Genomic DNA, 72,089 nt, shown 5'->3' with positions numbered 1-72,089 from the left:
AATATCAGAAAAAAAGAAAAGAAAGAAAAGATAAGTAGTTATTTTTTAATATATACGAGAAGTATATTAAAGTTTAATCTTATTTTATAGAGAAATGATCCAGGATAAAAGAGAATTCGAAAATAGAATTTAATTTTATACAACAACTAAAACAAACTGCCTTTTTTTTTAATTTTTAATATTAATAAAAAGAAGGCCAAAATGTTTAATTTTCGTGAATATTAAATTTTAAGAGTACTAGCTGTATGTCGATTTAAATTTGTTTATTTTAATAATAATTCCGAATTATAAACTATGAGTTATATGTCGTAAAAATTCTTAAAATTTAATCTTATTTTACATTTAAAACTCTAAAGGACATTAGAACTTTTAATAATAATTTTAATATTGCAAAAACAAAAAACATCCCGCATCCTGTGTTAAACTTATTTTAGTTATTTAATTTATACTTTGAATAATATTCTTTAGATAGCTACATAATTTAACACATATAATTCTAATTCTCTTTTAATAAATTAGGAGTTTCAATTGATTAGCAAAATTTTAATAAATAAGTCTAAGTTGAAGTATATGATTTTATTTAATTTAAAGTAGACATTTAGTATACACCTACACTAAAACTTATTTGAAAAGTTTCAAAAAATATTCAATGTCTTCTTCAATTATAAATGGCTTTTAAAATGAATATGTGTAAGTAGTGTAGGTATATTCAATTATTAAACTTTTGTGAAAATTTCCTTAAAATCATGTTGAAGTTAAGTAGAAAAAAATGCACCCTAATGTTATTGTAAGGTATCTCTTCATTTATTTGATATAGAGACGACACGTAAATATTCAATTTTTCTACAACATATTAAGAAAAACTAAAAATAAAATGAAAAACTGACAAAAAAATTATGAAAACTTAAAAAAAAGAACTTTTATCCACCTTTACAACATTATCTAAAATATATTCTTTAAAGTGCTTTCCCAGAATAGAACAGAAAGTAAAAACTTCATTGATGGACTTTTGTAAAAATAAAATAAGCCGAAACATTTATGAAGATTCTAAATTTTTATGTTTTATAAATTTTCAAATATTGTTAACAGCTTGTTAATATAATATGCATTAGAACTACAAATTCATATTTATTAAATTTTGTTCAAATTTTATTAATTTTATAAACCTACTAGCTAGTTTAACAAAAAACCAAAAAAATTTTAATTTTTATGAGTGTTACCAGTTTTATGAGTGCTTTTAAAAGTTAATTTAGAAGATAATCTCTTGAAATACAATGTTGCAATTTTTCTTACAAAAAAGAATAGTACACCTCTTATATCTGATTTTATTGAACTAAAATAAAAACCATCAAAAAAAGAAGGAATAAATTATCTTAGACTTAACATAAGTACATGAATTTTCATAAAATTCATCAATCAACAAAATGTAACAATAATGTAGAATAAAAAATTTTTCAAACTCAAACATTATTGTTATAAATATCAAATTATATGAAGATAGTAAGTCGAGAAAGCTATGTGTTATTAGCCAATCTAAAAACTAAGTGTTCTAAGTCAACTCAATTCTTAATTAGTTTTCTTTAATGTAGCATATTTATCTTGTTATTATAGAAGAAATAAACAAATCCCTAAGTATATGCAATTTTATATATTCTATATATTCTATATATCTGACCATTGGTGCAGTGGTTATGGCACCGGCCCTTTAAACGAAGGGTCTCGCGTTCAAACCCCGGTCAGGTCACTATGAAAATTATATTCAATATTATATAACTTAATATGCAAATACTAATAAAATATTATACAAGTAATTTTCAAATGTTCATAATATTCGATACTAAAGACTAAGAAAAATAAACAGTAAATATTAATAAACTGAAATATTTAATATAAATAAAAACTACGGTAGACTAGTCACCTACCTAGCTAACTCTCTATGACTATAGAAACTAGAGCATCATAGATATCATGCACTAGCCCTATACTCCTCCTAGGAGTGAAAAAGGAAAAAAAAAATATATTCTATATATATTATTATTTTATATATATTCAATACTATTTAACATACATACTCGTATTAAAGTCAAACAAACTTAATATCAAATAGAAAAAAGTCTAAGAATTTATGATTTTAAGCGAGTTCTGAAATTAAGCGGTGCTCGAATAAATTCACATTTTGTGAAATTAAGCAAGCTTATAAAATATTCTTATGTACTAAACATCTATTTCAACGGATGCATTTCAAAAGAAAAATGCGTTCACTTTCAATAGTTTTGCAAAAAAAATTACCGACAGATGTCGCAACAAAAAGATATACACTATTTGTTTAAAGAAAGTAAGAAAAGTTCATCAACATTTTTTTTTTGTAATTTATTCTGCTTTGTTAAATTTTAATTTTGTGATTTAAATAGAACCGAGCTGAATAAAATTAAATATTTTGATATCGAGAATTATGTGATTTTAAGAGAGTTTCTACTAAGCAAATTTGAATTAAACGAATCTGAATTATATAATCTGAAGTATATAAAGATTTTTCTTATCAAATATTAAATTTTGTGAACATAAGCGAGTTGTGATATTAAACAAGGTAGATATTAAGCGTGTTTGGCTGTATTATCGGTTCAAATAGTAAAACCAATCTATTCAATGATTCATATATGTGTTAAGACAATTTTATTTTTAAAAAAGATAACCTCATAAGCTAAATCGATTTATCTAAAACCACTAGAATTTTTTCAATTAATTTTCTTATAAGTACATGTTTTTATTAAAACTACATGTTATACATGTTATACTATTATTTAAGTTGAATCAAAATCAGTTGTCCATAACCAAAGTAAATTAAAATTCAAGTAGTTCGTAATGAAATATGTACAAACTTTAGAACACTTTTCTAAACACTGCAACTACGAATTTTTCTAAAACATTTAATATACTGGCAACATCAAAAATTTAGAATTATTTACATACTTTTCAAATTACCTTTTTCTTATAAAACAAAATTCTTTATTTTTTTGCTTACAAACAAAAAATAATGTTTAAAGTTCAGCGTCAGCAATTTTTCACGTTTTCATCTCTTAACTTTTTGAAAATGACAAAACTTTGTTTTTCACCCAAGTTCATCGAACTGATTCATTCACTTATACCTAAAATCCTTTTATACTTAATATAACAAAATACAAATATAATAATATAATAAGAAAATTATTATAATCTTGCCAAATCCTTTTTTTTATCCTTTCTAAATCCATATGCACGACGAGAACCGAACACAATAATAAAAGTTAAAAAGAATAAAAACAAAATTGCCAATAAAATGACATCAAGTCAAATTTCATGTATTATTTTCTTTTATTGTTATGATTATTGTTATTATTGTTACTATTACAAAATATAATATCTAAAGAAAACCGCATTTAAGAAAAAAGTAAAAAAGATAAGAGAAAAAAGGAAAATCTACCTATTCTCCTTTCTTTCGTTTTAACAAAATATACAAGAAAATATTTAAGAAACACCATTTTAGCAAGCTTACTTAAGTATTAGAACTCTACAATATTATAGACTATTTTTTATTTTTCTATAATGGTTTTATACAAAAATAGATACAAAAAGAGAAACAAAATCAAAAAATTCAAGTTCAATTTTATTCTTAAAATCATCATCAGAATAAATGAACCACTTTAAAAACAAATCTTTAAATTATGCAGAAGCTCTTTAATTTGTTTTTTTTTTTGTTTTTATTTTTATACAGTTTTACTCTTTTTTACGCACCTTTATCTGATGTACCTTTGTTTGTATGTACGTTATATTAAACATTCGTTCATACATTCATACACACTTTTTATGTATTCTGCATAAATCTTCTCAAAATTATAACAAAAGCAAATTTGAACTAGTTTTGAAAATTTTGAATTTTAATTTTCATATTAAAAAATTCTATTTTCATTGAATTCGTTCGATTCAAACTATGACGTATAATAAATTTTATAAATAATTTTTTCTACATTGCTTTCGTACTGAATTTGTACCTAAAACAGCCCAAACTAATTGAAAATAGAAAAGTTAAATGAAAAATAAAATGTTTAACTGGCGCCCTATATGAGGGTCCGTTCGCTATTTATTAGTTGAGTTAAATGTCAAATTATTTAACTCAACGAAGATGTAATTATGCAGATAAAAATTACGTCTATTGTTGATAAACTCTGACGATGTTTTTCCTTATTTGAAATAAATCTTGGGAAAATTCAAATTCAATACTTTAAAGTTATTTTTTTTTTTTTTCATCCATAATTACAAATGGATATACCATTTTAGTATACTACTTTAGTATATTACCTTTAGATATACGAGTATTTATTAAAAGTATACATATTTTTGAACATGAAGGCATAAAAATAAAACAAAGATTCAAAATTCTGATTGTGTTCAATGGTAAATTCTTATACACTTATCTTTTAATACTCAATATTCATATAGACTTAAAGATTCATAAGTATATACATTAGAAGATAAGGCAAAAGATTTTAAAATCGATTTGAAAGCAAAAAAAATTGAAAACAAAAAAATTATTCGATCGAAAATCATGCCATTTTAAATTCGATAAAAAAACAAAAAAAAAAAGAATTTCCTATATAAAATTTGAAACTGAATTTTAGATAAAACAAATTGATACTTTTTTAATCTTCTTATATAATTTTCGATATCTCCTTTTTTAGTTCTAAGTAACAGTAATTTTACCGAATAAGGCATACATTGAGAAAAAGTATTTTAAAAAAAATTCCCAAATTTTAAATGTTGAATTTAAGTAATCAAAAATATTATAAATTTGACTTTCAAATCACTGACAACAATAATTCATCGAATTTCTTCAAATAATAAGTAATCATACTTTTCTAATTTTGTAAAGTGAAAATTGAAATTTTGTTATTAATTTGTTCACCGGTCGAGCTCTAAAAGTCTACCTATTTTTATGTGCAAAGCGTGTTTATCTTAAAGCTTTTAAAAGAATTAAACAAAAATTTTAAGGGTTTTAGCAGTCATCCCGAATATTATGCAATTCCAAACTACATCCCATTTATATATCTTTAAATGTATGTATATACACAAAAAACATAAATAAATACATACATACTTCATAAAAACAAAATTGGCAATTGATTTGAAAATACATTAAATATGATTGAATGGCACACGTGGAATATGCTCAAACCAAATACAAATACTACATGCATTTTCATATATATATATATTATATAAAATTTTATAAAATATAACACCATAAATGTATACATTTTATATGTACACAGAAATATGCACTTACACTAAAATACTTAAAATTCACTTTCAAAAAAAAAATAAATAAAGAAAAAAAATCAAGTACCTATATGGATTTAAGGATTCATGTTCAACTTCAACATTTAAGATTTTTGCCAATGTATTGATCACAGTACTATTATAGAATTTAAGTAATTCCATCCAAAATTCATCACGAATTGAAGGTTCCATATTCAAATACATATGAGAAGCCAAATCAATAGCTGGTGTTCCGTAACGTAATTCCTGAAAATTTAAAAACAAAAAAGAAAAATTAGAAAAGAAAAAATTGAAAATTTTTGAATAATTCAAAAACAAAGCAAAAAAAAACCGAAATGAAATCAATGAGAAAAAAAATCTTAATAGGAGTTGTTGAGAATGCAAAAATGTTCTTGAAAAGGAAATTTGGAAAAAAAAAACTGTTTTATTCCTTAATTAAAAAACATGTACGCAAAAGTTTGTCATACGAGTATGTCCTTGAATTATTTTTTAATTTTATTTCAAACAAAAATTCAATGTTTAAGTTTTTCTTATTAAATTTCAAAAAGCTATTTTGTATTTTTTTTTCAATCTTCTTAGTTTAGGTTAAGTTAGGCCAAATATACGTTTTGCAAAACCACAAAAAACGGTTTAGGGTTTTTTCCAATGAGCTGAATCATTAGCAATTGGATTTGCTAGGTTCCATTAACAAACAAAACCCACCAAAATAAAAACCATCTAAAGGTTTTCTCGATATGAAGGAGATTTTTTAATTTTATTATATCCAAAATAAAAATTGCTTATATTCTAAGAAAAGGTGTATGACCTTCCTTCTAAGTAAAATAAGTGGTTCTCCTTTTTAAAATATGAAATTTTCCATATACTTATTTAATGGTTTGCAAAACTTAATTATCATTTCAGTCAATATTTTACAAATTCTTCATATTATGAACATTTTCTAAAACTATTTGTTTTGCATTTGTAACGTTACGGCTAAATTATTTATAATTTATTTCATACTTCAACAAAAAATTATAAAAATTCTTAGTAAAATATTCAACCAAACTGGACTCTCTTTCTGACAAGTTAATTCAAAATTAACGATAGTAAAGATATACTATGATTTCCTTTTTCTTAAAAATTTAAAACTTTGGAATCTTAACAAACGTGGTAGCTATATAAAATGCACACACTGAAATTTGGATTAACCTTATAAAAATATATTACTTTTAAGGTCAGCACAAAAACTTTCAAATGAACAAAAATTTATCATTTAATCCTTTTAAAATTAAATTCCGAAATTTATTTTTTATGTAAACGCCAAAAGTTCATTATAAGGTTCAATTATTCAGAAATAAAAATTTGTACATCTACTATAACTATCTCGATAAAAGACGTATAACATTGTGTATAGCGATTAAGAAGATATTGCAAGTACACTATTTACAGTATTTTAGAATTTCAGAAGATCTTATATTTAAATACAGGGAACTAATGTAAAGAAATGCAATTTATTATGTAAATAAAATATATAAAAATCATAATATTCTCTATGGTTATTAAAAATTAATATTATTGGTTAAATAGAAAATAATATTGAATTAAAATTTAAAAAAATTATTTATTAACTGTATTCTGAAAAATAATTTTAGATAATCCTACACTTCAAAAATTTCTTGAAAAATAAACGGCAGAAAGTCTTACATATATCAAAATCATTAAAATTGTCATAAAAAAAAATATCACGATAAAATTATTTTATTTTTTGAGAATTAAAAAATTTCCAACTTTAAAAGCATTCATTTTATGAATTCACTAAAATTCTTTTTATGTCTTACTCTATATAACACCCTAAAATTACAATTATTAAACTGGAGTTCAATTTGTTTAACTTTGAATACATCAACTATTTAGAAAAGAATATGCAAAATTAAATAATGCCAAACTAATTGTAGTATTATGTATGTGATATTCTCTCAAATTTCTAATTTATTTTAAATTACTTAACATTAATCTCAATTACTTTACAAGCTACTGAAAATTATCAATTTAATCGCTGTATACTCAAAATAAAAAAGAAAAAAATGATGACCATTGCAAAAATAAAACAAGCATATACAAGATATATGTAAAAAATTTGTCCTTTTCCTCTACTCCTGTACACTCGACGGAATTAGAAAAGTAATAATAAAAGATAATATAAGACAAAAAATACAGCAACGTCTATTGAATTTCCTCCTACAGCGTACAGGATCTTTTAAATAAAACATAAACGACTGATTACCAACAAAGTACAGGTTTCATTTCAATAAATTCAAAAGAACTGAAATTCGTTTAGTTTCATCTTGATTGTAAAATTGCAAAGGAAAACTAAATTTTAAAATAAAATAAAACAAAACTGTATCCGTACACAAATAATATGTAAGGCGCTATGTGAGATATGTATATGTGTATACATATATATTTATGTATAAATACTTGATATTATACGTATACATACATATTTATTGTTATACAAATATTTATGCACGAATGTTTTATTTTTATTTGAATAAAGAAAAAAAAATAAAACAAACATAGTTAAATAAAATAATAAAAGAAAAATCTTTCGCAATCTCAGAAATATTTTACAAATAAAGAATGTACGTTAGAGATACTAAAGCAATATAGTAATAACGGAGAAACATAATAGCAATAAAAAATATAGAAACGAAGTTATATAAATTGGCGGACTAAACTGCTGTACAAAGCCATCGTAATCAGAAACAACAAGAAAGAAAAGAAAAGAAAAGCTAAAAAAATAAATTGGAAAAGAGGAAAATGCAATTGAATTTCGATTTTTAAAACACGTGGATATTTCGATGTGTGTGTATAATTTGTAATTTAATAAAGTAATAGAAAAGGTATACAGGGCTTCTACATGATATGCAGTACCTGGTATACCTAAAATACAAATACAAATACAAAAACAAATAAATATACATATTTAAAACTGAACATTATTCATTTCTAAATCATTCAAGATTGCAAGAACTAATCGTTGAAATTTCATATTTTGCTATAAATTTATATGAATTTTGGTTGTGACAACGCAACCACTCTCATCATATTTTCGCGAGAATATTTCGTCAATTAAATACGTTTAATCTAATGCTCTCTAAAATTGTAATCAATAATTGTAAGAGATTTTACGTTTCCCCGAAGAAAATATATTTAAGAAAATTTAAATAGAATGAACTTAATTAGTAACTAATTAACGGTTCCAAAACTTCAAAAATATTAATCTTACTCCTTTCGAATACGAATACGAACTTCTTTCATTAATATGGAAAGTTCGATTGCGAAATTCGTACAATTATAATTAATAAGATGCCCATAAATATGCAATTTTTTTTAACTATTTGGATATTACATAATTAGCTATTTATAATTTTTAAACATTTGTCAATTTTTCGAGATGATTACAGATTTTATGTAATTTATTGTATGTGAATACATATTATATTGATTTAAATTTTCAATTAAGTTTACAATTATTTTAATTTACGGACAAAATTATTCTTGTAAAATTAAATTAAATGTTCGTAAATTTTTCAAGAATTTGAATGAAAAAGCCGGAATGTAATACGAAAAAGGACGCATTTTTCAATAAAAAAATAAATTTAGAGCATATTAAACTATTAAGCTATTATAAGAGTATCTACTATAATGGATTCCAAGGAAACCGAGTAAGGCAAGAGGACATATTGTCCTGGTCACCTCAGTCCCTCGCGACTTATTGTAACCTCACCACGGCCCCGCCTATAAATATTCCTTGCAATAGCACAAACCCGATTTCTATCCCGAATAACTCCACGGTTAATTTTATGAAGTGCGATGGAAGAAACACCTTCGCATGACAGCACCCCTTCGTGTTCCTCAAGTGAATGTCGCATTTCGGCCTAAGCGGACAAGCAAGCATAGCCCCACGACAGAAGAAGGCAGCCCACAGAAAGGCAGCGGCCACACAAACTCAGCCTCAGATCGCTTCCGCACCTGCCGGCTGGTTAAAAAAGTATAAAAGTACACAATTTTAGTCATCACACACTGTATATCCGTTTTAAAATCAAATACAATTTTCAAAAATTAAATCATCCAGCTCATGTTAAAACAAATTGAATGAATTTAGCGTTGTGTTTTTTTTTATTGTGAAAGATAAATACATAAGAAAAACAATAAACGTACACATGCACAATTTTATATAAAATTACATTATATACATTATAAAAATAAAAATATAATATATAAAATGTTGAAAATGAAAAAGAATGGAAAATAAAAAAAAACATTGAGAAAAATTGATTTAGATTTAAATTTGAACAGACGCAATTTATAAAACTAAAATCAAATTTTACTTTTGTGTTTTAATTTTCTTTAAAATTAGAAGTTTTTCTTTTCTCATTTTCATCGCATACATACACATGCATACATGTGAATACTTTAAAAATCAATTTATGAAAATTAAACTCTTTACAAAATAGCTATTAGCTTTTTTATTTATTTAATTTGTTTAGAATTCATGAGCGATAATTGACAATAAAATCATGAGTGCCCTACCTACACACATGCATATCTTTATTTTTAATATCATGGGAAAATCGTTTCATCATACTTTTTCATACACTAATTTATTACCGCATATTTTAATTATAAACGCGCTCATATTTAAATTTTTCTCTTAGTAAACCTATTCCGTTTATTTTGCCTCGAAAACAAACTTGTCTAAATTTTCATTGTTATTTTAAAAGTATAACGCAAGAAAAGAAATTGATTACTTACATCTGCATACATTATTATAAAATGTCAACAAAAATTTACAAAATTTTTAGAAATAACTTGAAAAATTAAATTTAAAATTTAAATTTATGTAATTATAATTACAGTCTAGTCATGTGAAGAGTTCATTAAATCAAATTTTATAGATTTAAATACGTTTTAATACATTGAGTAAACTTTCATGTCACATACACATATATTAGGTTTATAACATGAATATTTTTTTTATTACAAAAATTCCTTTTTTAATCTAATTAAATTTTGATTTTTCTAAATATTTTGAATAAATGTTTAAAAAATATTGCAAAAAAAAAACACAAAGATTTTTGTGAACGAAAGGATACGCATGTATTAGATGTATAAACACATCTATATTATAAATTTATGTATATATGTAGCACATGTTCATACAAAAATAAGAATCATGTGAAAAAATCGACGTCATACTTGAATGATTTATTTTTAATTCGCATAACATACTTCTTTTATTTTCATTTCTCTCATTTCAACATTAATCGTAAAAGATTAACGACAAGAAATATGCAATCAGATATAAATAGAATGTACATAAAATATAATATACACACATTCATACATATAAATATCTATATATCAGCCCATACTGTTCATTAAAAATTCACTTTAATGTCTAAGACCATCAAATAATTTAAATACGTATACATATACATATATTTCTTGTTTGATAAAATATCCAACATGTTTTTTTTAATTTTATTTCTATATTTAAAATAATGTTGATTTTATTTAAAACGAAAAACAAAGACATATATACATACACGCATAATGTATAATTAAAAAGCAATTTCTTATCAACTCTAAGACAGTTAGTGAAATTTCAGGTTATTTAAAAGTTTGTCAATTTTTATCGATTCCAAACATTTTCAGACATTTTTTTTCGCAATTTTTTGTATAGTAAGTAGTTGGTTTCTATCAAGACGTTAACTATTTAAAAGGTTCTAATTTTTGATAATTCCTAATTACTTTTTATCCGGTATAGCATCCAAAGATCTGATTTTTACAAGTTTCTAAAAAAACTTACGAAAAATGTCCTAAAAATTTCCTCTGCACCTCATCCGTCTAAAAAATTTTTTTATATCCTCCTCTTCCACAACTTTAAGTTATGGTTCTGCAAGATCCTAAGGTATAGTTTTGCACCTTTTGTATTTTGTAGTCTTGTACCTTATTTTATTTTATATTTATATATATATGTATGTAATTTAATAGATTTGTTCTTATGATTAATAGATCTGTTCCTATACCTAGAAACCTAATTACATATCAATTTTCTGTCCGCTCTTTTTAAAATTTTCTCTACTCTGCATCTACCACATTGATATTGTATATAGAAAGAGAGTTTATCTAACTTGATCTTTACAATTTGTATAACTTTTTACATGCTATATGTTCGAAGAGTATTATAAATTTACTATTACGCTTGTAAAGCTAATAAATAACGGTTTGAATGTAGACGCAACTCTACAATTTCAAAAATTATTTGTTCATATCTCAAAAACCACTGAAGCTGTCATATAACTTTGAAAGTTATTTATCCTTATCTAAGAAACTATCTAATTAACAAGACTGAAATTTTGGCCAAGCAAATGTTAATATTGCCATTGATTTCGTTTTAAAATTGGTTGAAATTGTTTAAATTTATTCACATTGTCAAAATAATTCAAATCATTGATTCGTGCACAAAGTTGACACGGCCAAATCTATTCATTCTCGTTTCAAAATAATTCTGTGAGATTTCTACATGTGGTATATACAAAAATATGATTATTACGGAATATTTTTAAAAGAATATTGTATTTCATATTTTTTAACTTTTTAAATTCTTAAAATTTGAATTATTAAAGAGAAATAGAAACATTTTTGCGTTTGAGATTTCGACTATTGTAAATTCAATTATATGTAAATATGTACGAGTATACATATATTGTACATACTCCTAGTTGTATTTTTATCTCTCTTTAATGTAATAATTAAATCTTTTCAAGTTTTCCAATTAAATAAAAGTTTTCATTTTAATTTCACATAACTTAAAATGTGCAATAGAATGAAAACTAAATATACCTTATATGTTTCAATTCCAAATATGATAGTTGAGGATAGAAAATGTAATTATACTTTTTCATTTTTATGATTTCCGCTTACAATTTTCCTTAATTAAATGTGATACTAGAAATCTTAAAATGAAATATTAATCAAAAATTACTTTTTTCTTGCATTTCAGTTTTTTAAAATATGATTTTCTTTAAAGTTACTTTTATTAATTATCTTGGCATATCCCTGTACTACACATTTAGTCTTTCTATTACTGAACAAAACGAGGAAAATATCTTTCAATTGTACTAAATAATTTCCTGTCTTTCACATTTTTTTCAATCAAAATGGACAGTGTGTTTGCGATTCATCTAATGTTAAATTTTTTTTTAATTTACATGCAGAATTCTTTTGGAAATTTTTAGTTTACCTTCCAATTTCAAACGGGTAAAATCGCAGTATATACAGAACTACCCATACTATTTCGAACGGTATTTTCTTAAATAATTTTTTATAAATTAGTGACATTTTGTATGATAGAAAAATCTAGAAAAAATTGTGTATTGACTGAAATAACAAATATTCAAAAAATAGTTTTGATAAATTTTTAAATTCTGTTAAAATAGATTATAGAAAAGGTGAAAATCGATTTTTTATTTAAAATTTTAAAATTTACAATGAACAATTTTATTGTATTTTCACTTATAACATTTAATAAAAGATATACCCGCAGCAATTATACCCATACATATTTTCAAATTATTAAATAGTTTTGAACCAACCGTAGGCAAAGAGCGGTTCATGAGCAGCATGTGGTCCATTTCACTTCAAAATGTGGCCCATCATACTGCTCGCAAGAGAAAAATATATTTGATATTTTAAAATAAATTAATATTTTTCAAAAAAATTTTCAGAATTCAGTCATAGATAATAGATATAGGAACATAAAATTACACGCAAATTCATCATTCGTCAAAACAAAAAGATCAATAAAGTCTTTTATGAATGTCATTTTTCTTGTAAGTAAGTTATTTTTCTATAGTAATGTAAGAAACTTGAGTGGCCCATACTCATACTCACATAGTACATATTTGCCCATAACTCACACAAATTTGCCGAAGGTTGGTTTAAAAAAATTACTCAAAACGAATTCAAGTAATCCAATTATATTTAATTTCCTCAATAGCTAAAATTGAATTTTCATATTAAATTTGAACTGAAATTTTTTAATTTTCACATTTTTAATGAGTTGTTATAACAACATTTGTAATAATATTTAAAGTAAATTATAACTCTGAGCAATTTTATTTCAAACTATATTATCTAACAAAAATTATTCAAAAGTCTTAATATAAACCAGACCAACTAACAAATCCTCATTTATTATTGAACTTGACGTTTTAGTATTTTTATTTAAAACTGCTACAATCAATATACTCGTATAACAAATTTATACAATATTTAACAATTTAAATCTCAAGTCTACTTGAGAACAAGATAAAAAAAAAGGTAAAAATATTCTAACAAAAGCAAAGAATATAAGAGAAAGGAATTTTTATATTAGGATGATTTCATCGAAGAAAAGACAAATTAAAGCATGTAAAATGTAAAACATAAGTCTGATATTTTATTGAATATAGACCTATAATTAGACTTCCCACTTAGACTCACTCTGTTTGACTGAAATTTATAAAAATCGTCTCTAAAGCTTTGAAATTCCTAATTTTCATAAATTCTTAAAATAAAATTATTGTAGGATAAATTTTTGATTTCAATGTTTTCTAAAAATCTATACTTTAAACAAATTTCATGATCAATTTTTACATTTTATAGCCAATTTTTGACCAAAATTTATAAAACTTAGGAAAAATATTACTATTATAATAATTTCGTAAACAAAATATAACTTTTGCAAGTCAATATTGAGTGCATTTCTAAATGTATATTTTGAATGCATATTCTTCTTAAATTTTATGTCGTTCAAATTACTCAATCAGATTTATTATAATACTAGATTAAATATGTTTGACTACAGAAGTAAATTATTAAAATCAGGTTCATTTGTCTATAATTTGTATTGAAGGTTGTTAACATCATGCAATTAGTTTGGAAAGCCATCACCAAAAATATTAAATTCCAATTAATTAAATCGGAATACGAATTTTTTTTGACTTAGCAAGTTCTCGCTTATACAGTAGACACCGCGTATACATCAGAAGTTAAATAAACAATATTTTTTCAATATGAGTTTTCTACTGAATTTCACTTCGATATAAAAACAATCTAAAGCTTAATTTTGATTCATCCTAATGGAATATTTCAAACGTCATTTCCGCCATATTCGTTTTACGCTGAAATTTGAAATCGTTTTGTATATCTTAATGGGAAAAACATTATCATCTCATTTTTTTTTATTTTTTTTTTTCTTTTTTTTAGATTTCTATTTTTGGTTTTCCATTTTATTACTTAAAAGTACCATTTTTGATCAGTTTATGCGAAAAAAAGAGAAAGAAAATAAAATTTGTAAATCCCTCGATAGGCCATTTTTTATTTCGTTTTATTTACGCACTTTTTTTGTTTTCTTTTTTTTTGTTTTTATTTATTTATTTTTACTTTCACTTTCTTTTACGGTTTATTTTTTTCATTAGTTCATAAAATTGTTCATTTTATAACACTTGTTCTTAACGTACATAATTCCTCGGGATTCGTTCATGTATACATACATATTTATATATTTTTCGTATAGGTAGAATGTTTGTATGTTTGATTTGAAATATATTTTGGTTAAAATTTACTTGAAATGCTAGCATTTCAGTTTTTTTCAATTCAGTGTTTTTCTCATTTTTACGAGTTTCTTCTTTGTTTACCCTCTTTTCGCTTTACCCAATTTCGATATAAGTATTCACTATTTGCTCTTTCAGCCCCCCCCTTTACCATCTAATATTTTCCTTTTTTTTCTGGAATAACTTTACGTATCATTAAATTTGTTTTTTCATTGTTTAAAAAAAAACTTTTACTTAATATTTTATAGAGTTGAGAAGTATTTTGCTTTTACACATTTTAGTTAATAGAGAAAGGCGCTAAACGAAATATTTTAAAAGCTTTACAAATATTTTTAAAATTGTTTTTTCTTTTTATGGTATATATAAAGTGTAATAATGATATATTGAATTAGATCATTGATTTTGAATATATTTTATGAAAACAAAAACAAGTAAACGGGCATAACACATTTTTTGTATAAATTTAAATTGTTATTTAAATTTTTTTTTTATTTTAAATAGATTTTATTTAAGAAAATTTAAATAGAAATGTTTAAAAAAATTAAAGCAAAATTAAAAGTTTTACTATTAAATTATTATTGCTATGGCTGTCTATTAACCGCATTTAAATTTTAGCAGCTAAAATCTTTATTTCATAATTCAAAGTTAATTTAGTCAAAAATTAATGTTGATTTTGTCAAAATTTAAATACCTGGTTATATTGTAACTATGCTAAATTCATAACTTTGAAGAGCTTTCTTAAATTATTGAAAATAAAGTTGGGTCAAACCAATGATTTGTACTGTAGCACTTTTCCCTTCAACAAGAGAAAATATTTCTTCTAAAAACAGTCTACGTATATCTGCCACACTATTAAAATTATTTTCATTCATATAAGAAACTATTTCTAGGATTGCATATATTTAGGATGAACGATTTTGTGCAGTCTTTGAATTAAAGCAAAAATTAATTTAAAGAGTTTACCGTTACCTTTCCGCGTTTATAGAAATTTAAAAAGCTAACGGTTTCGCAAATATAAGGTGCCAAATATTCAAATTTTACAAATTTCAAGAGGCGATAACTTGAGAGGGGGTGGAGGTGAAAAAAAATTTTCTTCTAACGTAATATTTATTAGTGTCTATCTTTATTAGTGTCTAACAAATTTTATACTGCAACGTACGGTGTAGAAGAAAAACGTGATCAAAAATTTTAAAAAAGCTGACTTCAGCTAACAGTAAATTGTAGCGAGCATTTTGTTTTTTTAAAGTTCAAGTATAATACGCCCCGGTAGAGCAAGCCAGGCCATATATTTCTGCGTTTGAAAAATTTAAAAAATGCATACATACTAATGTAGTATAATGGTTATACTACAATAAATAGTTGAAAAATTATGAAGAAACTTTTAAAGAGGGAGAGATAGGTAAAAATTTTGTTCCACGAAAATTAGTTTCTAGTAAAGATCTATATACATATAAAATTTCAGCTTTCTATCTTCAAGAGTGTAGAAGTTTTGTAAACAGATACACGGACTGACGGACGGACGGACGGGCGGACGGACGGACAGAATGCAACTAATAAGCATTTTTTTTTTCAAAAAATTTTTTGGAATTGTGCTAATAAGCTGTTTTTAAAAAAATTAGCATTTTTAAGACCTAACATATCCTATCGAAAATTAGACCGAAATTAAGAAAGATACTTTTTAACAAATTTTATATTAAATTTGCAAAATTTCATGCACTCATAAATAAGTGGATTAACTTAAAATTAAAATAATTTTGGAAATAATAATGTATTTATAAGTTTTGTCTGTTACAATTACGTACGGCTATATCAACTTAGAATTCAAACCATCTACTGTCATTGATCTAGTTTTCAACAATATTGGATAACACAAAAATATATGAAAATATTCAGGTAAATTGTGGATAATTATTTGAAATTTGAACCTCCTGTCGTTTATATTTATATCATATGAATAATAAACGAATTTTTTCATAACAAAATTATTCATGGGAAGTAAGACTTTATTTTATAATGAGAGGTTTATATAAATCGCTTTATTTTATTTAAAGCCAAAATTAGGACTTTAAATAATAAACCAACAATCAACACTTCAAATTTGGGCTCTGTTTTTCTAAAACTTTTTTTACGTGGTTTACATGTAGTGGACATAAAACTGTAGCACATAGCTAGTAAAGCTAGAATATCAAGGATCTAAGAGTTTTGAAAATTATCAGTTTTTCACTTGCTTCAGATACAACCAATCAACCCTGAAAAAAAAGTTTGTTATTTATAGCCCATCCTGCTATTATTTATTCACACAATTAGCGATGATGCCAAATTTCTTTAATCAATTCGAACGTACACAATAATTATGTTATTTTGATGGTTAAATAATTATTTTTTAATGTATTATATAATTAAATATTAAATACTTAATATGGTCAAAACAAAATCACATGACGTACATAAATAAAAAAATAGTCTGACTGTTTTCGGACATTTTTTATATACATACATACATAGTACATACATATATGTTATTATTACTGTTAAAATTATTGGCGCCTCTTAATATTCAGATTCCCAAAAAAAAAGGGAAAATTTTTATAATAAAAGCAATTTTAATTTCTTATACTTACAAAAAAGGAAACCAATTTTAATTTACAAAATTGTAGATTTCATCCTTTATTATCGTAAATTAGGAATCAACATGACGTAAATTTTTTTTGAAATGGGTTCATTTGTATCAAGTACTTATGTATGAATGTATGTGTGCCACCTTCGCAACAAGAAAACAATTTTGTTCGTTTTTTTTTAGTTTTTTTCCAAAATAAATTCATTAAGGTATATTCAATTCATATCAAAATTTCAACAAGGAATAATGTTATTCACTAAAAAAAGGAAAAAATATTTCAAGGACACAAAAATATAAAAAATGAAAATTTTTTTTTTAAATAGCTATTAAAATATTAGCATATTATTATTATTTTCTATAAATTTAATTTATTAAATAATTGAAAGTTAAGATCCTGGAAATCATTAATTTTTCTTTATGATTCTTATAGAAGAGCTTTTTTATAGAATTAATTTAATTAATTAAATTATTTAATATAAAAGCAGTTAAAAAATTTACAGTATAGGTACATGAACGTTTACATAGCGATAGGAAAAATATTTTCCTATATACGCAAAATCATGAATTGCAAAATTACAACAGCCTTATATTTTTACTACAGTTAATGTTGGCAAGTTCAAGATAGAATTCTGTTCAAGATAGAAAGCTGAAAATTTTCTAGGTGAATTAGTTTTTAGTACAAACTTATTCCCATAGAAAAAATTTTTATCTACCTCACCCTCGCTCTTGCGATGAATTAAAAGGAAAAACAAATCTAAAAATAACAATAATTGTAGCAGTAATATCAACTGCACACAAAAAACCTGCAAAAGTATTACAACGAATTCGATTTAAATATTCGATTTTTATTTTTCATACATCGATATTACAATATACATATATAAATCAAATACGAACTTTTATACCAAAAATCAAGAAAATATTGAAATTAAAGCACAACACGCGTCCAAAAGTGAATCTATAAAGAAAAATTTCATTAAAAATTTTAGCCTTCCTATAAAAATATTCTGGAGACACTCGCTGTTTACCGTACTATAAATATGTAATTATAAAATTATTTGTTTTTTTTGGACAAAATTACCTCTTTTTTCTCCCTTGTAAACTTACTTGTTATATAACAACATAATTTATCTTTAGTTGACACAGGTCAAGTACAATGACTGCGTATCTTATAATAATTATATTACAAGCATTTGTGTATTGCATTATATAAGTACCTTTATTATATTACATATATGTAAATATGTATATACATATAGTACATGGGTATTCATGTTTATTAAGGTATGGTATAACGTTTTTTATAAGGGTTAAAATAAAATAAATTAAACATTAAAATTTCTGGAACAATTCCAAAAAAGAAAAAAACAAAAATAAAAATAAAGCTATTTAATTTTTTATGTACATATATAAAAGTAATTTAAAGTAGATAATATTTAACCAATTTTAATTTAAATGATAAAAAAATTTATTATGCATTTATATTTGTATATACATACATATTATGTATTTACATAGAAAAATTGCTTTATAATATGTAGACATTATAATAGACTCGAAAATAAATTAATGTGCGCAAACTTTGGAAATATTTAATTGTATAAACACACACAAAACTTTAAGTATGTATACAAGTTATTTTAATTGTATAAACACACACAAAACTTTAAGTATGTACAAGTTATTTTTATACCATACAATTCATTATATTAATTGTTTATTGGTACGCAATGCTGGATTTCGCATTGATTTAACAAGCTACAACCAACTCAGCGTGTGTCTGCTCTCAATGTGTTATAATCTGATTTCCGTCAGATATTGATACCACAGCACTAAAGTCATTTGATCTTAATAACGGCGAGTCGGTGTACCGAGCGTCGTAATTTGTGAAATGGTGTACCATCTCAAAATTATCATTTCGATGTGCCGTAATTGTTGCCTGATCTGCCGCTACCGTTGAAGTTATACAGCTGCCATCTAAAGCTGTTGTTTTCCTTCTTTTATAAGTAAAAAGATCGGACTTAAACGTTTTTGACAGTGAAAAAGTTTCAAAATTGTATACCATGTTTACCGTATCACTTAAAGTGAAAAAGCACATATGTGATTCCACAAACGTTGTCAGACTGGTATTTCTCGTCTGCACATCGGGAAAACCCTCCTCTATAACCACCTTATCTGATAGAGTTCTTAGCTAGTTGTTAACTATACTGTTCGAAACTGAACAATACGCGACCCTACCATACATATCATCACTAGTACAAAATTGCATACTATTTATACGATTCTTAAAATTATTGGATATTCTTTCTCTAACGGTATTAAATCCGATACAATTATCATTTAAAGTGGTAGACGCTGAAAGAAAACCAGCTGCACGTACCCAATCTGTATCCGTTGCTGAAGCCCTAACCATTCTACTTGTTATATAGGGTGAAGGATAGCATTCATAAACATTATGGCCTCTAAGTGTTATACGGCCAAGCAACCCCGGTGCTAATTGGGGTGAAGCTCGCTTATCTTAGCCTCTCTGACTGATTTTGGAGGTCTTGGTTTACCAGTCCTCTTATTCTTATTTATGATTTTGTTTTATTTATCAATATTTAATTTCAGTAAGTTAACATGAAACATATTATAAGAATATTATAATATTTTATGATGGTAATAAATGAATGAAATTATGGGGGGGGAGCAAATATACCAAAATTTTAAATTTATGCTACTCTGCTTTCTGTATTTTTGAAATTTAATTTGAATTTCTTAAAAATTGTATAATATTTTTGAATAATATTACAAACCACATTGTATTTGATTGAATAATAAAATATCTCGAAAATTATCAATTCGAAATTCGTAAGGTATCCACATATTCATCAATTTCACAGATTTAGCCTGGATACCCTAGTATACTAAATCTAAAAATGAAAATACATAAAATATGCCCCACTTTTCATCAACTTTTAAAAGTTTTAATATTTCACATTAAATTTTGATTTAATTAAAATAAATTTTTGAATTATATAACCCAATATACATTATTACATAGCCAAATTGTTCTCTTCCTATAGGTCCTATAAAATTAAACTTAAAAAAAAATGTATACATACGAGTATATTAAATAAATGTCAAAATCGTCGATCACCGAACATGTAATTGAAATGTACCAATTGACAAGTAAGCCGAATGAAATGACATATACATATAGGTAAAATGTATTTACAAACCATCAGATTACGATTAAATCAACCTATTAAAAAAATTATCTGCTCTTATTATTGCTATATATAAATATATAAGTAAAATGATAATTGAGGAACATTAATACTATTTTTTTTGTAAACAAATGTATTGAATTTATTCAGGAATTTAAAATAGACTTTTCGATGGTAAAAATTGCGATTCAAAACATTCGATTTTAAAGTAAACTTCTTTTATGTACAACAAAAACAAGTTCTGTTTGAGAAAAAGTTCCTATAAAATTAAACTTAAGTTCAGTCTGTGAATAAATTAACCTTACAACGAATATGAAATGATTATGTATCAATCAATTCTAAGTTAAGTTTAGAATTGATTATATTATTTTATAACAATTAGCACAATTCAGTTTACGATTAGAGCTTGCGAGTGAAATTCTGCAGTAGTATAACTATATTAATTTAAAGTAATAAAAGCTAAAAAAAATGCGAAGAGAATGACATTTTGAAAACTTAAAAAAACAATAAAATTTAAAATAAATATTCCGGATAAAGAAACACAACCCGATCGCCTTAATGTTTTGCACAGCAAAATACCTTTGTTATAGGATATATTCAATAATTCCATTATCAAATAAAATTAGTGTCATTATATTGGTAAATAATAATTACAAGTGTTTATACTTTATACTCTCATTACTCAATTCATATTTCACTCAATATATGCAAATTATTTACTTTTCATTATTAAATTTTCTATTACATACGTTACATTTAAAAAACAAATAATTTAAAATTAAAAATTTCAATTCTATTTTCTATTACAAATACCAAGTTAATTTTTGGATAACCTAAATATCAATTTAACTTACATAATGCTGTCCACTCAAAAAATTATGTTTGCGAAATCAATCAAATGTAATGTATAATTACCTTCTGGTCGCGAACTAATAAAAAATATATAAAAATATATTTTAACATTCAAAAAAACAAAAAAATCCCGAACAACAATATTTTGCTATTCAAAAGAAAAAAAGGCAATTATCACAAATTTTTCACTTTTTAAAAAATTAAATTATAAAAAAAAAATTTTTTACAAAAAAGAAAGAATATAATGTACACGTACGCATTGCACATCCATATACATAAGGATAAATACACTACAGCTCAAAATTATTTAGACTAGTTTAAGTTTAGTTTTCGCAAAAAAAAAAAAAATATTTTAGCAGAAATCAGAAACAGCTTGCTGCCACCAAATTTTTGTAATTCATAACTACCACAGCATAATTATAATTTATTATCTAAAAGAATAGGAACTGAGATATGTAGGCAGCAAGCTCATAAGGAACAAAGGCACCCCCACTGGTGTTAAGAAATTTTGTGCTCTGAACGAAAAAGAATTTTTCTATTTTATATTTTTTAATTAATAAAAATTGAATAAAGTTTTATTTGTGAAAATAAAATTTAAGCTCAATTTATTAAAAATTGTATTATGTATAGTTTTTTTCATCCAGTGTTGGTAATTTTAAGATAGGCTCAGAAAATTTTGAGAAGCACTGTACACAAATACACGCCTACATAGTTCTATATGTAAATCATCAAATTGTTGAAAAAAGTAAAACAATTGTTTTTTTTTTATGTAATATATTTTTCTACCTTTGACACTATTTTGCATATTAACTATAAAAAAAGAATAAAAAAGTATAAAAATATAAAAAAAGCAATTTTTTCATTCTGTCCATTTTGTTTTAAAACCTGTCAATATGCATTTAAAATTAATTTTCCATTTCGATTTTATTCATAAAATTTAGTACGTTTTTTCCTCCAAACAACAAACTATATTTATATAAAAATATATTGCGTATACATGCATTTACATCCATATATAGAACTAATAATTATATTTTATACAAAATAAATATAGCAACAAAAAATTCAGTCGATTTCAGGTTTTTCAATCAACCAAATTAAATTTATTTACCTTTTACCAAAGGATGAAAGTATAACATGTATACCATATAATATATATGCATCTTTATATAAACAATGTATGTATATACACATAAAAATTTACGAAATATACAACAGGAATGCACAAAATATACAACAATACATCGAAATCTATTATATCTATGGTTAGGATGCGACTATTTTAAATTAAAATGAAACCAGCTAGAAAAAGAAAAATAAATATTTCAAAAAAAATAAAAAACAATATTTAAAAAAAGACACGAAAAAAAAGCCAAAAACCATGGCCAAACTTTATGTTAAATGTCGCAAAAATATACAATCGTACATAACAGTAATAAACAATTATATGCTCTACTAGAATGCATATGAATGTAACTGCATAATATTATATATGTATAAGTAAAGTACATATTATACACATGCATATATCGAAAAAAATCGCATCTATAGTGTAGATAAAATGTAAATTAAAGCAGTTGACAAATGATATGAAAACAAAACAAAATGAAAGGATAGAGGAGGTGGGGGACATGAAAAATGCATTTGAAGTAACAGAACATGACAATATATCTGTTCTATATATTTTCATGCATGTACATATATAAATAAACATATACATAGCCTACATTATCTAATAATGCAATACAAAAGATTGGACATTCGTTCATTCTTCTTACTGCCTTTCTGTTTTTATTTCAATCAAAATGTCTGAAATATCGTAAATCAAAAGTTAACATGTATTACATATTTGAAATTTAATCAGAGTCGATTATCTATTTGTCACATAAAATAATTGTATATTAAAAAAAACCCAAAAATAAAATATTGAAAGAGAAAAATTTTTTAATAAATTATTTAATAACATCAAAAATAAATACTCTTAAAACGAAAAAGGAGCAAAATACAATTATTTATAAATTATGATCATTAGAGTTCGGCTCTAATTTCGTATTTCATTACAATCTTTTTAAATTCCGTTAACATCTGGAGCTTTTATAGTTATTTTAAGAGTTCTTGTATTTATTAATACACATATATAAGCTTAATTCATATATGCTTTGAGCACAAATAATGAAACAACTTATTAAAATAAATAATTACCTTATTAAATCCATTACTTTGCATGAATTCAAGAGAAATCTCGAAGTATTAGTTCTGAAAAGATTTATATACTAAAATAATAATGAGTTTGTTACTTTTGAATAAGAGAATGGTAACTGATATTAGATATTCGGTAGAGCTTATTGAGCCAAAGGAAAAAAAAAACCGAAAATTGTCATTTTAATTTTGTAATTTATGAGGTAACAATTCAGAAGAAGAAAGAATTGCAAAGAAATTTTGTTCTATTTAAATGAAATATTTATTCATATCTATATCTAATTGTTAATCGTTGTTTGAGTGAATTAGGGATGACATTTATTAAATTTGGGTCAATTAATTTGCAATTAAACCATTCAAATTAATTTGGAACTTTAAAATTTCAGTATATTACATTAGTATTGAGTATTATTCAATTTAAAAATTTATTGATTATTTTATAACATTATTAAACCAAAAATTTATAAATTTATATACGAAATAAAAAAATTTAGCTGTACAATCTTAAAAACATATAAAAGACGATACTTTAATATAATAAATCTTAATTACATTTTTAGGGCCTAATCATCTATCTCGCTACTTCACTCGGCAAGTGAGAAGATAGTGACTAACTATCATATTATCATGTATAAAGTAATTTTCGAGTGATTTTTTTTTTTCTAAAATGAATACAAAATTTATTCACTTTGTTTTTGAAAGTGAGGCGTTCAGTTGATAATTTGAGAAAAATGCAAAAATCTAACTGAAAAAACAGAAAGAGAATTCTGATTTGAAAGTGAGTATTATAGCGAGGTACACGATTAGGCTGGTAAAGTACAAACGTCCTCAACGATCTTTTAAATATAGAAATGATTCAAAGATTTTGTAATTTTATACAGTATATTAGCATGAATAATAATTAAGAGGGTAATGGATATTCAAAATATTCTTTAGTGTCACGAAACAAATTAACTTTGGATCATTGCTGTTTAACTAGAATAATATGTCTCAGTAAGATTTTATATTCAAATTTTATCAGATATTATGCTCAAAAGTATTTTTCTAAAATGTTGTTCTGAACAAAGTGCGAAGGTACAGGATACATTGTCCTATGCACTCAAATATCAATAATGGATTACAAATATGCGTGAATATACGTTTCCCTTTCAAAACGTTATCAGTTGATTTTGCGGTCAACTAAAAAATTAATTAATAATATAGAAACTCAGTTTCAAAAACAAAAAATTTTAAATTAATTTACAAACGCACAATGATCTACATATTATATTTTTAGCATATCCGATTCCATAATTGAGTTTCCTTTATAAAATCTCTAACAAAATGCATACTTAGTTTACTTCAAATTTGTAACAAAATTAAAATGAAATTTCTTAACATAATACGAAAGGTATTAAAAACTCGACCCTGTTTATTGGCAATTTATAGTATTTTAATGCATTTTGGATAAAAATTTCTTTTTAAATCAATTTATTTACCTTTCAATATCCTTTAATTTATCGTCTGAGTATTGGAGTTATTTTTTGTGTTTTTTCTCTTTATTTTTGTTTTTATTTTTAAATAAAGTTAACATAAAAAAAACTTTGTTTTTTTTTTTATTATAGAATGTTATAATAGATATTTTTGTTGTTTTTTTAGTATTTTTTTACAGTTTAACTAAAAAAAAGCCCTCAATTTTTCACTTTTCACTTTTGCTTTTTCATTTTATTGAAATTTTAATAAAAAAAAATAAAATAAAAAATTTCTCAATTTATATGGATAAATAGAGTTAGTTTTTTTATTCCTCAACATTTTACATGACATTCAATGGAAAATCGAACTGAAAAGATTATATCTACCTATATGTATCTATACAATTAATTATTTCGAATATACATAGAATACATATTATGTAAGAAGTTAATTTCGAAATTTTCTTACAAAATGTATGCAATAATGTCTATGCATTTAACTATTATATTTGTTTCTGAAATAAATTCATTCAACATAATCTAAAAGTCCAAAGTTAAATTTGTATTTATATAAGGAATTTTAAAAGCAAATATTTGAAATTTTTTCATATAATTACCAAAAATTTCAATAATATGTGCGCTAACATATTAAATTTCAGTCTAAAAAAAACGTTGAAACAATTAAGAAAGAAGAAAGTTTATAATTTGTTAAAAAAACACGTTATGTTGATTAAGCCATTTTTTTCTGAAAACAATTTTCCACATTATACATTTCGTTTGAATGCAAAACTATATTTTATTTGGATATTTAAAAATATACAAATTTTTTGTTTTCAATAAAAAATTGAAAAAAAAAAATTTAGTCTCATATCAATTATTTCGTGACCAAGCTAAATTAATCAAAAATAATGCTATATAGTTTTGAATTAATACGAATTAATTTTGAAAATATTTCCAAAATTGATTAATTTGAAAACGGCTTTTATAACGAATTACTTTTCTGAGGGGCGCTAGTGAGCAATAAGTTTTTTAATTCAAAATAGCGACATTCAAAAAAAGTAGTTACCTATTGTGTAATTACAAAAATCATTCTTTTGTACATGACTATAAATTATATACACAATTCTGTTACTATACAGCTAAGAGTAGATTAACAAAATTTTGAAATAAAATTAGAAAATTTGTTAATCTACTCCTAGATTAACATATTATAGATATTATTTTATATTGTACGCAATATTATTAAACTTCATCATTTATAAAGGGACTGCAGTAATTTTTAAATTTTAAAATAAAATAAAGATAAAAATTTGAATGTGAATGACAATATTGAAAATTTAAGTTGAAGTAAATCCATCATATTGAATTTTTAACATTTTCATTTGACATCACCAATAAAATTCATGCAAAATTTATCAAAAAAAAACATCAAAGAACATTTTACTTTCAAAATTAAAATAAACAAAAATGAAATTTCATTAAGTTAACTATCAAATCATGTAAAAAAAAATAAAAATTATTGGTTACTATTGATCAATAATAGTGGAAGGGGGATAGAGAAAATGTAAGGTAATTATTATTATGTTAAAAATTGTTGTTTTACAATTTAAAAATAAAAAAAAACTAAATTATATATTATATGAAAAATAGCAATAATTTCCACGAAAAAATTTTGTTTCAATACTTCAATTAAATTTAGTTGAGGATTGAAGATAAAAGATGAAATGTAGAAATTATTTTTCGTTTAAATGGCCCAGAAGCCTTGTGGCTAAAAAAAATTATCTATTAACAATTTTATTTCGACTGAGATGCAATTAGATTTATAGAATTTAATTTTCATTTATCATTCATTTTTTATTGTTTTTCTTTTATTTTTTAAATTAAATTAATTTAATTTTTTATTACTTATATTGACCTATAATAAAATTTTTATTTATTTTTATTTATTCATTTTATCGACATCAATAAATTAAGACAACTTTACTTTTACTGAAAGCCTGATGAATACAATAATAAAAGAAATCACCTGCTTTCAATATACACTACATAAATAATATCATTGCTCTATTGTTTTACATTGAATATTCATATATAAATTTTCTATAACATACCATTAAAATAATGTATAGAAAATCACAACAAACAAAAATAAATTTAATATCAAACTTGGGGGATGATAAAATACAAAAAAAAAGTTAAAATAAAACAAGATCTATTAAAGAAAATAAAATCAAGGTCTATATTCTGTTTTCATTACATGTCCTATTTAACAATTAAATTTAAAACAAAAGGAAACATTTCTATAAAAAAACTATCACACATTACATATGTACATATGTGTAAAAGCCACTAACATGAATAGGAAGAAAATTTTCTAGTAAATTTGACCTAATTTTTCTAGAACTTTTCAAACTCAATCAATAACTATAAGAAACATAAAAAATGTCATTGTTTTTTTCATCTTTAATCTAGATCAAAATATCTTTTTGCTAACATTTTCAAATAAAATAAAATTGACATATATTCAAATACATACATACATATATGTAATTTTAAAAATGTCTATATTTAAGTGTATATTGAATATAACTTCAAATTATTCCTATGATAGGTGAGGATAACTTGTAGATGTAGCGGTGATTTGTATGAAAATTCTGTTAATGAAGTTAATTAAATTTTTTATGAAATGCTAACTTTATTATTATTACATCAAAAATTCATAAATTTGCATTATTTTAATTCCAATTCTATTATATATATATATGTATATATATATATATACATATGTATATATAAAAACACGTAATTTATTCAATTAGCCTAAAAGTGTACTGGCAAACTTCAAAATGAAATACATAAAATTTCAAGGAAAAAGCGCAACAATACAGAGAAAAATATTTTAAATAATTACCCAATAATGGAAGAACTTCTTTTCTACTCTCAAACAAATGCAATTTATCTTTTGCTTCACAATTTTAATAGTTTTTGCCAATTTATATAGTATGCTATAAATATTTATTATTTTGTATTTTATCATAAATAATAAAAGCTACTTTGTTGATGGAAAAATATTTAATATGTAAACTACACATTCAACATAAATTTTTATTAGGTACTCAATATTACAAAACAAATTTTATCCGAATTCCTATTATATAATATATTTTATGTAAGTAATATGTAAGAAAAGAAGAGCGCTTTAAAAAATTATAAATTATTTTTCATTTAATCCTTAAAGAATTTTAAAATTATATTAATTAGAACTCATTTCGTTACGTAAAAGGAAAAAAGTATATACTATGTTTGTACAATTTTTGTAAGAAATGGTACCTATATGGTTTGAAATTTTTAAATGCATTTTTCTCGGATTGGATGCAATTTAAAAATTTGAAAAAAATATTCTCGAAATCTAGACACCATTTGGCATCTGAAGTTATTAAAATTAAAAAGCTGGAGCGGATTTTTAAGAACATGCCATAAAAATTTTGACATTTATTGTAATTGAAAAAAAATTTTTTTAATAGGAAAATTTAATTTTTTTGAACAAAGTGGAATTTGTGGCATTTATATTACAAAGCTATAATAAATAATTAATAAATAATTTAAAGGAATTAATAAATTTTGAACATATTTGTACAAAAGCTAAAATTGGCATACAGGTGATGCAACTAAAGAGGTGATAGTAAAGCTGTTCATTAAAAACATGCGATTGAATAGGAATAGATTTGAAAGAAGAAAAACATAAGTTTTTGCCGAATTAGGTGAATTTCAAAGGAGAATTTATGGTGTTTGTTTTGAGAAGTTTGTAAATTTTTTGGATAAGGAATTCGTATTTTTCCAAATTTTTTGATAATGGAATATTAATTTGTTTTGATTTTAATTGAATTTGTGGCTCACAATATTTGTGGTTTTTGTACTATATCTTCTATACCATAAAATTTTTTTTTAATGTTTGAGAACTTAAATTAAAATTTAAGCAGCTGGGAAAAATTCTATAAAAAAAAGTTTAAGGTTTAAAAAAATTTCTTACGAAATTATCTATACCGAAATATTAGATTGGAATTCCGAAGGGACATAAAATAAGAATTAAACAGTATGTCTATTTTAAGAACTTTACTAGGCCTTTCAGAAACTGTTTGTTTGAAGTTCTTATCTTTTCCAGCACCTTAGTTATAATCAAAGAAACTTGGACAAGTAAAAATTTCGTCAAAATTCGTTAAAATCCCTGGAACTCGGAAACCCTTGAGATTTGGCACCCAGTCCGGAACAAATGTTTTACCCATTTTCGATCTTCTAACAAATGGTATATGTGTTTGCATATAACTTTCTGAATCACCCTATGTACGTAGATATAACGATAAATTAGCAAGCATAATAATATGAGTACATAAATACCTACTTTATGTATGACATAAAACATAACAATTATTATTCATAATAACAAACATAAAGGTCACATATAATAATAGTAATGAAAATTCTCTTCTTTCATACACACGTTCTCTGCATAGTAAAAATAAATTAATTGCTATTGTATGAAATAAATGAAGTAAAAGGAATTATGATGATAGTGAGAAAATTGTAATTTACGTGTAATAAAATTTTACAAAAATTCTATTAATTATATTATGTGAATGTAATTAAAAACTAGTGAAAACTGCAAGTACAGTCGAACACTCTTATAAGCACATAATTTTAGGCAAAAATTTTTTGTTTATATATCCGTATTGTACAACTCTTATCCATTTCGTATTGACAAAATTAAATATTTGCGTCAACTTTGTACAGGGGATTAGGTCCAGCAGATTATTTTATACATATTTGGAAGATGTGAATATTAGCCTATATTTTTTTTATCTTACACCTGAAATGGTTCATCAAATTTTTATCATTTAATATCTAAAAACTTTTGTAGGTAGAAGCGAAAATCATGTTACTTATAAGCAAAAGAGCGTTTAAAATTTTTTTTATTTCTAAATGTTTTTAATTATTAAGCGACTTACAGTTAAAGATGGATTAAATTATTTATCGGTTTTTAATTGCACCATGTCAAGTAAAATTATTTTTGCTGTTGATAGTTCATTAGTTCGTCTAAAATAAGCTTAGCGGTTTTCTATTACACTTTATTTGAATACAATAGAGTAGATAATAGAGTACACAAGAAAAGTATATAAAATTAAAAAAAAACACCTCCGCACTAGAAATAAAGAGAATATCAAAATTTCTAGTTTTCTAGTTTTCAAACAAAATATATCAGCTGGTTCTTGAAACCGCTTTACCAATATTTCCAGAGAAATTACACAAGAGAACAATATGATATTCGTATAAAGAAGTTTTGCTTATATGCGTGTTGCAATTAAACGTTTTCGACTGTATATACTATTTTAATAGAATACTTTTGTTAGACATACAAACAAATCATTGAAATTATAATTTGGAAAAAGAATTGTAATTCTTTTCTCTTTTATTTGTATATAAGATTATAATGTGGAGAGTGGTGACACATAGTAAGTAATCAAAAAAAAAAAGCAATTTTTAATACTGTGTTTATTGCTCGTTTTATAGAAGTAATGATAATTTTATTGAAATTATAATTAAAATGAATGTTCTCACTCGTATAATGTACATGGTTAATATTATACAAATTAAAAATAAAAAAAAATTTTATATCGTTATTATGCTTGTAGTCATGTCACATGTAATTTTTGATTGCAATTAAAACATTTGATTTGCTAATTTTAATTCTTGATTATTACAGTAATTTTAAATAGTATTCTCTAATTAAATATTAAACATTAGTTTGTTTTTATCTACTTTTACTTTTTGAACAATGCTACATTATTTCCTATGAATGAATTTAGAACCATGATCTTACAATAAACTTATATCTAAAGTTTAATTATAATATAGTGAAAACAAATTTTTTTTTGAATTTTCCAAATGACTTATTGAACTTATTAAACAACTCCATTAAAGTCTACATTTTAATGTTCATTCAGTCTTTTATGCTACAAATTCTACCCATAAATAATAAAAAATTTTTAACTATAAGTTTTTTGACTACCGTAATCTTTCTTAACGTTTTTATATAACTCTTGAATTTGTGAAGTAACTTTAAATATACTCGTATTTAGAAATCTGATTTTAGTTTCACGAATAACATATTATATTGCAAGAAAAAGTATTTCACTTTATTAGAAAATCTGTCAAATAGTAGAGAAATTTTACCAGGTTATTAAAATTAATAAAATAAATTTTAAAATTAATAAAATAAAATTAATAATATTAAAAAATATACGTTATTATACTATATTTTAGAGTTTTTAATTATAGAATTTAGTGTCTGAAATCTTTTTAAATACTGTATAATTATTTGTTGCCAAACCTCAACGTGATATATAAATCATTAAAAAAAATTAACCAATCTTGTTGACTAACTAACAGGTTTACTAAATTACTTACTCAATTATTTAATTTTGTCTTAATCAATATTAAAATATAATTATAATTAAGTCAGTAAATTTCCAGATAACTCAAACAATAATCTCTATAATAAGTTTTCCAAAAAAACTTTTTCATTTTTTTAACATTTAACATTTTAACATTTATTGTTCCAACTAGCAATTTACAATATTTTTACATTTATGCGGTTTTCACCTTACAACTATAATATAATATACATTTGAATTTTTTTTTTCGACGAATTTACTAAAATTTATGGGAAGATATGTAAGAGGAAAGGAACGAAAAACCTCTTTTGAAATTATTTTATAACTTAATAGCTAAAATTAAACCGACCTAATAACTAACAAAGGGGAGGGGACGGGAGGGGGAAAAAACCAGGGTTTGGTAATTGTATTTACTTAATTAACAAAATTTTATTTTATTTCTTATTTATTTTTATTTTTATTTTATTTTTTTTTTTTTATGCTTTATTTATTTTATTTCTTTTTTTTTTTGTTTTAAATAAATATATTCTTTATTAAAGGACTCTCGGAAACGATACTCTTATCAACAAATGAGCAACTTCGATTTGTAATTTGATCTTCTATAAATTTAACACTACTTATTTTATGTAGCCTCGCAGTTGAAAAAAAAAATGGTTTGTCCAACATGCACCCCAGACCTCAGAGCCGTAAAGCATCATACTTTGGAAGACAGTTTTGAAATTTTGTTATCAACTGAAAGAAGTGATTTCCTATTTATTAAGGGATATAATGTTTTTATAACGATGTCACATTTTTTTACCAAAAAATCTATATGGGTCCTAAACAAGAGTTTTTTGTCTAATTGCAACCCTAAATATTTTATTGAATCCATCCACGCTATCTCAACGCCATCAAGTTTTAAACCACAAGCCGGTAAGAGATCGGTCCTCCGCTTTCTACTGAAAAAGCACGCCTGAGTCTTAGATACGTTGATTTTTATCTTCCACTTGTAGTAATAGTTCCTGATGGATTCATAGCCATCCTCCAGATTTTGTGATACGACAGTGGCGTGCGTACTGAAGATCGCTGTGTCGTCAGCAAATATCCCCAATCCGCAGTTCTCAGGTATGGGTATGCCCGATGTGTAAATGTTAAATAAGACTGGACTTATCACGGATCCCTGGGGAACCCCCGCCGCCATTTCCTTTTTCTCTGACCTGCAGTCGTTTATGTTCACAAATATAGATCTTCCGTATAGAAAATTTTGTACTATTTTCGTAAGATACAATGGAAAACCAAGACCCAACATTTTATACACAAGACCATCATGCCATACAGAATCGAAAGCTTTCTCAACATCAAGGGTTAAAAGTCCCGTGGATTTTGCATCTGTGAAGACATCTCTTATATGGTTTACAATACGACTGACCTGATGGGTTGTGGAATGATTCCTCCTAAAGCCAAATTGTTCATCGGATCGTAATCGAAAAATGTGATTTTCTTCTATAAAATTCAACAGTCTATTTTTCATAACTCTCTCCAACATTTTACTCACAATACTTAACAAGGTAATTGGCCTGTAGTTCTTAACGTCGGTCCTGTTCTTGTTTGGCTTAGGAATGCAAATTATTATGCCAATCTTCCATAGCGCGGGGAAGTATCCAATTTTTAAACAAGCATTTATAATTTTCAACAAAAATATTTTGGAAGTTTTATTTAAGTTTTTTAAGAACATGGGTGCGATAGAGTCTGGACCAGCAGCCTTTTTGTTTTTAAGTTTTTTAATTATATCATTCAATTCTTTTAGTTTTACCGTTTCGAATGGGAGAATCGAATTGTTATTATAATTATTATTGTTATTATCATTATAAGTATTATTTCTGATATTTTTGATATAATTGATATTAACACTAATACTATTGTTATTTTGATTGTTATTATGAAGTGCAAAATTAGTTACAAATTGATCAGCCTTTTCTTTATTCGTTATGGCCACTGTGCCGTCTACGTTGAGTGGTGGGATAACTTTGTTCTTATTTTTCAGGACTCTTGTAATTTTCCAGAAGGCCTTTCCATTTTTTGGTAAGTCTTTTAAAATTTTATTCCATCCGTTGTTTTGAAATTGCTGAATTCTGTCAGATATCGTTGTTTGAAGAAGAGTCATTCTAATTTTGTAGTATTTGTTTCTTGTTCTTTGCCACAGACGCCTCAACTGATTTCTTTTACTTATTAATAAGAGAATTTGCTGTGGCATATTGATTTCATCCGTTTTTGGGGTTATAGTTCTGCATGGTGACGCTCTTTTTGCACAGTCCAGCACTATTTCCTGAAATAGTGTTACGTGTCCGTTTATTCCATCAGGATTCGGATTATCCAGATTAAACGATATCTGATTCAGATTTATTTTGGAACCCAGTAATTTCTTATATTTTAACCAGTTAATATTTTTATAAACGACATAGTATTTATTAAGAATTTTATCTACACCTGAACTAATGTTGAATCTTATTGGCAAATGGTCTAAACTAAATTCGTTGATAGTATAAGGGTCCGAAATTTCCTGTGGGATATTAGATAATACGAGATCTAGCGTGGATGGATTACCCCTGGTCGATTTTGGAATGTAAGTGCTACTGGCAAGAAACAAGAGTGTGTAGTTGCTCGTAGAGACGTAATTCCAGTTTATATGACGGCAGTAAAAATCGCCCATTATAATATATTTACCATGAATCTTATTGAATATTTTTAGATCATGCATAAAGTCATTACAAGAATTCTTATTATACGTACCACCCTTAAAGAATACTACCACTACATTTATGATTTCATTATTTATGCAATTTAAACTAGTAGATAAGATTTCGAAACATTTCGTTTTTTAAGGTGAGCTCATCTTTGATTTCATCAATTTTCACGTGTTCGTCCAGACCATATAACACTATTTTTGATGGCTTGGTGTTTGGAATTTCGTGTGTGAAGAAACTCCATTTGGCCACGTTGCCTTCAGCGATTTTATTTTCATCAGAAAGGGCCTTAATAAGCTTATTAAAATTTGCGATATCTGGGCAAAATACCTGAATACCGATTGAACAATTTTTAACGTTGGCTCCTTTAATACCAAGTAAGGTAAGCTTGTTTCTTATTCCTACTGCATTACAGCCTTTTATTGTAATGGGTGGTATTTTAGGTGATTTTTGAGTAGTGTTTACCGATGTATTCACAATAATTTCAACTTGGTCCATCAACTGGCTCAGCACCTCAAATCGATTATTATTTTGTGACAGATTCATCTTTTTACTGTTGTTATGGTCAACATTGTTGTCATGCAGCGACGAACTTGAATTTTTCCTTTTTGTGGAAATTGTTTTTCTTTTTTTTTTTTTATGTTTTTCTTAAGTATAATTCAAGTTAAATGTGGTTTAAATATATATGCAAAAAATCGTTTATACAACTGTACGCAACGAGTGTTTAGCAACGAAACAAAAAAAAAAAAAAACTTTTTCAAATACAAAAAATATATAAAGAAAAATACAGCTAAAATTATTATATAAAAAAGGAACACTTACTTGAAAATCAATCATTTTTATTCCAATTGCATTTTCAAAACCTTCAGGCTCATTATATCGATACATCAAATTATTTCTACTATAATCTCCACGAATTATAATTGGAAAATCATCATTTACAGAAATATCAACACAATTGCAACGAATATACTCCAATAATTCTATTGGTTTATTATACCATTTTGATTTAAATGCATCCAAAGTTTCGAAGAATTCATCATTAATATTTTTCTTTTTTATAAAATTAAATAAATTTATATCTTGATCAGTTTTTTTAGCAGGATTATTAGATTTTATAATTTTTAATTTTTCAATAAACATAAAAAATCTATCGAATGCATTTCTATAGAAAATTTCATATAAATTATTTCCGTTTTGGTTATCAATAGTAACATTTTTTTCATTTTTATTTTCATTCTTTCTATTTGCATCATCATTCATATTACTATTACTGCTGTTTTGATCCTCATCATCATCGCCATCACCAATACTCGCATTGGCATTTTTTATTACTGCAATAAAAAAAAAACAATATATTTTAAATAAAATAAAAGTATTATTATTTTTTATTTTATAATACCATCATCCGTTTTATCATTTGCAGATAAAATACAAGATTTTGTAGTAAAATTTAAAACATCTCCTTCATGATTCACATCTGTTGGGAATTTTCTTTTAAGAACATTTTGATTTTTGATGACATTTTCCACATCAACTTCTAACATATTATTAGTGACGCCAATTTCCTGTTTCTTTTTATCATTTTGCATTTTTTCCTCATTTAATTTTCTATGCTGTTGTATCGAATAATCTATAGTTTTTGATTGTTGTGTAGTATTTTTTAGTGTTTTAAATGGTAGTGGAATTATTTTTTCAATAAATTCTTGAAGCATTCTATCCTTATTTATTTTCATAGCATAACTGAATGCATGATATTCAGCTAACATTCCAATAGACAATAACAATTGTTGACGATCTAAAAAAAATTTGGGACCACCTCTATAACCTAAAGATTTTAAGTTTTCTAAAACTAATACAGATTCATTTGTTTTGCCATCACTTAAACCTTAAATTAGAGAAAAAAATAAACGATAACAATATTTTCATGAATTTTCAATCTTTTAATCCGGCTGTGTATTGGAAATTAAGTATAATACTTTCAAAGTGTTACTTAAACATTCCAATTGAATTTTACAATATATTTTTAAAATATTGTATGGACATTTTTAAGACGTGCAAAAATTTGTTTTAACAAAATATTATACCTTGAATTAGACCAAATTCAGCATAAAATATAGGTGCAACCCAATTTTTGACATCAATTGACGATTCCTTCAAAGATTTGCTTAATATTTTTTCATAATATGGTAAAATTTGTCTATAGAACAAAATCTCATTAGAAAATTGCTCATATGATTTACTTCTTTTTCTAAAAGATACATCGCTTTTCATAAATTTAACAATTAATTTATGAAGTTTTTCCCTAAAAATAAAAAATATCAATTAAACTAATAATTTCCAGTTTCAATTAGCATGAATATGAAAACTAATTACGAAATTTTATTTTGAATATATAAAATGTAATATTTATTTATGTAATAAAAACAAATACATATATAGATGAAATATATGCAAATTTCATCAAGTCAGATTAAATAAATGAAAAAACTTTAGGGGAACTTTGCAAGAAGTAGTACTTAACCACTCATCCTAAAAAACCGAAAACTATCCGGCAAAACCGGATTTTTTGAATAAAAAATTATACCACTTAAAGTTTCTATAATGATTACATGAAAGCCATAAAGATGAAGAATGAGACTTTTTTGGTTAAATGTAAATTTTTCAACATAACAATGTTTATTTTTCTTTAATAAAAACTATAAATTAACGAAAGGTGTATAAAAGATTTTGTTCTGTATAACAGAGATTATTCAATACACGGAATGAATTATAGATTCTATGGGTCGCGTGAAAGCAATTTAAATTTATAAATAAACTGATATTTAAACTAAATTTAAAACAATTTAAATTTAGTTACATAGCCGTTATCACAAAAACTCTTCGACTAAAACAACCATATGAAATATAGCAACTTCAATAGCGACGATATATTTTCTAAACTCGTTTGTACGAAATTTCGTTTTCCAGTTTTTTCAGAAATTAGTTTTCCGTGTATAGAAAACTATAAACAGTTTTTGGAGCTGTTGCCATACCATAAGAACTCAATCTTAATTTCTTTCACCGAAAGCAATAGTCTTATCACTATATTCGTTTATGCGAAACTTTAATATTGTATCTTTAATAGTTTGACATGGCAAAATTACTTTTGAAGTTATCGCTGCGGCGGACGAAAAAATAAACCAACAGATATAGATTTGGCTATATTATTATGCTCTACTATTGATGAAATCAAAAGTATAACGAACCGTTAGAAGACTATCTACGAAATGGTAGATTATTCTATCGATATATGACACTATACTCTTGAAACACACAAGTTTTTTTTTATTGTAGTGGAAATTATCATTTGGTTTTAATAACGTTACTTACCTTTAAAATATTTATTTTGTAATGATCGAAATTATAAATAAATTCATAATCTTCAATGACTATAATTGCAAACAAAAGATAATAAAACCATTTTGTTATAAAAAAGGTTTTCAATGAACAGTTTACATAATACAAATATTACAATCATGTGTTCATAATATTTTACGTTTACCTTTTTTTGAATCGTCAAAATCAATCATTTTTGCACAAACCATTGAAATTAGTAAAGAAACATGGAAACTATAGTATAATGTAAAGTACATTATAAAAAATTTTACAGTTGTAAAAATATAAAAAAAGATAAAAAACATTTGTAAAAGCACCAAACAAGATGAAAAACGTTTACAAATTTTAAATGGTTAAAGTTTTGTCTCTTGAATGGAAATTAAATATTTTAATAATTAAAACATCTCTATTAGATTTATTTAATATTCTTTTATATTTTAAAATCTAAGTAGCTTCTGATGTTTCCAAAAAACGAAAACGAAAGCGTTCGACCAAGAAAAAATAATTGACAACTTATATTACAGTACAGGATAAAATATAGCATACCAACATACATACATATGTATAAAAAATGACCAATTTTTCTTAGTAAAAACCTTTCTGTACATGATACATCGATTTAAGGAACATTTAGCTGAAGTGAACATTAACCCTAATTCGAAACAGAGGCAAAAAACGTTAGTAATGCAAACCTTATTAATATAAAAAAAATAACATAATATAAAAAAAAGGCAAAAAATTTCATGTAAAAATATTTTTTTTAATTTACAATAAATTTTTCATGTAACCTAATTTTATTGCATGTTGAACTATTTCAGCAATTAACTTATCTGATTCCTCTCCTCCCGCATCAATTGAAATTTGACGAAAATCATTACCATGCATATCTGTTGCAAAATGATGTGATAACTTTTCAACTTCTTCTTCAGAACATGTCATCCAAGGTAAAAAATGCATACAAACTAAAGCACCATAGAATGCATACTTAGTAAAATGTTCATTAAATTTTTCAAACCTAAAACAAAAATGTTACAAAATTATTATATATGTACATACAAACATCATTATATTAAAAAGTAGGATATAGAAGCAAGGTATACAAATTTTGATTGGACAAACTCATGCTCTATTAATTTGGGCCGGAGTTCCCTTCATCGTAGTGCGTTGTTTTTTGATTTTTTTCAAGAGTTCAATCCATTTTTTGAATTGGTATTAATACATTTACATAATTTCAAATTTAATATCACAAAAGTGAAAATTTTACGTTAAACGCTTTGACTCTTGATGTATTTACAATATGAATATTTTCTCTTTTAAAATAATTAAGTATTGCAATCCTTACTGTTTTTAACTTTTTTTAAGCATTATAATTAATTTTATATCAAGTTTTATATATTCTATAATAATTTTATGAAAAGAAGAAAAAAAAAATAGCGATTACCTATACGGATTTAACAATTCATGTCCAATTTCAACGTTCAAAATATTGGCCATTGTATTGATCACAGTATTGTGATAGAATTTGAGTAATTCCATCCAAAATTCATTACGAATTGAAGGTTCCATGTTCATATACATATGAAAAGCTAAATCAATAGCTGGTGTCCCATAACGTAATTCCTTAAAATAAAAAAAAGTAAAATTTGTATAAAAAGAAAAAATTTCAATATGTTGTTATTGTTATTAATATAAGAAACCTAAATTAATAAAAAGGTGTAATCTTTTCTTGAATTATTTTGTTCTACTCTGACTTTAATTTTTTTAATACTTTTTTAATAATAAAAAAAAAAATTTTTTTGAAGTTAAAAGTTTTTGATTAAGAACATACTTGAAAATCAATCATTTTTACACCTATCGGGTTTTCATATCCTTGATGCTCATTATATTGATACATCAAATTATTTCTATTAAAATCTCCATGAAGTATAACAGGAAAAACATCATTTTCTGAATTATCAACACAATTACAACGAATGTACTCCAATAATGCCGTCGGTTTATCGTACCATTTTAATTTGAACGCATCCAAAGTCTCGAAAAATTCATCATTTATATTTTTCTCCTTTATAAAGTTTAATAAATTCTTATTTTGATTTTCAATGTTAGTACTGATTTGCATGTTAGAGTTGATAATTTTAAGTTTTTCAATAAACATGAAGAATCTATCAAATGCAACTCTATAAAGAACATCATAAAAATTGTTTTCTGTTTTTGTAACAGTATTGTAATATTTTTTATTTTTATTTTCATCATTTTCATTTTCATCATCATCATTATTGGCATCAAGCGCTATTGCAAAAAAAAAAATTAAAATAAGTTTAATTAAAAAGGTACTATGTATACTAACTATTTTTTTTATTTAGTTATAACTTATAATACCATCACATGAGAGTTTCCTTTTGCGGATAGTTTGATCCTGGTTTTTGTTGTTTTCTTGTTGCTGAACTAGCGAATTATCTAGTGTTGATTGCGTAGCATTTTGTTGTATTATAAATGGTAATGGAATTATTTCTTCAATAAATTCCTGCAGCTTCGGATCTTTATTTATTCTCATAACATAACTGAATGCATGGTATTCAGCTAAAATTTTAACTGACAACAGTAAGTGCTGCCGATCTAAAAAACATCTAGGTCCACCCCTATAGCCTAAAGGTTTCAAATTTTCTAAAACAAGTACAGATTCATTTGTTCTGCCATCACTTAAACCTTAAATCACAAAAAAGAATTTTAATGATATTAATTAGTACGATTTCAACAAAACCAATTAGTATGATAGGCATACATAAATCAAATGATTTTATTATTATTTGAATGTAACTTTTGTTACGTTTGCTATTTTGCAATCTAAACTTAGGAATGTCTACTGAACTTTAGTGCATATTATTTGGAGTTAAGTATGGTATCAAAAAAGTCATAATAAAAATAATTTACCTTGAATCAAACCATATTCAGCATAAAATGTGCGTGGAATCCAATTTTTTATATCAATTATTAAATTCTTCTTGATCATTTGTTTTTTCAGCACTTCTTCGTAATATGGTAAAACCTTACCATAAATGAAAATTTCATTTGAAAATTGCTCATACGATTTGCTTGCTTTCCTAAATGAGACGGTGCTTTTCATAAATTTAGCGATTAATTTATGAATCTTTTCCCTACAAATAGGTGTGAAAAATTAGTTTTTTATATAATATGTATTTTGGAAACCCTTACCTTCATGTAAAAACAGTATATTTATTTATTATTACACATATAGTAACATGGTTGGCGTATAAGAAAAAAATAAAGAAAAACAGCAACATAATTTTTTTTTCATAAATTATTATTCAAAAATTATTCTAAACAAAATTTTCATTAATTCTAAATAAAATATCTAAATTCGCCATGTATAATATGAAGCTTCAGAAATAACCACATTGTAATAAAATAACCATAAGACAATTTTCGTATATAAAAAGAGACATAAAACGCAAAATAATTAGCCGTTTTTCTAATACCGTTAAAGGTTTTAAAATTTTATGAATAAAAATTTTACCAAGTTGAGGAATAACAAGCCCACAAAATATATTGAAAATTCAATTTCACTGAGGAGTCGTAGATGGTTCAATTTCAAGTTTATACAACAAGCAGTAAGAAAAAAAATCTGACCACTCAGCCCAAAATGAATGACATGAAACAGTGAAGCTTAAATAAGTATAAATTCACTCATATTACAACAAGTAAATTTTAATTCACCACAAAATATTTGACACTTTTTTAAGAATCGTATAAAATATAAAAATAAATTAACCAAAGCTTTAGCTACCATCACCTCACTATTAACACGCTTAATTGTAAAAATGTAAAAGAAACCAAATTTAGCAATATTTTTAAATTTTTTTCTTTATTATGTATTATTTATTAAGACAAAATTAAATTCAACTGAATAAGTTGGGAAAATGTCATTTAAAAAATTTTAGATTAAACAAATTGCTGATTTGAAAATTATTAAAAAATCTGATTGAAAAACTGAGATAAAAAGTGAGGCTGTAAGTTTTTGAATTAATTACAATAAGCACTTACTTTTTTGTTTTCTCATTCACAGTTTTGATATCTAGCTCAAAAATAGTTGACATAAAACCATCAAAACCTCCGGAATGAGAAATTTCATGACCGATAATTTTTTCATCCAAAAGCTTTTCACCAATGTGATTCAAAAAGTTATCTGTAATGTAACGTAATTGTTGCTCTGAGGTCGACATGATATCGAATATATATAGCCAAAAACTTTCCAATCTAATAATATAAAGGAAGAGAATGTTAACGTATATACATATATTTATTTAATTAAATTTTTTGATGTATAGTAAATTTGTATGTTTATTATATGCCTACACATATAGATGCATGTACATACGTTATTATAAATTAAATCTCAACGTTTTGTAAAGTCATTTAAAAAAATCAGTTAATATAGCGTACGATTTAAATTTTTTGTGTGTTATACGATGTAGGCATTGTATTCTTAAATACATATGTATATTGAGCTTCTAAAATTATTTTAGAAACTTACATTAAACGATTTTTTTATCCTGGCTTTTACAGTTATAATTTTGTCCCATAATATTTTTACTTAGAACAAAAATTTTTAAGGCTTTCTGGTTTTTTCCATTAAAAACTACAACTTTGCTAATAATATTAATTTATGCAATGAACAAAAATAACCTAATATGTAGGTGTTTACCGCATTTACAAAAATTTTAGAAATTTTTTATAATTTTCTTAACAATTTTTACGTTCTTTTTCTTGAAGCTGATACTTTGAATCTTTTTAGACTTTAATTTGAAACAAAAACAGAATTAAAGCTTTTTTATTTAAAAACGATATATTTTTAGTACAAAAATTGGTTTGAAAACTAGCTGATTTAAAATTTGAAATAAAACACAATATACATATACTATGCATGTACATGCTATAACGCAGATACATATAGTAAAATGTTTGTTTTTTCGACTTTTTCGTCATCCGTGATTCTACCGTTACTTTGAAATCGTAGTAATACTCTATATTAGTAGTACAGTAATATAGTAATTGTGACTTGTTTCAATTCAATACTGTACCACTACAATTTGAAGTTAGGTCAAGTACGTGTAATAACATACATATTTTAAAATCAATTCCATATAAAATACAATATAATGTAATTACATACATATCTACATGTAAATGTATATGCTCATGTTTTTTTATTGAATTTTGAGAAAATTATTGAAATCTTTTACACATCTTTTTAAATTACATCTTAAATGTTTCACCACTATGTTTCAGGATTATTTATTATTGTATGTTCAGATGTATTTATAAATACATATATTTATAAGTATTTTTGTAATAAAAATCTAGGTCCGATCCGCCGTTAGTTTTATCTTGAAAAAGTATTAGGAGGAATTAAGTAGATAAACAAATATATTAATTACTAATAAGTATGCACATACAAATATAAAATATAAATCATACTTCTACGTACATACATATATATACATATATACATACTCATACATACGTTATTTCTCCTACACTCTAGAATCAATCTCTAACAGGTGTATATTACTTACCTTATTGCAACTTATTTTATATCACTATATTTGGTTCAAAATATTTATTTTGCGATAACTGATAAGAGTTTTAAACTTAAACGATAAAATGTTTCACTTACGTACATAAAGAATCAAAACTAAATGTAAAACCTGCTGATTGAGCCACGAATTGAATTATACTAAATTGATCATGAATAAAAATATGAAATCAATTTAGAAATTTACTGCGATACGCATATGAAATATATACAAATGTATATATATATTTAATCAAAATGTTTAATTAATATTGAAAATAATTTGTGTACATAGCATCAGATGTGGACAATGTAATTTAATTTGTTATTTGTTTTTACGATTGTGCCTTAGTTTGACACTAGAAGTTTATACTTTTATAGTGACCATACGCTGCTACGTTACGACATTAAAAATGGTACATATGAATTTATCTGACAGTTTTTAAAAGCTGAATATTTATACATATTAATATACGAAGTGAATTAGAGTAATAATTAAATATTATTCAAACTTAAAATTTGCGTTAAATAATTATAAATGAAATGTGCCTTTTTTTGCCTCAAGAAAGAATCCTGTGGTGATAGTTTAAAAGATCACTTTTTAAACTATCTACAGGCAGATTTTTGGTAGCAATTTAATTTCAAATACTATTTGTATATCAAATTCATTCGGCACTAAAAAAAAGTTCTTATTGACTAATGATTTTTAAAGCTGCTGTACCTACAGCTGGAACAAAATTTTGAAACCAAACTTTATACCAAAAGCAAAACAGTAAAATTGTAAAAGAAGTGGAAATTAAAATAAAAAATGAATATTTACAATTGTATGAAAGTTCTTAATGAAGTAACCAAACAAAAGTCAAGATCACAGCAAAGAAAATAAAACCATCATTTTAGCCAATTTAAATAATTTGGTATTTTATCATGTTTCTGACAAAAGCGATTATGCTATTAAGGTTCGCGAAGCGAATGTCATTTCTGTCGAATTAGCCTAAATGGTATTATGGTTCTAATATAATAAAATTACTTCAAGAGAAATGTCAAAACTAGGCGAATAAAAATTGTATGCGACTAGAACTAATTTTCAAAATTTTGTTGGGATTTTCAGTTGATATTTTATATTATTATCAGGCTTTATGTTGAGATTAAAAAAAAAGGTAAAGCATTAGTAGTAAAATAAATTTTAATTTTTAAATATCTATAACAAGTAAATGTAATTAAAAAAGAAACAATATTTAATAAATAATATCTTTTTTTTATTTCAAAAGCTATATTTATTTCATTTTTTGATTAAGGTATCTCTATATGGTATTTTAATATCAAATTTTAGTTCGTTTTATCAAATTTGCTGGATCGTAAATTATGCCTATTAGCGTGACTATGAATAAAATCCATGTAGCATCTATTGTATGTAATGAAAATACATGTACACTAAGTCCTCGAGATACGACATTTCGAGTTACGACATGATATAAATTTGGATCATTTTGATTCGGCTTACGACATTGAAAATTAAAAAAAAAAAATTGTTTTTTTGATAGATTTTACTGTTTTTTGAATAAAAATCTATACCGAATTTAGTTATAAGACGAGACTAAAGCACATACTTCAACAATGAACTCTTTCTAGTTAAAAATTCTAGTTAGTAGTTAAGAATACGAATTGAAGTGATAAAATATCAACTTATTTAGATTTTCTTTTATTTATTTTTGTTACATCATTGAATTTTTTTGGTTTTGTTATTATATTTTGTTGTTTTTTTCAAACTTTGTTACCTTTTTTAAAAAAAAAAGATCAATTATTTTATAAAACAGTTTGTCTAGTTCACTTTTTGTTTCCATACATTTTTTTCCCTCCTCAAACGACCATTCGAGTTACGACATGAATTTCTGGAACCAAAAATAATTATAGTAGTGTAATTATTTTTTTTATGGTAACACAAAAGTAGCGTTTGTATCTACATAATATTAGGAAATTTGGGCGAACTTTACTGTGAAATTAAATGGTCTAGGTCCTAAGACATTCAATTACTTGACATTTTTGGTATTTCAATTCTTAGTTATATTTGACATGCGAAATGGTGGTTTTCGTTAATTGTGCTAAAAATTCTACATTAGAAGTGAAATTTCTAAGTTTTTGTTTACGCAGTCTATAAATTCGGAAACTTCTAAATATTAAGTAGTTCGAAAACAAGGGGGTTTTCGTTTATTCAGTTCTAGAATAGTTCTAACTTGTAGTACGTTCGAAAACTCACGCACTAAATATAGATCGTTCAGAAATTACTGGCTGCAATAAAGTGCGTTCGGAAATTCAATCTGCAATTAAGAAATGTTACCCAGCATTTACACGTACAAGTTACTTGCAAGAAAGTTGCAATACATACAAAAATTTTACTAACACATTGAAATATTTCTACTTGCTTGTTTACTTGCAGTTCAACTTGCAAGAAAATTTTGCTGCCAGTAATTTGAGCAAGTAATTTGACATATTGAGAAATTCACAAAAAAAAATTTGTTGTTTTGATTTTTTTTTTTTTTAATTTAAAATTTTTGAATTTTGTTTTCAAAAAATTAAACTTAGCAAACTTATGGTTTCTAAAATTTATAAACAATTATATATATTGCTAGTTGTTTTCTTCTCAAAGACATTTTCAAAAATTAACTTGCTAAACGCCTACGTCATAATAGCAAGTAATTTGACATTTCGAACAACTAATTGACAATTAATATTATACAAACTTGCATGCAAGTAACTTGTATGTGTAAATGCTGGGTTAGAAATGTAGCGCACACCTCTAGTATAAATTAAATATACATATATAAATCTTTAACAGAAAATACAAGGAGGATTCGGTTGCTAATTATGTTCAAAATTTGACGGCGTGTGAGAAAACAATTATTCACTGTGGACGGCAACAAAGAAAATGAAGCAAATTATCAAACATCTCGCTGCTATTAAAAACTTACATGGAAAGTGGGCAAAAACTGACAAAGACAAGGCAAATGCCTTTATCAGTTTTGCCCACTTTTGATCAACACGTCTGCGTCTGCCAAATATACCAAAGAAAAATGGTTTGATATTGAAGCAAACAGATGTAACAAATCCGAAAATGTAAACTATTTAGTTCCTAGAAAGTATTTGTGAAGACTCCGATTTAATCTAAAATTTGTGGTGCACACTTGAGTTGTCGAAAATCCCCTATAAAACCAAACTTTACCAAAACTGCATACACTATTTTAGGACGAACTGAAATACTTTTTAATCTTGAAGCACATTAATGAAACAAAACGAATATGAATGTTATGTACATTTTTCCTTTTATTTATTTTTCATTATCAAAAAATTTAAAATAATATTTAAGGCGCTCGTTCACTTTTATATCCCCAATTTCGCAAAAAAGAACACAGATAGCTGATATTTATACGTACCTGAAAGGAACAAAAATGTATGTGCATCTGATTACAATGAAAAATTTAAATTGTGTAGTTGTAAAAAATTAAATGATTGAATATTCAGATTTAACAAAATCATCAAATGTTTTATGTCGGGAAAAGAAGACTATGAGCATTAATAAATATCATCATATTTAAAACTAAAAAATTAGAACTTTGCCATAAGTACGTCAATATTATTTCGAGCTCTTTATAAATATGAACAGTGACTCGCAGTGAAAATGGTCCACTTCAAAACTAATATTAAGTCATTAAAAAACGAATTATATTATTACATGGAATTAAGAAAATTTGAATACAAAGTTTATGAAAAGGACTTAAATGTGTAAAAAATAGATCTTTTCATAAAAGCAGTATACCGCGATATATAGCAAGAACTGCGCTATATTTGTGTTCATAAACAAATTACGTGACCATCACCGTGTTTTACTGTGGGTACTGAACGTGCTGTGTTTTCAGACCTTCATTTACTTTAACCCATCCGATCCAAACACATCTTTCCAAAATGAAAAGTCTTTCAAAATATATAGACGAGCAACCTCTAATTGTACCTTCTTGTTTTTCTTACTAATGAATGGTTTTTTCTAGCAGTTCTACCGTGTAAATCAGCATTTCATAGGACTCTCCTAATAGTTTAGTCATCACCTTTTAGCACTTGAAATTGCAGTTTTTGTGTTTAGGTAACGGTAGACGCCCAAAAATTCATGTTGATATTTGTTTTGTCGGGGTGTACCATTTATTGTTATGTTCAATGTTTTAAAATTTTCCCTTTTTTTTCTTCTAAATAGTGAATGACTAATTTAATTATGGTGCTTTAAAGCAAAAGTGTATATTAATTCAGCCACATTTACAAATTTTAAATAGTTAATTATATATTTCTTTAAATGACATAATCAAATTTTTTAAGGAGGACCATTTTTACTTTAAGTCACTGTATTATCGAAATATGATTCAAGAAGTTCTCAACAAAATATTGTCGCACTGGATATGAAATATGGCGTAATCAGAAAGGCATTTTTTTTTTAATTTTTACCGGTTTGGCTTCTCTAATATTTTAGCAAGCTTACCTGAAAACTTTTTCCACAAATTTCTTTGAACTTTTAAAAACAATAATTTGAGGACCACTTTGAAAATGTAAAAAATGTAATTCAGAAACAAAAAAAAGTACGTGTAATATTAAGAACCGAATTTAAATAGATAACAAGATATTTTGTTTTTGAGAATATGGCTCAAAATGTTTCCACAGTTAATTAATAATGAAAATATAACAAAAAAAAAATTAAAAACCGATATATATGTACATACGTATAATGAAATAATCACAAAATGTGTGAAATTAAAAGCAAACAAATTAATTATTGTTGTTATCGTTTAGTTATATATCTAACTATCCCCGTCCATATTTAAAATATCATCTCAAATTATTGTTTGTAAAACTTTCAAAAATGGTTTAGTATTTTTTGAAGCCATTTTCTAAACGATTGTTGAAAGTAAATCCATATTGAATATGAAGCACGTTGATCTGAGTAGTGCTGCTAAATTTTTCATAATCCTAAAAAATTTAAAATAAATTTGTTAACAAGTATTTGCGAATTTATATTATTAATGTTTTTGTTGTAGATTATTATTTTCAGTGTTGGATTGAAAAAATCAAATAAATTAAATAAATTTAATTATCATTAATTATAAATTTTATCCTCATATAAAATTAAAAAAAAAAACTTATTAGAGATGACAAAGCTGACCTTATTTTCACTTTTATAGCACCACAGCTACTTGATATTTATTAATTTCCTATGATACCAATAATCGCAATAATCTGAAAAATAAAACTCACATTAATTATAATAATCTATAAGCTTATGATAAGAATATATTTGGTTATAAGTTAAATCAGTAATTGGGAAATTGCAATCAAAATAAATTCATAAACACGGACCAATTATTATCATCAGAGATAAAAAATTTGAAGACAACCAAAATATATATTTAACAGTTTTATGAAATACAAATTAACAAAAGCATACCCATTTTATATAATAAAATTTGGCTTTTATTCCTTATTGTCCATTATAAATCCAGTTTGAACCAAACATTTGTCCATTAATCTGCGGGAAAATAAAGTTAAATGTTTAATAAAAAAAATTATATACAAATAACGATAAAAATTATGTTTAAAATATTCAGCAAAAAAGGTTTTTTTCATTTTTAAATATCAATGAGATTCCTACGAAAAATCATCATTTATAGTAACTAATTCGAACATGCGCATATAAATCCTAATCACAACTGCAGGTATTGAGGCAAAATTTATAAAAAATTCATATGGAAGTAGAAAACTAACTAATCATATGGATACTTATTAGTTGTTATTATACAAAACCTTTGAATACTTTTTGATTATTTAATTCAAACTTACTTTATTTTTAGAATCGGCAAGTTTTTGTTTTATTTAATCTGAAACGAAAAAAAGAAATGTGATATTTAAATACATATTATGTAGTTTCGGAAATATATAATTTAATATTCTTAAAAAATTCTTTCTCAGGGAATGGATTTTGTCATTTATTATTAAAATGCTGGGGAATCCAAAATAATTCATCATTAAAGTTTTAAGTTTCCTAAAACACATTTCATTTTTCATAAATTTTTATGAAAAGACTTTTGATAATGTGCAAAAAGGAAAATTGAAGATATTTATTAGAAATACAAAAAAAAAATATTCAAGATACTTATATTCAAGAAAACCTATTTTACATCATAATTTTAACAGTGGAACAGTGTTTGCGGAAGTTTTTGACCAGAAAATGCAAAACAAAACATTTTATTAAATATCTAATAATAAAATTTTTTATTCAATGAAATTAAATTGGAAAATTTTCTTTAATTTTATAAAATCAAACACAATTTTTTCAAATCATGTGATATTTGGCATTGTATTTTTGAATCATGTACGAAATAAAGTAAATTAGTTACAATAAACAAATTTGCCAATTCTTAACACCTATATTTTAATGTTAGTTGTTTTAAACTTACGATTAATATATTAATCCATATTTGTAGTAGTAATTTCCATGTCAGAAGCGTTCTGCATAACATTTACATATACATTTATTGCATGCGTGCGTGTATTCTGCAACGAAAATTAAAACTTTTGTTAAATAAAAATATACTAATTTCGAAAACAAAAATTTTGTTAGTTTAATCAGGGAATGGATTTTGTCATTTATAGAAAATGAAAACGAGATATATAAACTCATCACCTTGGAAAATACAATTGGACTTATTAATTCTATCAACAGAAATTAAATTTCTACATTTTATATAAAAAATTGTTATTAATATTTTATTGAATCTACTTTAATAAAAGTTTTTACTTTAATTTTACATATATGAGTTTGAATTTAAATAAAAATAATATTTCTATTTCATAAATCAAAAAAAAATACAATACCAACCTGAAACATCCGACAACTGTGCTCATGTAATGATTTATATAAATCCAAAAAAAATTTGAGCAATTACAAAACACGATTCTGAAAAAAAAAAAAAAATCAAATTATTTCCCTTTGCCATCTATTAATATACATATGCATAATTAGTAAAACCAATCGGCATAGTATATACGACTGGGGCGGTATAGCTTTTCATCACGTATTTAAAAAAAACTCGATTTTAGCAAAAAAATCGATGAGAATATCTAAATTCTATTTGACACCAAATTTAATTGGTTGTAAAAAAAATTATAATTGATATTTTTAGTTTTTATTTCGCTTTTTTTAATGTTAAAGAGTGGAGCTCTTTAATCTTTAATTACAAAAAACATGCACAATGCAATAGATGATGTCAATGAAGTTGAGAGTTAATAAAAGTTAATAAAATTCATTTTATACAAAATGAAAACGAGATAAATAAACTCATCGCTTTGGAAAATAAAACTGGACCTTTATTAATTCTTTCAATATAAATTAAATTTTTACATTTTATTCAAAAAATTTTTATTAAAATTCTATTAAAACTACTTTAATAAAAAAAATATTTTTATTTTAACGCGCGAACTATTTTAATGAATCAAAAAATATATACAATACCAACCTGTAACATCCGAAAAATGTGCTCATATAATAATTTATAATTTCAACCCAGACCTTGTGTAATTACAAAACACGAATCTGAAAAAAAGCAATCAAATTATTTCCCTTTGCCATCTATTAAATAAACATATTCATATTATAAATTTGTATAAATTCAGTAAAAAAAACCAATCGGCACAGTATATACGACTGGGGCGGTATAGCTTTTCATCACGTATTTAAAAAAAAAAACTATTCGATTTTAGCAAAAAGAGGTCGATGAGAATATCTAAATTCTATTTGACACCAAATTTAATTGGTTGTAAAAAAAATTATAATTGATATTTTTAATTTTTATTTTCCTTTTTTTAATGTTTAAGGGTGGAGCTCTTTAATCTTTAATTACAAAAAACATGCACAATGCAATAGATGATGTCAATGAAGTTGAGAATTAACAAATGTTAATAAAATTCATTTTATACAAAATGAAAACGAGATAAATAAATTCATCGCTTTGGAAAATAAAACTGGACCTTTATTAATTCTTTCAATATAAATTAAATTTTGTACATTTTATACAAAAAATTTTTATTAAAATTCTATTAAAACTACTTTAATAAAAAAAATATTTTTATTTTAACGCGCGAACTATTTTAATGAATCAAAAAATATATACAATACCAACCTGTAACATCCGAAAAATGTGCTCATATAATAATTTATAATTTCAACCCAGACCTTGTGTAATTACAAAACACGAATCTGAAAAAAAGCAATCAAATTATTTCCCTTTGCCATCTATTAAATAAACATATTCATATTATAAATTTGTATAAATTCAGTAAAAAAAACCAATCGGCACAGTATATACGACTGGGGCGGTATAGCTTTTCATCACATATTTAAAAAATAAAAAACTATTCGATTTTAGTAAAAAGCTTGACCCAAATATCTAATTCTATTTGACAACAAATTTAATTGGTTGTAAAAAACATTATAAGTGATATTTTTAGCTTTAATTTCCCTTTTGTAATTAAAATGTTAAAAGTTGAACTCTTGAATGTTTTATTTAAATAAAAACAAGCAAATTGTAATTTATTATGTAAATGAAGTCGAGGGTATGAAATTTAATAAAATTATTTTGTTTACTGATCCCTTAGAAAAATGTTATTTGCTTATTGAATAATTGATTGTTTTTACAAGGTTTAAATGCTTTTTTTTTTCAGTTAATATCTAAATTTTACAGTACAACTCAACATCGAATTTTTAACATTTGCTTAAAAAATCATAAAATTTATTAAAATGATAATTTATTAGTAACTATTTCAATAAAACTTAAAAATCTTCTTCCTATTTCTATCTATGGGAAATTAAAAATAATGTATTATTTATTATTTTAATTATATTTGAAATAACGCTTACCTACCTGTACAAAAAAATTTTCTTCACTATCAGAAAACACAGTCTCCCAATTACCAGCTGATCTGAAAATATTACCAAAATTAATAACGCAACCGAATGAGTTTTAAATAATAATTAGTTGGAAATTTCAGTAATAATACAGCCTTATTATAAATCAACAATATCATACGGTAATTATTTTCATCATTAAAAGTTCTCATGAAATTAAGAAATATGAACAATTCTGAAAAAAGTAATCAAATTATTTCTCTTTGCCATCTATTAATATACATATGCATAATTAGTTTATATTTTTATAAATTCGTAAAAGAGCCAATCGGCATAGTATATACGACTGGTGCAGTTATAGCCTTTCGTCACATGTAATTAAAAAGAAACTATTCGATTTTAGTAAAAAGGTTGATCTAAATATCTAATTCTATTTGACATCAAATTTAATTGGTTGTAAAAAACATTATAAGTGATATTTTTAGCTTTAATTTCCCTTTTGTAATTAAAATGTTAAAAGTTGAACTCTTGAATGTTTTATTTAAATAAAAACAAGCAAATTGTAATTTATTATGTAAATGAAGTCGAGGGTATGAAATTTAATAAAATTATTTTGTTTACTGATCCCTTAGAAAAATGTTATTTGCTTATTGAATAATTGATTGTTTTTACAAGGTTTAAATGCTTTTTTTTTCAGTTAATATCTAAATTTTACAGTACAACTCAACATCGAATTTTTAACATTTGCTTAAAAAATCATAAAATTTATTAAAATGATAATTTATTAGTAACTATTTCAATAAAACTTAAAAATCTTCTTCCTATTTCTATCTATGGGAAATTAAAAATAATGTATTATTTATTATTTTAATTATATTTGAAATAACGCTTACCTACCTGTACAAAAAAATTTTCTTCACTATCAGAAAACACAGTCTCCCAATTACAAGCTGATCTGAAAATATTACCAAAATTAACAACGCAACCGAATGAGTTTTAAATAATAATTAGTTGGAAATTTCAGTAATAATACAGCCTTATTAAATCAACAATATCATACGGTAATTATTTTCATCATAAATTTTCTATTAAAATTATTTTAATATATTTGTTTCTAATAAATTTAAGCAAATCGAAATTTAATTTTCTAACAACAAAGTTTTTACAATACTTAGAGCAATATTACTTACAAGTTAGCAAAAATATCCGCCCTTTAAACATATGAAGGTATTTACACAGAAACTGAAAAAAAAAATTTTTTTAGATTTCTTTTTGAATATTTTTTTCGATACCTCTTAATATATATATTTTAATCAAACTTATGTTCCGAAAAGTCAAATTTGTTCAATTCGAAAATAAACAACAATAATAAAGTAATTCAAAACTAAGGAAAAAGTTCTTTTAATATTTTTTATATTTATATATTTTTTAATTTGACAATTAATGTTTGAAGTACTTTCCTTCCGCACAATGTTTATTAGTTTTTTTATAATTATTTTCATACATTGCAATAATTTTTATTATTGCAATGTATGAAAAGATAAATTTTTATAATTTCTTCAAATTAGTGTATTCTAAAAAGTAATTTAGATATTTGTTAAATATATACATATTTAGACATAAATACATACATATAAATAAAATAATTAAGGTTAATGTTTTTCTTAAAACTTGAAACATTTAAATTTTAACCGTTATCAAAATCTGTTATTACATATTGAAGTGAGAAATATTGAGTTACCTTACAGTATTTCAATATAATGCCCATTTACCTCACAACTATTTAACGTGTCGGAACATAAGGAGTTTGAAATCAAAAAAGTTTATATATTATTAAAAGCACTCATATAATGTAGGTAAAAATAAAGAATCATCATGACCGGCTCAGTAATTAGATCCGTATTTTTTTTTTAATCATCGTGTAAATAAAACAAAAAAAAAAAATGATATTGATGAGCTTACCTGCAACCAAAATGTTTAGGATTCAAAGTTGCTTTCTTCATTTCGTAATTGCCAGAAAAAAAAAATAATTAAAGTTAAATTTTACAATTTATTTTAATAAAAAATTTATTTAAATTTTTCATATTTTGCTTACAAAAAATAGATACTTTACAAAAATATTTTTCTTTACTCACAAACTATGTCCAAAAAATCGATAAAATTTATAACACGTAAATATAATTTAGAAAATAAAATAAGCTCAGCTTAATAATTTTATTTAGGTTGATAATCCTATCGTGAGGGGTATGGGCCCACCACCCTCCCGGTTGGTGAATTTATTAAAAAAAATTTTGAAAACCAACCACCCATACCAGAAAATTGAGTTTAAAAATTTGAAAAATATTACAAATTTAAGTACCAATACGTTAATATAAGACAAAGAAAACAACTTAGAAGTTTAAATTATACAAAATGAATAAATATTTTCTATGTTTGGTGTTTTTAAATATGTGCGTATATCTTTTTTTAAAGAAACATTTTTTTATGGATTTAATTTAATTTTCAGTTTCTTCTTCAGTTTCATTTTCAAACTTAGTTAAAAAGAAACTGAACAACAATTAAAAATATTTTGTAAAACTTTTTGAATTTGAATTGGATAACTCATACAAAGGAAAGAGCAAAACAAAGTTTACCCATCAGATCTGGAAATTGAATGATTCCTTTTTATTCTGAAATAAATATACGAGGGAAGATTGATAAAATTCTGACCAACTGTTTGATTCCCTATCAGAGGTCCATTATCCTTCCCCGAATATGCTTAGGCCAGCTGAAATTTTATTGTCATAACAGGCCAACACCATGAATGATGTGCTTCGGTTTATCAAAACAAATATCTGAAAACTAAGCTATTACTGAGGACATCCTTTTATCCTCGAATTTATGCGAGGGAAGATCGATAATTTTGAGACCTACTGTTTGATTCCCTATCAGAGGTCCATTATCATTCCCCCGAGTAATTCGTGGACCAGAAGACATTATATGGTCTTAACAAGTCCACACCATAAAAGACGTACTTTTTCTTTAAAGAGAATCGAATACCGCTATAAATAGCCCTATATTCTCTTTAATGCAAATGATATTCAAATAAATCGATCTCATGGCACAAAGCTATATTTTATAGAACTATGCGCCTTCATAGACCATTACTACCTTTAATATGAACTATTACCGGTTCTATTCAAAAACTTGTTTTCAATCTTTGTATTATATTGAAACGTAGTTTTTGAAGTTAAAACCACGGTAAATGTATTCTCGGAAATTTTCATTTAGGATAGATTTCTGTTCGTTTATCGGAGGCCTTATTATTTTTGCGTAAAATTTTATCTATACAAAATACTTAGCTTTCCCGATAAACAATTTATAATCCATCATAATGAAAATCCATTTGTACTTGCATTTAAGTAAAAAGTTAATTGAAAATCCATCTTCAATATTTATTAACCGCACTCTTAAAAAGCAAAATAAACTCCTTTCTGAACAAACTAAAAAACATATCAGGTTGCATCACCCCATTTCAGCTTTCGTTTATTTCAGAAATCAAAAACCATGCCTCCCGGGTTTTGATTTATTCCTTTTTGAACTCAACGTGTCTTGTAGGTCTTCTATTTAATTGTACTATTAAAAAGCTTCTAGACCAGAATGTATTGTTATCTTCCTCAAGTTTTATTGCTCATTTTTTAAATGAAGCCATTCTGATGCTCCATTTTCTCACTTTTAACCGTACTTTTTATATTAGCATGTCTAAAAAAAATTTTAACGATTTCATTACATAACTTTAGTTTTACCATAGCTACGAATTGAACACACACAATGTTCCATTAGAAACAAAGCTCGGAAATTTCAATCAATTTTTGAATAGAAGAATGATTTAAAAATTTTTAATGTAAAAAGGTTAGCAACACTTTATGTTGAAGTTAATAAACAAAAATTATTGAATTACAACAAAAAAAAAAGAGTGTGAAGGAATAAGTATATCCATTCCAAAATAAATTAAGTAAAAGAAGTTTTTAACCTTAATTGGAAATATGTTATTCAAAAACTAAAATATAGTTAAAAAATTTAGGTAAAATATTTTGAACAATTTTATAAATATTTTTGTAAATATTATTTTTTGTTGGTAAAACCACTCATATAATGTAGGTAAGTTAAAATTATGATCTTCAAGCACAATTCAGAAATTAGATCCGTAAAATTTTTATAATCATAGTGGCTTACCAGAAAATTTAAGTTTTGAAATACATTTATGATATATTTTTTATTATAATAATTAAAATTATTACCTTTTGCAGAGCACATATTTATTCTGGGTTATTCACAATTTATTTGCCAATTTAGAAATTTAAACGAACCCTGCAAAAAAATAAAATAACTATTTAGATAAATTTACTATTGAATGTAATTAAAAATAATTTGGATGTTTTTATCAGAAAAAATTTATCATTATTTCTATAATCACCACTTTTCATAAGAGGTGTCAATGAAAAACTCATCATAAAATAATGTACAAAGCAAAATAACACTAATATTTTGAAGAATTTCCAAAAAATTCTACATGAACAATTAAATCTATACATCAAGACGCAAAATTAGTAATCAAAAATCAATATATGTATGTATTTAATCAAAAATTAGCATAAGTTATAGAAAAAACTGTATTAATTAATAGCAATCTGGAAATTTTGAAACATTTCTCGTAATTCTTAACAAAATTATTAGCAAGTAATTCTTAAGAAAGTTATTGGAGTTCCATGTTGCTATTATAAATTTTTTCTTTAATACAATTTAATTCAAAAAAGATTTAATTCAAATTTTAACTTTTAAATGTTAAGATTTTTAATTTTTGAAGCTCATAACTAAATAATTTACTTTTAATTTCATTTAAATTTCCGTAAAATAAACTCACTTTTAATTTTACTTGGTATATTATATTCCATGAAGTTCTTTTGTTACTTCTCTTCAATTTATATTAGTCTTCAATTTTTAGTCAAATTGTTTCAAATTAGAATCATGCCTGTAAAAAATAAAATCAAAGCGTTACAAAACCATTGTTGGTCAAAATTGTTCAAGAAAAAATTATTTAATTTTTTTCATTTGCTTTTTATCAGAAAATTATATTATCATTATTTTTGTAATCACCGACTTTCATAAGAGGTGTCAAATGAAATCATCATATTAAGCTCTTCAATGTGAATATCAAAATATCTTTTAACAAAATAATGTAATTCTATTTTCAATTGAAATTAATTTAAGAAATTTTTTTGAAAAAAAATCTGATCTTACAATTACTACTACAAAAAAAAAAAAAAAAAAACAAAAAAAAAGGAAAAAAATCTAACTTATTATTTTAAATTTTTGTTTCAATCTTAAATGTAATTTTTTAGTCACTCGTTTATAGGAAGCTAGGAAAAAAGAAAATTTTTGGCATCCCAAATGATACAAAAAAGTTTTACCACAGTTAACCCGTAGTATTAATATCGTATTAAAACTTTAAAAACGACCGTAAAAGAAAAAAACAAAAAGAAATTAAAGACCACTTTAAGTGATTTTAATTTATTTTGTATAAATTGCTACATTGTATTGCATTGACTGTTTTTGATAATGCAGTTTGCTTTCACATTTCTAACTTAGAGCAACTTAAATAACTTAGACAAAAGAAAGACAAAGATACGGCCAAAAACTTGACATTAGCTTAACAAAATGTTTTTTTAGTCGTGAAAGTTTTAAGATTGTCATATGCTTGTTAAAGTTTCTAAAACGCTATCACAATATTAAATATTTTATCATTTTCAGTTAACTTATAAATGAAAATTTTCAATTAAAGTAAAAGCAAAATTTAAATTCTAAATAATAAATCCTAAATCTAAATAGTTTCGCGCCAGTAAAATCAAAACGCGTAATTGTTGCGCGTAACTCTTAAAAATCTTAACATGCAGTTATAAAACAAAACGAAGAAATAGTACCGCATTATCAATCAAATTTTTGGTCATCACGTGCAGTAATTTATTGTAAAAGATATAACACATTCAGTACTAAACTAAACTGATTTGTGAAAAACGCAGAATATAGTAATATTGTATCATTTTGGAAATTACGAATTTTCAAATGTGGGAAGTATATACGAAAAATACTTCTAATTATGGATATTAAGTACATACATATTATGTTGAACTTAGTACTTTAAATAGATTTACCTGCAATATTGAATGATACAATAACCCCGGTCACCTCTAGACGATGTTTCTGAAATTATAAAATTACATTAGATATATTTCAACTAGTCATAAATGTGAGTGTTCATCTTAAAAAATTAACATATCAAAAAAAAAAAAATAAAGGCTTTTTGCTTCTCTTGAAAGTCTTATTTCACAAAACTTTTTTAATTTATCATATTATAAAATAAAATAATAAACTTAAAAAATTATAAAATTTGTGAAACAAAATTTTTCTTAAAGTATTTAAAAGTTTATGACAGTTTTTTAAAAAAGCAACAGTAATTTATTAAATAAATTAACTTGAATATTTTCAACTAATTTATATATAAGTTGTTGGTAAAATTGACAATTGATGGTAAATAATCAGTTTAATAACATTAATTATATAAGATGACAATATAACAATTTTTTTTTTTTAACATAGAAAATATTTTTTTTTTCAGTACTAAATTTTCACCCCATATTTTTTTCTATATTGAAAATCAATCAATTAGATAATTTTTTAAACAATCCAATAATGGTTATTTATTATATTATACACATAATTTGCAAATAATAACATATTAATTACTTCAAATGAGCAAAAGTTGACAATAAGTTTTAGCAAAATATTATATGTTCATAGTATATCAGTTTTAAAACGCCTTATATATATATCTTATCAAAAAATTATTTGATATTAAAAATAATTTTAATAAAGAACCTCTTTAGAATAAAACTTAAGATTTGAACCAGAAGTCCGTCCAGAAACAGAATTTATTTTCTTCATTAAAAAATTATTTTTAAGTAATACTATAAAAATATTTAGTACGACAAATAATCTTCTTTTTCCATGGATTTGCTCTCCTTTACGGAAATTATTAAAAATTTGCCATAAAAGAAATTTTTACAAAGACACCAAAATATATTTTTCGTATTGTTAGTAAATTAACGATTTAAGATGGAAAAGAGAATAAACTTTAACAATGAAAAAGATAATTCTTGACTTCAGCAACATGTTTTCAGTATAATTTAAATTAATATAAACAAAATATTTGTGTATGCACACAAACAATATATAAAATATCATATAAATAACAAATTAACTATATTATTGAATTATCCAAGTCATTTATACTAATGTATCTCATAATAAAGTATAAATATATTTTGCACATAGTTTAAGAATTTTATGATAAGAAGTCCACAAAAAAGTAAAAAGCAATAAATCTGAAACAAAAATTTTTATATAAATAAAGTTCGAAATAAATTTCCAACAAAATTAACGAGAATAATATATGTAAAATATATTTTAATATAAAAATACAAAAAAAAATTGACAAAAATATTCAGTTTCCCAAAATTGAAACAACTAAAAATCACACAGAACTTTGGAATTTATTTTGCTTAATAGCAATTCCAAGAAAATTTGTGAGTATTTTTTATGCACAATCAAGAATAATCATTATTACAATGTAAAAATGTTTTTATTTCTATAATAAAAATATAGCTGCAATATAGATAATCAAAAATAGTAATATGTCACTAAAAAACTTGTACTAAAATCGTATAGTTTAAATTTTATAAAATATAATTTATAATTTGCAAAACAACACAACATTACAATTAATAAAAAATTTCCAAAGAAGATATTATTTCTGCAAGAATGGTTGTTATAAAACAACATTAAACAAACTAATTTGAATTATATAATCAATATTATCCAACTTATTTTCCAAAATTGTCAATTTAATTTTGTAACATTTTAGCTTTGCCTTAATATGCACATATCATGTTACTATAAATAATTTTGATCAAGATATATTCCCAGATATGCCAATTTGAGTATGTATAACAATTATGTTTTATCAACATTGAATTACAGACTATCACTAAATAATGTGAGTGAGTAGTAATAAGAAAGAAAATTCAAACCAAAATAATTTACATGTTAGCATTTGATTATGAGATATTTAATTGATTTCTAAAGGATTTAGATTTGTAACTTTTTTTGATAATATGTTTCAAAATCTGATGTTATTATCAATCTGTTGGACAAAGTTAAATATTAAATATGTAAATTGGTTCTACGATCATCATGTGCACATATTGTATTCATTTTTATATTAAATACTGCTTAACTTTGAAATTATTTTTTTTTTATATTTCAATAAAATTATTTTTGAAAACAGTAAGCAATCAAGTTGAAATCTCGATACACATTACATAACATGTACTCAATAAATTGTAAAATAAAACAAATTTCTGTGGTAGTTGTTCATAAGCCAAGTTTTAAATTAAAAGTAATTGTAAAATACGACATAAATTTTGTATTTATTAACATAATTCGTGGTATCGACGAAAATTTCATGAATATTTTCTAAATATTAAAAATATTTTGCAGTGTAAACAAAAAAAGTGATTTTTTTTATACACGCTTTTTTTTTGTCGAAATACTAAAATTTTTTCAATCCCGCATTCACATTAATTAATCTATAATATGTACCTTACAAATTCAAGAAATTTATTACACAATTATAGAGTTAGTAAATTGAAAAATATTCTTGTAGCACTATCTGGCATATCTAGGTTACAAAAAAAAAATTAAAATGTATATATTATATAATATTTAAGACTTAGGTTAAATTAATTACAATATACGATCAAAATATAAAATTTATATTAATAAAATTCTTACCTCTATAAAAAAAGAGATACACAAGATTTTTATTTTTCATTTCAAGTTGATTTTATATATAATGGTGAAATAGTAAAACTAAATTGATTCGTTAAAGATAAATGATTTTTTCAAGTAAACATTTTTTCGTTTAAACAATTATGTAAACACTTCCTTCATGAATGATTATAAAAAATTCCAGTTAACAATATTTCAAAATTTCCAAAAACTTGAAAAACCATCAATCAAATATGTAATGTAAAAAGGTCAATCGCTATAATATAATGTTTATTACGCAAAAATTTCCATTTCAAAGTTCCATAATACAAATATTACATGAATCCAAGAATTGCTTCATTTAAATTTCATTTAGATTTTCCAATATTCATTATATGCACAATTAATTTTTAATAAACATATAAAATACACTCTAAAGGACCTGCAAAATTAGAGTTAAATCCCAATCACATTAAAATGTGATAATTTGACAGTATATCACTTGTCCTAGAAGATTAAATCTATAAATTTAACATATTTCTATATTCCGACCTAATACATATAAGATATTCCGATAAACATACCATGCAATTGGTGGTTTTATTTATATATATATAACCCCTACTAAGCTACACACTAAAAAAGTACTTGCTATACTTTGAATTCGATAATTCAGTAATAACCTTATAAATTCAAATGACAATGTTTAAAATATATTTTATTTTCGAAATTTTGTTAGTATGTAAATTATAATATATAATACATATTTAATATGTAGTATGTATATAATAATATATACCATATAAGCATATATAATATATAGTATATAATATATATATATATATATGTTTATATAATATGTGATATATGATTGTTTATATAAGATGTGATATATGATTATAAATCTATAGATATATAACATATAGTACATAATTCATATATAATATATATAATATAATATAATATAATGTAATATATAATATACATAATATAATATATAATAATACGCGAGTAGACAAAAATAAAAGAAAAACTTTCATCAATTTTAATAGTCTCCAACAATAATTGCATTTTTTTCCCTTAACACATACATAATTTTACCAACAATTAAAAAACTGGACTAAAAATATTAAAGTAAAATTGAATTATTAAATGTATATAATCCAAAACTGTAAATTAAAATCACATAATATTTTGTATTTTTAAAAGTAAAATCATTTTAGAGCAAATGCTTAAAAAGTTACACATCGAATTCGTGTAACACATTTAAAGCACTATACGCTAAGCACTAATATAAATTTATATTAATTTAAAAATAAATGTGTAATACCGATTGCATCAAAATTCGTATTCACTGGACTAATTATTCAATATGAATAAATATAAATTCATATTTATAATTATTTATTTTAACAATTGACTCAGATTAGCTGTTTTTAGCTAAAATATTACCTAAAATAATTTTATTGGTTTCTAAATCTAAACTGTCTCTTGCCTCTTCTATAATTTTAAATATCTGCATTTGTAATAAATATACTATTGCTCTTGGTAAACTAAAAATTATATTAAATAATTGTTCAATAAATATGTATGTATGTATATATATTAATTTTTTTAAGAAAAATTGTTCAGAGAATTTGAGTTATAAAATAAATTTAAAATTTGTAATTAATTAGGTTTTCAAACCGATTGCCTGTATTTCACACAACTAAATTCTTTATTAAGACAAGAAAATCGTTATAAGGAGAAAAACAAAACTTTTAAATATAATTATAAAAGAAATAAAAAATAGAAAAACAGAGTGAGATATTTTTTATGTATTGCATTCTAAAGTTAGATGTTACAATATTTTATTGTAATTTCTTATTTGTAATTTAAAATATTTTTAATCTTAATAATTTACTAAATAAAGTATTTAAAACTAATGTTTTTTTGTATATAATGAATGATAATATAGAATGAAAGTAATTTATGTAATTTTTAATACGATATAGACAGCTTAAAAAGTAAAAACACGTCAAAATTAAATTTAAAAAATTCTTAATTCTAAACCAAAAAAAATAAAATCTTATACTGTTTAGCTTTTCAGTGATCAAATATTGAATAAAAAGTACTTTTTTTTAAAGAACTTTAGCAAATTCTTTCATTTGTTGCACATCAATTTGATGAAAATTATGACATTAATTAGACATTTATAAATGGGATAAAATTTTAGCTAAGTTTGAAGCTAATTTTTTTTAGGTAATGAAGTTTCTATAAAAATGGTCATTTCAAAATGATTTTTGAATATTAAACTTTTTTTCTGCTTTTTTCTGTTTTGTCTAAATTCATTTAAAAACGTCGTCTTTTGTTTTGGAAATCTTCATTTCCTCCGCCACCACCATTATTACGACGATCATTCCAACGGGACATTCCCTGTCTTTGATTAGGTCCACCAACATTACCACCTTGTTGTTGATTTTGTTGCTGATTATTTTGATTACCAAAATCAAATCCTCCTGGCATAAATCCCTGATCCTAGATTATTGAGAAGGGTGAAAAAAATATTGTTTTTTTGTTTTTGTTTTTTGTTTCGATTGATAATTGGAATCAGATTTTAGTCAATTATATTGTACATGTATTTCGAAAATCGAAAACAAAGCAAAACGAAAACAAAAATAGAGTTTTTGTTTAATTTCTCATATATTTTTTAATTTGCATGTTTTTTTTCAATTCTGTGAAAACAAAATTTTATATAAGCTATATAAAAATACCCAAAATCCATATCTTAAAACAAAAAAAAAATTCCTATATAAACAATTCATAAGTAGTGTTGCAAAGTAAAACCTCTCTTTTGTAAATATATTAAATAAAGTGACAAATAACAACAAACATGTTTTGTAAAGAAAGTTTATCTTTAATTTCTATTATGAATTATGGTCATCAAAAATAAAATCATTTAATAAACTTAATTTGTAATTTTTCATTGAAATCGAATACAAAGTGTTATTCAATATACTTCTTATATGTACTCATAAACCAGACAATAAATTTTCCATTAAGCACCTAATATAACGGATCCATAGATCATAACAACACAAAAAAAAGGAACATTTTATAATTTGAAAATTTTCTAGCAATAGGGGTATAAACGCAAGTAACTGTAACAACATATGTTTTAAAAGCACCATATGCAATCAAAACAGTATCGACAATATTTTTTAATTGTAATTTGCATATCCTTCCTATTTAAATCCCTATACTTTCTTACTTTAGTTTAATAAAGTTTTTCAAACAAAATTTCGACCTGACATCCATATAATTTTAAATAGGTTGAGAATAATTTAAAATATAAATTTTTTTTCCTAATTTCAAATTAAGATGTAAACAAATTATGTACATTCTATTCGAAATAAATTTGTATTTTTGACAGAATAATTCTTGTAACAATATATGTATATAAATCGACTAGCAATTGAAGTAGGAAAACTCGACTCGTTAGTTTAGAAAATAGTTGTAGAAAAATTATATATAAACATGTATAAATCTTGAATAATGTGTGGTCTTAAGCGTATGCAAATCCAAAGTACATATTCTACATTTTAACAAAAATAAACAAATCAATAAAATCAAAATGAGAATGCATTTTGATATCTTGTTTATATTTGTTTTATTCAGTTATTTACTACCAGAAAAAATTAAAAATCTCCAAAATTAAATTAGCGCCCGTCTTATTTAGCAGTTCAGCACAATGTTTTATTCAGTTTTAACTTGTATTTACTAAAAGAATTTGAACTATTAAAACTTATATTACATTGAAATATTCATTGTGTTTTGTGATTATAAAAAGATAATTCATTGTGATTGTGATTATTAAATTGTGATAATACAATTATTAAATTTATTCAATAACCCTTTATGTGCATAATAATATGCGAATATATATGATATAATGAACAAGTGAAATAAAAAACAATTTTTTTTTAAATAAGACTTAATACTTCAAACTTATAAATGGAGTTTAATTTCTTTAAAATGGAATCGAAATTTATTTTTCAGCACAATAATTTTTTTTTAAATTAAATTGAAACCGTAAAATGAGATGCACTTTATAATTTTATAAATAATGAATTTATTGCCTTACATTTTACAATATTGCACTAGCTATAATAATATGTATTGTAAGTAATATTATTTTTATCTTTCTTTTTAAGCCATTCGTATAGGGATATATCCCATAGTATATTATATTTATATATGTGGCACTATTGGACGTATTGTTAATAAAAAAAAGATGATTTGATTAAATTCAAAATGTTATATTCGAAAAAAAAGCATATTGCTATATACTCAACACAACAAAGTTTTAATTTTTTGTATATTTAAGAACAGCTAAAATTGCAAAATTTTGACACGAAATTAAAAAAAATATTTTTTACACAAATCACACTATACTTATTCTTAATTACAATAAAATAAAATACTTCCTTACTCAAAGAAATTTTAAAAATAAATACTTTATATTACGGAAAATCTACATAATCTCCGTAATTTAATATTGAAATTTTTTACAAAAAACTAAAATAACACAATGTTTATAACTTCATTATTAGATGCTAAAGTTAGCATCGTTTTTAAAACCTTTATAAAGGCCGATTAAAGTGTTAAAAGTATTGTGTGTTATTTCTTGGTAAATTACATTCTTTATCGGATTATATCATGGAGAGAAAAAAAAATTGGTTTTGTCAAACAAAAACATATTTACTATGAAAATATTAATATAGTCGAGATTTTTCGGACTAAGCCATCTTATGTGGTTTAAGTAATGAGTATTTAATGAGCATTTTTAATATAAACAATTTTTCTTTTTGGTAATTCGATTTATTTTAATGGGATTCGCTTAATATTTATTTAGAATCAAATTACCTAAAATATAATATTATCGGCTTAATATTTAATTAGAATCAAATTACCTAAAAAGGCTCAATTTCTCATTTTCTAATCAAGTCTTCATAAAACCAAACAGAGAATTAAAAATTATTTTGAAAAACCTTTTCTTTTAAGTTCAGTTTCAATTAAACTGTCGATGTTTTTATTTTGTGCAATCGAAAACAAAAATCACCTTTTCATACAAAGACTATTAAGTAAAATACCAGTTTTAAAATTGATTTAGTGTTCGAATTGTTTAAATATAATTGAAAAATATAGCTTATATAAATGAGAAAATGAAGAAGCGTACTTATGTCTTATATGTACATGAAAAGGTTGAAAATAAAGTGACATTAATTGAACATATAAAACAACTATTTTTTATGAAAGTACAATATCTTACAATAATCTTGAATTCATTTATTATTTAGATTTTATATGCATATATAGAAGGACTTTCCATTAAATTGCATAAATTTTATAGGCATACACAAAAAATTATTGATCCAATCAAAAAGTTTTGACTCAAAAATGTAAACTTAACAATTATTTGTTTGACACTAAATAACAATAAACAAATTACAAAAATAAAGAATGAGATAATTTTTTTTTGTTTGCCCTTTATTACAAGTTATGTTTCCTACATCTACGGCAGGCTAGTCACCTACCTAGTTAAACCTTATGACGCTATGAAACTAGTGCATGAGAAATCATGCACTAGCCCTATGCTCCTTCTAGGAGTGAACAAAGGAAAAAAAAAAAAAATGTTTCCTACATAGCAAATAAAAAATTTTTTACAAGTTTAAATTTTTTTAATCAAATTACCAGCAGCAGTACGATAATCAATTGAAATTATTCAAGATGGTTGGTAGATATTCAATTTAAAGCAAAAAAATTAAATTTCAATTGAGGAAAGCTTAAATATTTGCCGATCAAAACTTTTTAAAATCATTTAGAAACTGCTTAATGATAATTAAAAATTGATATTGTTCATTTTGGTTATTGTTAATTAATTTTCCTTTCAAAACTTTCTTGTAAAAATAAAACTAATTTATCCATAAAATTTTTAGCTAAATTTTTTTACATACATAAATCTTTAGCGAACATGGGATTTCATGGGAAGAAAAATTGTTGAACATGTTGTCCAAAACTCATATGTCTACATTTTTGAGCTTCATAGCTATTGCTCGTTGGCATTAAGGTTTTACTTTTCAAAATTACTTCTATATTAAGTTTATGACTTTTTCAATAGAATGTAAATTTTATCGAAACCAAAATTCAAAGTTTTTTGATTTTTTTTTTTCGAATTATTTCTTTCACATTTTGTCAGTGAACGCTTTTATTTTTCAAGATTAGTTCATGTATGATGTAGCATTACATTCCAGCTTACATTTTCAGTAGTGAGATTATTTATAAGGGACCTCATTATGAAAACGGAGAGAACATAATAATATTATATATCTTATTCTACTACTAAATTATATTATAAAAACACTAATAGAATATTTCATTATTTCATACACCTCATCATAATATCAGAAAAAATAAATTAAAAATCAAATAGGTTACAATTTAATTACTAGTTTATTGACTTAATATTGATACGAATTGCTTTAAATAATTTAAAATATGTATGTAACAACATTTTACATTTTAAATTATTTAATCAAAATAACGAGACAATTTTAGATTTATTCTTAATTTTTTTTTTTTTTTGCCAAGAAACCATTCATATGAAAACCATTGTTAAGAAAATATATATGTATAACAAAAATATTAAGGCTTAGTAAGTAAATCTGTTACACAAAATACAATTTTGTTCCAGAGCTATTATTTCAAAGAAATATATGTATGGAGAAAGTTGATTTACAAAGAGAGGTTTTACTACGATTATAAATAAACATATGTACAGCTCATTAAAAAAAAAAACATTGATGAAGTAATAAATTTGAGAATATCTCATATTGAATATAATAAGTGTTATAATGCTGAGAATAATTTTATTATAAAGCATAAATTTAATATGTTACTAAGTTTAATTTCACAGAACATTATTCAAAATCAAATGATTAGGCAAAAATTTGGCCAGAATTAGTACCCAATTAGAGAATTTGAATAATTTACATGTGAAACTTTTGATTTGTCAAAGACTTTTCATTTTCTTTCATTAAAAATCTTAACGTTATTCAGTGGTCTAGGATTGGTAACTCATGATGAGTTTATATTTTTTTTTTTTTGAGAAATTCGAGAATTATTCAAAAACATTAGTTTTATATTATAGAAAGTTAGTTTTCAAATATTTATGTAGATAGTAGTTTTAGTTTTTATAAAGAAAAAGACCACTGACATAAAGGATAATCAGAAAAACTTGTTATACAGGGCAGTTTTTAATTGCTATTGAAATAAGTTTTCTCTTCCCAGAATTTTTATTTTAAGGAGTAATATTAAAATAACATACCTGATTTGGCCCGTTATTGTTTTGATTGTTTCCAGCTGGAAAAGATTTTCCATTTAAAAAACCTTTTTTTTTTTTTTTTTTTTTTTTTTGCAAAAGAAAAACAAAATCAAAAATAAAAGGAAATTAATTCAAAACTCAAAAGAAAAACAAAAACAAAAAAAAAAAATAAACAAGAAAAAAACTTTTAAAATGTTTTAAAAAATTTACCTCCAAAATTATCATTTCCAAAATTGCCTCCGCGATTGCCACCTCCGCCACCTCCTCTGTTAAAGTCATCTCCATCTGGACCATTTCCAGGACCACCACCTCCGCCGAATTCTTGTTGATCAAGAAGAGAGTTAAGTTGTTGGGCTTGCATAAACAAAGTATTTTCCTGTTGGCGGCGTTTCATTTCCTCATCTTGCCTGTTTAATCTTGTTTGCATTTCTTCTTGCTGGCGGCGGAGATGATCACTTTCTCTGTTCCTCATTTCATCATGTTGACGCTGTCTCATTTCCCATTCCATTCTTTGGCGATCACGGTCCTCTTCCCGTTTACGTAATTCTACATTTAAGTAAAAAATTAGTTGCTTGGCAACAATCAAACAATAAAACTATTTACGTTCTCTTAATAGTTCCGTTTCATGCTCATAACGAGCAAACTCCATTTGAGCTTCTAGTTTTTCTTCTTCCATTTGTAATTCTCTTTTTAATGACTCATGTTTCTGTTTAAATAATTCGTGCAATTGCTTCCACCTGGTACCGTATTCATGCTCAAATGAAGTATGCTCAGCAAATCTTGGCCCAACTTGACGTTCTCTGGAAAATTCTTGAGTTTTTTTGTTCATTAATTTATCTGGCATACCATCAGTATCATCATTTATTTCAAAGGGTTCAACAACGCATGGTCGAAGAGATGCTGTTAAAAAGAAACATTTTTCTGTGCAAGCGCGAATAGCTGCAGAAGCGCCAGCTTTTCGAGCAAATTCAACGATTCCTTCCCCAGTTGGTTTGCCACGATCGTCTACAATTATTACTGCTCTTTCGACCGGACCAAAAATTTCGAAAGCTTTAAATAACAGTTCATTGGAAACATATGGCGTTAGATTTTTTACACGCACAATTGTAGCATTTGGTGCAAAACGTATACGTAATTGACGGTTTTTACGATTTGAACCATCCAACTCCCGTTTCGCTCTTTCTGCATTTGCATGATAATCTACTTTCAAAAACGCAAAGTTTTTCTCAGCATTTATAAATGCTTCAGCAATCTCTCCGTATGGTTTAAATAATTCCTTTAGTTCTTCTTCTGTAACATCATTTGTCAAATTTCCAATATATAAGCGGTTTCTCCCTGAAAATTTAGTTTCTACTGTATCAATAGGAGGCAATTCATGTGTTGGTCCTGCTAAAGCTTTCAATTTTGAATTCATTATGTGATCTTCACCCTTTCCTCTATAATTGCCACGATCATCATTCATATTGTCACGGCGATTACCGCCTCCACCACCTCGTTGGCCACGTCGGTCATTGCCACGATTATCCCTATTATCACGATCATTTCCCCCACGATTATCAAGTCCGTCCATTAAGTTTGGAATATCATTCTGTGAAACAATTAACGAATTACAAAAAGTCCATAAAATGTAGATATCCCGACTTCTCTTTCCAGTGCTTCTATTATCGCACATTCCAGCTAATGAAATGTACAGAACATAGAATCATTAGCAATTTCGAAGTCAGGATTAATAATAAAATTATTATAAAAACAGCTCCTTCCTTTTATGTAATATAATGTACATGTATACAATGTATATGAACACAATAATTTGTGTGTGAGAATAAATTCAATATACATACATACTTTTAATGAACGCCATCTTTAGTTTTCATTAATTCGAAAAATAATGGCTTTTAGGTTTTTACAAGACATGTGATTGTCATATAAAAACACAAATGATATTATATTCGTAAAATTTATCATAACCATATAATTTAATCAAATTGTACTACGCCATTTTGTTTTTTCCTACATACCTCGCTTTTAATATTTCCACCTCTTCCACCCATATTTTGATTTCTGTTTCCAAATCTATTTCCTCGGTTCTGATTGCGGTTTCCTCCACCACCTCCACCACCCGCATTTCTATTTCCTTGATCATTCCCGCCTCCTTGATTTCCTTGACCACCTTGATTCCCAAAACGTGGCTTCTTCTCTTCCGCTTCAGGCTGATTAGCGTTTTGTTTTATTCTTTGTGGTAAAGGAGTCCCATTATTTTCTGTTTTTACTTCCATATTTAAGAATCTAAATTTTAACTCAATACTCAATTTGCTAAAATTCAACTACTTCCTTCTAAATTCTTCACAATTAAAATCACAATTTTTTTAACTCCCACAACTTTACTCTTCAACGAATAAAAAAGTAATGGCGTACTTTTACGAAACACTGAAAAAGGAAACAGTGAAATCGAGCTTTAATAAATTTTAAAACAATATCCTTTTCCTCTTAGTACTGCCATAGACTAATAATTAAAGTACTACTACAAACCGCCAGGTTTTATGCGTTAACTATTTTCACGTAAAGCGGCGTACCATAACGTTCTTCAACTCTTCACGAAAATATACAAAAATTACTAACTGACTTCATTTTTAATAAACAATAAGATTCGAGACTACTTAAAATAATTTTTAAAAAACTAGGTAAGTACATGTTTAAAGTATATACATTAAAATTAATACGTCTAGTAGAAATTAAATAATGATATTTGACAAACCTTGTTCTTGAACAAAATAACTGATTTAAAATTCAATACGGTCTCTGTTATAGAATTTTTGAATGTGTTTGCATTAACTTTTTCAATAGTTAACGATAAACTTTTTTGAGAAAACATAGTTACAAATATTTGAACTTCCTCCTAGTCTGTCCAATTTAAATTATGTGTAGTATTCTATATGGATTCTAACAGTTCGGCGCGGAAAATCGTTCTTGTTCTGTTTTCAACTTAAACGAGGTAATAAAGGTCTAATAAAAATTATTTTGTTTACCTTACAGCGAAATTGCATGTTTTCCTTCTCGACCAACATATCAGTTAGATTCATAATATATAACAATGGCTCATTTATTTTTCGTAGTTAGTTTACTTGGCTCATTTTCTTAATCCTGACGAAAACTTTCACTTTTTTTCTTTTTATATAAAATTTGATTATAAAAATATAACAAGAACTTAAAATTAAGTTATAGATTGTGAAATGTATTGTCATAATGCTCAGAATAATACGGACTTAATATTACCATTTATTTTTCTTTATTAGGTTATATTTTTGTTTTAAAATATTGAAAAAATTTCAAAAACTTTCATGTTAGCTTATACATATTTTTGCATATACATGTAGGTATGTTTTGCTAAAGGTTTCACTTCAAATTTCATACATATCTTGAAATTTCTGTAGACTGCATACAATGACAGAATAGCAATATAATGTATAGACTAAGAATAACAATATAATGTAAAATTTG

At 24.5% G+C, this 72,089-nt stretch overlaps 3 protein-coding genes and 1 non-coding gene across 10 annotated transcripts; all 4 read right to left on the bottom strand.

Moving 5' to 3' along the window:
• Positions 1–35,531: 35,531 nt before the first annotated feature.
• LOC129609819 (uncharacterized membrane protein-like) lies at positions 35,532–37,622 on the bottom strand (the record flags this gene model as incomplete). The annotated part of the gene is made up of 4 exons (XM_055521942.1): positions 37,604–37,622; positions 36,545–36,762; positions 35,860–36,345; positions 35,532–35,791 (listed from the first exon to the last, which is right to left on the bottom strand). Coding segments are annotated over exons 2-4 (933 nt in total), but the record flags the coding sequence as incomplete, so codon positions are not given.
• An 878-nt stretch (positions 37,623–38,500) lies between these two features.
• On the bottom strand, positions 38,501–43,586 carry LOC129609577 (uncharacterized). The gene is made up of 7 exons (XM_055521576.1): positions 43,430–43,586; positions 41,898–42,110; positions 40,767–40,990; positions 40,215–40,541; positions 39,664–40,124; positions 39,277–39,455; positions 38,501–38,850 (listed from the first exon to the last, which is right to left on the bottom strand). Exons 2-7 carry the CDS (start codon positions 42,074–42,076, stop codon positions 38,601–38,603), a joined length of 1,620 nt encoding a protein of 539 aa, XP_055377551.1. The 5' UTR covers positions 42,077–42,110; positions 43,430–43,586; the 3' UTR covers positions 38,501–38,600.
• A 3,134-nt stretch (positions 43,587–46,720) lies between these two features.
• On the bottom strand, positions 46,721–71,016 carry LOC129609877 (hrp65 protein-like). 7 transcript variants are annotated; one of them, XR_008697046.1, is made up of 20 exons: positions 70,610–71,016; positions 69,195–70,179; positions 68,802–69,137; positions 68,595–68,656; positions 58,555–58,603; positions 57,267–57,374; positions 56,644–56,713; positions 54,326–54,360; positions 53,554–53,605; positions 53,257–53,318; positions 52,376–52,437; positions 51,639–51,715; positions 50,976–51,052; positions 50,339–50,416; positions 49,917–50,013; positions 49,300–49,337; positions 48,908–48,988; positions 48,626–48,699; positions 47,948–48,432; positions 46,721–46,856 (listed from the first exon to the last, which is right to left on the bottom strand). XR_008697046.1 is itself a non-coding variant. In XM_055522060.1 (5 exons), the coding sequence occupies exons 1-5, from the start codon at positions 70,865–70,867 to the stop codon at positions 63,560–63,562; spliced, it is 1,827 nt and encodes a 608-aa protein (XP_055378035.1). In that variant the 5' UTR covers positions 70,868–71,016; the 3' UTR covers positions 63,026–63,559. The 7 variants fall into 7 exon arrangements, 2 of the variants coding, with proteins under 2 accessions (XP_055378035.1, XP_055378036.1); XR_008697044.1 differs by having other exon boundaries at positions 52,380–52,437; XR_008697045.1 differs by having other exon boundaries at positions 53,261–53,318.
• On the bottom strand, positions 48,769–48,838 carry LOC129609938 (small nucleolar RNA U18). The gene has a single exon (XR_008697065.1). It is a non-coding gene; the product is annotated as a small nucleolar RNA U18 (small nucleolar RNA).
• Positions 71,017–72,089: the final 1,073 nt, after the last annotated feature.

The sequence above is a fragment of the Condylostylus longicornis genome, unplaced genomic scaffold (genome assembly GCF_029603195.1).
Source record: "Condylostylus longicornis isolate FDR11 unplaced genomic scaffold, ASM2960319v2 ptg000040l, whole genome shotgun sequence".
Classification (NCBI taxonomy): domain Eukaryota; kingdom Metazoa; phylum Arthropoda; class Insecta; order Diptera; family Dolichopodidae; genus Condylostylus; species Condylostylus longicornis.
Note: the sequence above shows the minus strand (reverse complement) of the source record. Positions and strands in the feature narration are given on the sequence as shown.

Bases quoted from the DNA above. Each gene is read 5' to 3' on its own strand.
- LOC129609577 (XM_055521576.1), bottom strand. From the start codon at position 42,076: ATGTCGACCTCAGAGCAACAATTACGTTACATTACAGATAACTTTTTG. The intron at 40,991-41,897 runs GTAAGTGCTTAT...ACCTATTTGTAG, and splicing joins GTGAATGAGAAAACAAAAAA to GGAAAAGATTCATAAATTAA. The intron at 40,125-40,214 runs GTATTATAAGTT...TTTTTGCAATAG, and splicing joins AAGGAAACTCTCATGTGATG to CGCTTGATGCCAATAATGAT.
- LOC129609877 (XM_055522060.1), bottom strand. From the start codon at position 70,867: ATGGAAGTAAAAACAGAAAATAATGGGACTCCTTTACCACAAAGAATA. The intron at 68,657-68,801 runs GTAAATTTTTTA...AAAAAAAAAAAG, and splicing joins TGGAAATGATAATTTTGGAG to GTTTTTTAAATGGAAAATCT. The intron at 63,746-68,594 runs GTATGTTATTTT...TCAATAATCTAG, and splicing joins ACAATAACGGGCCAAATCAG to GATCAGGGATTTATGCCAGG.